At 44.8% G+C, this 72,089-nt stretch overlaps 1 protein-coding gene across 1 annotated transcript; it reads left to right on the plus strand.

The window, feature by feature from the left end:
• Nucleotides 1-24,380: 24,380 nt before the first annotated feature.
• Nucleotides 24,381-38,530, plus strand: LOC138367527 (protein SPT2 homolog). Its single transcript, XM_069329211.1, has 3 exons — nucleotides 24,381-24,389; nucleotides 28,502-29,095; nucleotides 38,390-38,530. Exons 1-3 carry the CDS (start codon nucleotides 24,381-24,383, stop codon nucleotides 38,528-38,530), a joined length of 744 nt encoding a protein of 247 aa, XP_069185312.1.
• Nucleotides 38,531-72,089: the final 33,559 nt, after the last annotated feature.

Here is a 72,089-nt window from a genome sequence, read left to right on the forward strand (position 1 = left end):
CGTATGAGGCTAAGTGAGGGGGTTTGCGGCTTTGTTTTCTGATCAGTTCCCTTCCCTAATAATCAGCCCTTAATCCCTTCCTCCCATTCTAAATTATATTTAACACGCAAACATGTCCCGATATACGTATTCCCGCCGCGTTCCCAACTTGCTAGGCTTCCTCATTAGAAAAATCGTGTTTAACATCATCGTCTCTACACTTGTTAAAATAAATAACAACAGCAAAACAAAAAGTAATAAAACCATTATTATTGCCGGACTACATCCATATACGGTACAAGGGTCCTGTGTGGGATAGGATATATAATTTGTGTGTGAGCTTGGATATCAAGCCGTTCTCCTAATCCTAAGATTTCCCAACGGCAAGAAACTATCGTACTAAAGTGCCTTATCCTAACCTACCAGAGGACCCAAAACGGAAAACGTGACAGTATGTCAATTTCACGAGCAGCTAACGTTTTCTTATACGACAATGTTTGTCGTTAGGTACAGTGTACGTCAAAATGCGATGTTCTATTAGAAAGACGGGTTGGTTATTTTAACAACTCTCCCTCATTCCCTCTCTTTCTCTCTACCAGAGTAATTTATTATTTTGTCTATCATTCGGAAATGGCAACTGGCGGCTTAAACACGCGTGCCTTCACCCCAAATCTTACACTGTGTGCCCAATACCTGAAATACCTTTGATTTCAAAACTGATATTTCGTTTTAAAAAGTACAGAACGCGGCCGTGAGCCATCAAAAAATTCACAAATATGTAGATTTTGAAAATTCCGTTTCGTTTGCCTGACTGATTTCGATGGGATATGTTTATCGCCATATTTGGTTTTCGGAGCTAATTATTGAGATTGGCATTTCATAATTCGACGGTTAATTTGCAAATGGTGGATAATTCAGACATGGATCGCTAGGCTCTGTCGATATTTTTAATCAGTCGGGCGCTGCTAAATTCTGTTATTTCAGACCTGCAGTGTTTCAGCCTTTGTTTGTGTTGGAGTATGTGATAGTGATGATGGTGGAAGAGTTAGTGGTGGTGATGGTGTTGGAGATGTTAGTGGTGGTGATGGTGTTGGAGGAGCTTGTGGTGGTGATGGTGTTGGAGGAGCTTGTGGTGGTGATGGTGTTGGAGGAGCTTGTGGTGGTGATGGTGTTGGAGATGTTAGTGGTGGTGATGGTGTTGGAGGAGCTTGTGGTGGTGATGGTGTTGGAGGAGTTTGTGGAAAAGATGATGTTGGTGTGTTTTTGGTGGTGAAGATGCTGGATGTGTTTGTGGCAGGGTTGATGTTTGTGGTGGTGGCTGTACGTTATACCGCAATAATGTTTTACATATTTGACATTAGTATTTGAGGTGTTAACATTTGTGGTGAAGGTGATCACAGCGTCACTGTACTGCTTTGGCAGAGTCGATGGTGATGTTGGTTAGCAGTGTTCGCTGGTGGTAGCTGGTGATGTTGGTTAGCAGTGTTCGCTGGTAGCAGTGCAGTGTTCGCTGGTGGTGCTGGTAATGGACGGAGGCTCCGAGCTGGAAATGCTGGAAAAACAAATCAAGGGCAAACCTCTGTCACAGCTCTTAAACCATGCGACACGTCATTAATAAAGATTGTCTTGGACTGTTCTGTGTCTGTCTCTCTCTCTCTGTCTTTCACATTTTCTCACTGTCTCTTTCACTCTGCCTCTCTCTCACACTGTCCCTTTCACTCTACCTCTCTCTCACTCTGACACTCTCACTGTCTTTCTCTCTCTCTCTCTCTCTCTCTGTCTCTCCTTACTCCCTCTCACCCTGCCTCTCTCTCTCTGTCTCTCTCTCTCTCAATCTCTCTCTCATTGCCTCTCTGTCTCTTTCTTACTGCATCTCTCACTTTCTCAATAAATTAGTCAATAGTCATAGTAAACAGTTTTGGTTAACAAAACATATGCTCTGTTGTTATTGACTTTATTTAAAATACAAATTATTAGCTCTGTTCATAAAACTATTGATTTATTAAAGTAATTAATAATGTTATAGTTGTTATCGTGTTGTTTTGAGTAATATGGTTACCATTTAAATTATCGGTGTTACAGTTTGCGTGTATCAGATATTTTAATTTGATAATAAATATAAACTAGAAAGAGCTCTGGCAAGAGGCCAGTAAGGGATGGTAGTAGCGGCCAGGTACAACACCGTGCCCGGGTATGTTAATGAACCATCATGATCCATTGTCATGGATAGTGTCAATGTGAGAGGCACATTTAGAACGTGTGGTTCTAAAACAGAATTGGAAATAAAAGCACAGCCCGTCCTCCTGTTTTGGTAGTACTTATAGTAACGATGAGGGACCATAGAATATATACCGACGTACAACGAAATTAAAAAGTAGAAATCTTAATTATTGAGTTGGACAAACCGGAAAACTATTTTTTACTTGTGTTGCTTTGACAAACTAAACTAACCTAACCTTCCTAGGTATAATACACGATATATGAGGCCTAATATAGTACATATGTGTGCTATACCAGGCCTCGGAATACTTAAGTTTGTTTTTTGCTTCATTTATTTTAAAAGAATTCCTTACTAGCCAGGAAACTATTATCTAAAAGCTAAGTACGCACGAATTCGTGACTATTGACGATCGCCACAATAGCTACTATCTAAACAGGAGGATGGGTAAAGTATCAGTAAGACTTGTGGTGTATACACCTTTTTTTTATCTTTATTTAAGAAAATACAATATAAATTACATATACATAAGTTTTACAAGGCAATTATACATTACAATTCTTAGTGAACAAGTGTTTCAGTAGTACAGAACAAGATCTTGAAAAATAAAAACCTGAATGTTATACTTATTTACCTTTAAACGATTTACAAAAATTGGAGAATAAATTTACATTAAAATACAGGGGAAATTATTACATTTATATATATTTTATATAATTCTCTGTATACAACTCGATAAAATGTAAGTACACTGTTATCATTTGTGCTTAATTATTCTAGTCAACATTCCTGATGAAGGAGTACTACAGTGATGACCAGCGAGCGCCATGGCTTCAGGAGAACGCTTGGGGGTATAATAATTACCATAGGCTTCGTCTAGTACTGAAGGAAGCATGGAGTAATACTAAACTAATTATGACACCTAGAGGTAATAGAGTCAAGTTAATAACTAATAAACTAGAAATAAGGAAGAAATTATAATTAATCAATACATTAAAAAATGAATAACCGCAAAGATAAGCTCCAGATACGTTTTTTTTTTAATTTCATTGTCTCATTTTAATTTAATTAACTGCTAACTATCTCCCATTTAAAGTAAGCTTACATTTTTGTTCATAACTCTTTGAGTATACTTAAGGTTAATAGTGTGTGGTCAAGAAGAGAACTAGGAAAAGTAGCCTCGGAAATTATGGAACTGTCAGCTCAAGCCGGGAATCAGCCAGACGCCATCAGTGGGCGTCGGTCCTCAGGCGGGTGAGTGACGCCGTTCCCCGGCCTCGTGTCCCTCAACCACTCACGAGTAACTAAAGTGATCATGTTCAACTACTTAATAGGTGAGCAAGGTTGGGGGAACCAGCGAGTGAGGAGGAGGACCCAGCATATTGGGAGACCGCCATATTGGCAAGGTGGCGACGAACGAACGAGGTTTATAATCAATTTAGTGTTTAACGCCTTAACTAGAACTTAATTAAGTGCTTTCTTTACTGGACTAATTGGTAGTGAAGACCGTGACCATCAAGGTCAACTGGCGCACCACAATAGGCTGCTGGATAGTTCGCTATCAGGAAATTACCGGTGAGTTCATCCCAGCGCGAACGATCACATTTCACGTTTAATCAGTGTTATCAAGATAACAAGCCGTGAATTGATAACGGGGAATAACGACTGGTGGATATTGTTCTACAGATGAACCTTCAAATTAGCGGCTTTACATCCGTAAGTGAGGATTTGGTCGATATATCATTTACGGCTCAAATCGCCTGACAATCTGCACTTTGGTAAGTAATACTCCACAATATGTATGTATAATTAAATAATACGTGAATAATTTAAAGCTTGTGAATTCTACGTGGGTAATCTTTTTAAAACATTTTTTTAATTTTAGCTAAACATAAACAGCAGTTAAGCACTTTTGAATCACAGTTCAATAGTTTCAATAATAGTTAAACACTTGTGAAGAATCATAAAACAAATAAATATTTACACATAATCCTAAAACTTAGCCTCGTTAGGCAGTGTATTCGTCGGGTCCACGGATAGGCCAATATTCAAACTCCCTACACATGATTCTTAGCAAGCCTACCAGGTGCAGGCGATGAGTTACAATAACGTGGCTGAAGTATGTTGACCAATCCACACACTAGAAAATGAAGGGACGACGACGTTTCGGTCCGTTCTGGACCATTCTCAAGTAGATTGTCCACAATCGACTTGAGAATGGTCCAGGACAGACCGAAACGTCGTCGTCCCTTCATTTTCTAGTGTGTGGTCTGGTCATCAAGCCTACCAGGTGTTGGGTTCGACAATCTCAGCCGAATTTACAGCCTTATACATTTTGCTCACTAGGCTGGAGGCAGTTTCCATTAATTTTAAGTTGTTAATTATTCCACTTCGTTTCTTGATGTCTTCAAAAAGTTATTTGTATAAACGTTCAATTTATAATACCTATAATGTTCAAAATGTGCAGCTTTCTGTTGAGGACGAGGGGATGGAGGAATTGGGAATGGTTGGGTGGACGAGGTGACGGGGGAGTGGGGAATGGTTGGGAGGACTGGAGGGGACAAGGGAAGGTTGCTCTGTGGCTCAGCAACGCACATACATTGCTGAGCCAGAGCAACGCGTGGCCGGGTACAGCTAGTATTCTTGCATCTTGGTTTAATTGGAAGATGATTTCTCCAAAAGCCATCTTTGTTCGAGGTGAAGAAAAATAAATAAATGTAAAATGTATTACACTTTTTATAAAATTACACTTTTCGAACCTCAATGGTTTATTCTCAAGTGATGGGACAGTACAAGGCATATTGGATTTAAACCATTATGGGGTCAGGTGTAGACAATGGATCGAACAATGGGGTTTATTGGTCTATACAAATAGATCAAGACTAAGGCGTAACGGAGAGAAGAGTAAGGCGTAAAGTGTGAAGAATAAGGCGAATAAGGCATACAAAGATTAATCAAGTGTATTGGGCATAGCATGTTGAGCAGTCTTCTATGTTGGCATCTTCACGTTCCGGTCTTGTTCTTACTCTCATGGTGGGTAGAGTGAATAGTTCCTTAATTTGAGTATTTATGGCAGGTTGTTCTATTTTTATGTAGATTGCTTCAATAATTTGTAATCTTCTTACATCTTGGGTGTTGTCTTATACAAGAGTTTTTATTCAACATTTCTCTTGTTAGGGTGATGTCATTTCTGTTGTTAGAGGGAAGTGAGTACCGAGAAGTACTCAGGGCCGTAATGTGCAAGTTATTTGAAAACTAAATGATTTAAATTATTTGTGTTGACTTCCCGTGATATATAGGTTCTCAACTTCTCATAATCCGCCCTTCAATTTTCCAGGCTAATGCTACATTTGCTGTGTTATTCTCACTAAACGTTAATGTCGTTCGACATCATTATTTCCAGATCCTGTACAAGGCTAGGCTATTAAGTACAATATATAAAATAATTTGAATGAGGATTTACATTTTTCCCCTCCCAATTTCTTTGGGCAAATATAAATTGCCTAAATCTACATTCAAAAGAGTTTCAGAGCAGGAGATTTGGGGAAGGAGGGGTGGGGAGGGGGGGAACCAGCCTATCTGCTGATATATTAGGATTCCCTTTCGTTCCATCTTGGTGCTGCTGTTGTTGTGCACGAGTCGGTGGGATCAGAATTGGTTGAAGATCTAGACGATGTTTTTATTGCTTGCAAATTCTATCTCGCTGTTATTGTTTTAATTGTGCGCGTCTCCCAACGTGTGTATTTTTATTTTCCACGATTGCAGAGTCCAAGGTCGTATTGTTTGGTTTGGGTTTCATCTTTTGCTGATATAAGTTGTTATCATGGCGTACGAATTCTGGGCCTTCGTTGATTTATAAATTAAAACGTGTATGTGTTACATTTGTGTAATGGTTGCCGCCTCTAAACATTACAGGTCTAAAGATTTTAACTTCCTCTGGTGTGATACTAGCGTGTCTGCCGAGGGCTCCCATGGTCTCTGGTTCACCTCTAAAGAATATGGCACTGCTGTATTTTTTCTGCACGTTATTGCATTAATTATTTTTATGGAAGCGCGCGCGTGCGTGAACTGTCAAGAGTCTGTTTTTCATCTAACGCACACGTGAAAAACCATGGAAATATTATTATGAAAGAAGAGTTACCAGAAAAAAACATCAAAATAATTTTTCCATCAAAAGAAAAAACATCAAAAAGAAATATATTATATTTCTCTTATAATATTTTCATAGGTTTCCATGTGTCCGCTAGATGCTCCACTCTGCCAGTACTTGCATGCGCGCGCGTGTGCGCAGAATTATTTTTTTATTAGAATAAGCCTATTACAAATTTATCTGATTAAAGCTGATAAAGCTCGGGAGGATGAGCTTTATTTGACCTATCAGAGAAGAGCTGATAAAGTTCGTCCCACTGTATCATCATCACATTGAGGATTGTAATTTTTACCGTGTTTTTTTAGCACCACGTGTGCTGGGAGACAAATTTGTTGCTTAAATGCAACGTGTCGGTGATTATATGGACAAGTAAAGTTAGACCGCATCAAGTATAGGTAAGGCGGCCAGGCACACACAGAGCTGAGCAAAATGTTTAGGTACACGGCAAATTTTACGGCCTAAAATAGATAGGTGATTATTGACAGTGTAATACAACAGAGAGGAGGATGTTTGGCTTCCGGCCAGGGAGGCAAGAGTTAGGTTGACCTGACTCATGTAGAATATAAGTTGGCTACGCTGATATAATCATTAAAGGGCGCGCAAGTCATTTTGGAAGAATTTTGTTATTTCCTACTTTATATAGTGCGCTTCAGAGAGGGAACGCCTGCTAAAGCCCTGGGGCCAGATTCACGAAGAAGTTACGCAAGTACTTATGAACGTGTAAATCTTTTCTCAATCTTTGACAGCTTTGGTTACATTTGTTAATCAGTTTACAAGCCTGAAAACTTGCCAATCAACTGTTGTTATTGTTATAAACAGCCTCCTGGTGCTTCGGAGCTCATTAAACTGTTTAATAATTGTAAACAAAACCGCCAAAGATTGAGAAAAGATGTACAGGTTCGTAAGTGCTTGCGTAACTGCTTCGTGAATCTGGACCCAGGTTCGTGAGTGTTTACGTAACTGCTTCGTGAATCTGGCACCTGGTTATCGGTCGGGATTCGAGTACATCGAATAAATTTATAATCAACTTCTCGTTGTAATTTTATGGTCATAGGCTGTTTGTTAGTTACTTTTATATCTAGTAAAATTAGGCTGGTATTAATTGAGGGAGAACCTGGTGGCAATAGGACAAGATAAAAGTGCTCTCATCTTTTGTAATGGATCAATAGTAGTTCAATAATGGTGTAGTAATAGCGCACTAATGGCGCAGTAATTGTGCAGTAATGGCACAGTAATGTTATGAACCTGCAACATAAATTACGACGTGCGAGAGGTAAAAACCACATTTTGTTTTGAAAGGCTAAAGTCCGTAAATTATAATGTGAAAATGGTGATGAAATTTGGCCTAAGAAAATTATTTATTTATTTATTTATTTATTTATTTAAAGACCGTAAATTATAATGTGAAAATGGTGATGAAATTTTGCCTTAGAGAATTATGTATTTATTTATTTATTTATTTATTTATATACAAGAAGGTACATTGGGTTTGAGAGAATACATAGCATAGTATTTACAATCTTGTAAAGCCACTAGTACGCGCAGCGTTTCGGGCAGAAATTGATTATAATTATTAAAGCTAAATTATAATTATTAAAAATTATATGAAATTATAATTATTAAAGCTAAATACTCCCAAAGAAAGGAGCTAAAAAAATTCGCACGCACACATATAGATCAAAAGAGTAGAGCTGACATAAAAATAATAAGAATAATTAATCTATTTAATTGAGGATAAATTGATGTATTTTAACTTCTCGCTCCGTAATGTGTTCTGTTCCAGTCTATTTATGGTATTAATGATCAAATATGGTTATTGATCACAGAGGGCTTTCATTAACGACATTTATTAGTTTACATAAACACAAACTATGAAACATTTGAATATAAAAATAAACTTAAGTGCAGAAGACTTACTGACCTATACGAGGTATCTGTTTATTTCTGCCCAAACTCGTTCATATTTATGTCTGTCCTACGCTGGAAACAATCCAGCGATCCCCTCGTCGTGTTATGTTACCCGGTAATTTGTTCCATAAATCGACAACATTGTTTACAAACCAACATTCATCCAGGTCTTTCCTAAATCTAAACTCCAATTTGTTTCTATTCTTTCGAATTTATTTTAGATGGAATAATTAAAACCTTATTTATATCTCCTTTGTTACATCTTTTTATCAATTTATATACTTCATGTCACCCCTTACCCTACGTCTTTCTAGAGAGCGTTAGTTAACAAGCATTTCAGTCTCTTGATAAGGCAGGCTTTTAATTCCTGGGATTAACTTTGTCATCCTTCTCCGTACGCGTTCAAGTGAATTCATGACCACTTTAAATAAATGGTGCGTGACAAGGTCAAGATAAAGCTGCAGAATAATATTAAATGTCTTGATGATAACGCATCTATAAATAAATACCAGTATCATAAGTTCCTTACTCCGTACAGATATGTTTTGGTTTTTGGGGCTTAAGGTCCCTACTAGTCATGACTCCAAGACCTTTATAGCATTCAGACTTCACATTTTCACCATTGTTCAGCTGATATCTGCGAACTCTTATTATTATTATTATTATTATTATTATTATTATTATTATTATTATTATTATTATTATCTGAGCTCAGAATCCTGCAGCATTAAACTACATCTGCCAACCTTTCCTCCATTTTGAAAGCCTATCTAGATTGTTGACCAGAACGCACACGAGAAAGTGAAGGAACGACGACGTTTCGGTCCGTCCTGGACCATTCTCAAGCCGATTGTGAATGGCTTATCTAGATTGTCTTGTAGCGATTTTATCCTCTTCATATCAATTTATTTCCCGCCCAGGACAGCCCCTGGCTCTCCAATTATAATACTTTCACTCTGACTTAACTCCATTTATGTTAACTCTTTGCTCTTTGAAATACCCAATCCCTAATCCTACTTAAGATTACCCCGAATAACACGAATCTCTTCATTTTCGAATTAGTGGCTCGTGAGGCATATTATCACAGGCTTTGTTAAAGACACGAAAGAATGTCGCAGTCCTTCCTATAAAATTATATATATACTGGAAAAAAATGGAATTTATTTTGTTAAACATGAGCAGCTCTTAGTGAAAACTATGTTCTGAAACCTTTGTTAATCTAAGCTTTTTAAAATGTAAACAAATGGCTTTTGCGATTAGCTATCCATGACATTTTCCTGCAATAGACATTAATCTAGTTGAACGATAATTCGATGCAAGTGATCTAGCTCTTTTTTTAAAGCAAATTATAATCCAGGAAAAAATACATTTACACTTTTCAATTCCTGAATGTTTGTCTTTAAGGGACTGTGTCAAAGGCTTCTTGGCAGTAAGATGAAATCCACTCAACCGTCTCTCTCCCTCTGTCTTATCTGTGTGTGTGTGTACTCACCTAATTGTGCCTGCGGGGGGTTGAACTTCGGCTCTTTGGTCCCGCCCCTCAACCATCAACTGTTATACAGATTCCTGAGCCTATTGGGCTCAATCATATCTACATTTGAAACTCTGTATAGAGTCAGCCTCCACCACATCACTACATAATGCATTCCATTTACTAATTACTCTGACACTAATAGGTTATTTCTAGTGAATGTGGCTCAATTGGGTACTCAGTTTCCACTTATGTCCCCTTGTGCGTGTACCACCTGTATCTATCTACTCAATCAATTCCTCCAATTCCTTTGAGAATCTTGTATATGGTGATCATGTCTTCCCCCAGTGTCTCCCCCCATGTCTTCCCTCCCCCTAATTTCATCTTCGAGGGCCATGAGGTTCAGTTCCATAGATATGGATTGGGGATGGGACGGAGGGATGGAATGATGCCCAAACACTTGGCCTGGACGGAAGAGCGACGGCTTCCCTTCATGCGGGTCAGCGTTCAATCCCCGATCATCCAAGTGGTTGGGCACCATTCCTCCCCACCCCTGTTCTACCCCCAATCCTTATCCTGATTCCTTTCAAGTGCTATATAGCCGTAATGACTTGGCGCTTTCCCTAGATAATTCCCTTCCTCCCTCCTCGTAGCTCATACTTCTCAGCTCGGGTACTAGTTTGGTAGCATGCCTTTGAACCTTCTCCAATTTAGTTTTGCGCTTGACTGGATACGAATTCTACACTGGAGCTGCATACTTCAGGAATGGTCTGACATATGTGGTATATGTATAAAAGGGTTTAAATGATTCCTTACGCAAGTTTATAAATGTAGTTCGAATGTTAGCCAACCTTGCATATGCCTCTGATGATATCCTCTTGATGTGGGCTTCTGGGAACAGGTCTGGCGTGATATAAGCACTCAGATCTTTCTCCCTGATTCTTGAAGAGTATCATCTTCCAGATGATACGTGATCCAAATGGTACAAATCTTCCAAATGAATCCAGGTGAATTAAATTAAATTACCATTACTTATTGTTATTATTATTCGAATGCACAAAGAAATCACATTAACTAGAGGTATCAATGAGAAAATCAGGAGCCACGAGGAGGGTTCGAACCTGTGCTCTGGGTACGCACGAGCAAAATTCTTAGACCACTACGCCACAACATGGCCAAAAAGCAATGCATTCTGGGATTCAATTGAGATCCCGAGGCTGAAACTCAAGCTAAATCAGGGTTTTCACGCACTGAAAATCTACTTCGGGGGTCCTCCCTAAACCCACCTTCCCCAGACTTCGGGGGTCCCTAAACCCACCTTCCCCAGACTTCGGGGGTCCCTAAACCCACCTTCCCCAGACTTCGGGGGTCCCTAAACCCACCTTCCCGAGACTTCGGGGGTCCTCCCTAAACCCACCTTCCCCAGACTTCGGGGATCCCTAAACCCACCTTCCCCAGACTTCGGGGGTCCCTAAACCCACCTTCCCCAGACTTCGGGGGTCCTCCCTAAACCCACCTTCCCCAGACTTCGGGGGTCCCTAAACCCACCTTCCCCAGACTTCGGGGGTCCTCCCTAAACCCACCTTCCCCAGACTTCGGGGGTCCCTAAACCCACCTTCCCCAGACTTCGGGGGTCCTCCCTAAGCCCACCTTCCCCAGACTTCGGGGGTCCTCCCTAAGCCCACCTTCCCCAGACTTCGGGGGTCCTCCCTAAGCCCACCTTCCCCAGACTTCGGGGGTCCCTAAGCCCACCTCTGAGCTAATCATCCTGGGTGCCTGTCTCTCCAGCTTCCAATGTTCGGGACGGAATTAGAGCTGAAACGTCACGCTCATAACAGGACGGCTGTGATGAGGGTGGTGACTGATAGGGTGAGGTGGGTGGTGACTGATAGGGTGAGGTGGGTGGTGACTGAGAGGGTGAGGTGGGTGGTGACTGAGAGGGTGAGGTGGGTGGTGATTGAGAGGGTGAGGTGGGTGATGACTGAGAGGGTGAGGTTGGTGATGACTGAGAGGGTGAGGTGGGTGATGACTGAGAGGGTGAAAAGGGTGATGACTGAGAGGGTGAAGAGGGTGGTGACTGAGAGGGAGTTCAGTAATATCCCCGTGGCGCAGTGGTAACACCCGAACTTCGCGAGCGATTTGGCCAAGATTCGTATCCTGGCCGGGGGGGGGGAGAGGATTGACTGGGCGCCAATCCTTAACTGTGCGGTTTTGTTCACCAGCAGTGATTGGGTACCTGGTTGTTGAACAATTAGCGGGTTGTATGAGAGGTAAACCTGTCGCTGAGGTTTACCATGAGGAAGGGAACACTCTCAGGCCTGCTAACAGGTGTCATCAGTCATCTGTTTCTGTAGCCTTAAAAAAAAAATTCCACTGCATTTACTCACAAAAACATCTGTTCTCAATACACCACTCACAAAAACACCTGTTCTCATTACACCACTCACAAAAACAACAAATCCTCCTCACAATCATTCCCTCATTTATGAACTAATCTGGTTATTATCACTCATCATCCCCAGGTCATTATAATATGCACTCAATATTAAGTGTCTCTTCAGCATGCCTATAATGAATCAATAATAACTCGTGTAATAGTGCAGTCGGCTCACAGCCGAGTGGTCACTGGTTCGGTTCTCGAGCTGGCCAAAAGGTTCGGTTCCTCTTGAACAAATCCACAAGGGCCGTGACGAGGGTTCGAACATACGTCCGGGAGGATCCCAGAGGTTGCCTTAATCTGGTTCCTCTTCTTTCATCTTATTCCTGTGTTTACTAGCAGGTATAAGGATGTTACCCAACTGTTGCGGGGAATCCTGGGAGACATGTGTCGTTGATATAGGAGACATGTGTCGTTGATATAGGAGACATGTGTCGTTGATATAGGAGACATCAGTATGGCTAACAGGCTTCCTGAGTTACTCCATCTATCATCATTCTATTATACAGGAAGAACCGCACGTCTATGGATCATCCAATATTGTTAGCAGACTTCTAGATGTTACCACTGCTAGGCTTAGGCTCGGCTACAAGTACCTCTGGCAGTTTGTAACATCTGCTGATGTAGATTTGATTAAGTGTAAACTCTTGTCAGCAGAACTACTCGCATACTTTGTGTCATTATATAATGGAATGTGAAAAAGTCGCGGAATTCAGAGATAACACTATCAGTGGAGTCTAAGAGATGTGCGACTAATTCTTAAATAATGATGTGCTGCCGGGAGTCTTAGCCTGCACATGACTGTAAAGCTGCCGCCCAGTTGGGTGTGTGTGGAGCACATGACTGTAAAGCTGCCGCCCAGTTGGGTGGGTGGGTGTTGAGCAAGACTAGTAACTGTGTGACTCACCATAAAGTGCCTTGTATAGTGACTGTTGTGAGCCTATTGTTGAATCACTTGTGATATAAAAAAATTATTGATATATATGTATTTGTGTACATGTATGTATTTATATATGAACTTGTGTATGTAACATTAATAACTGTGTAACTTAGCTTCAAAAGATTGCCATACTGCTTAGCTAAACGAGCTATGGGGTTCAGTTCTTGAACCGATTCCGCTGTAATCCTTTCCACCCTCATCAGCCCCATCAGTCAATGATTCAGACCCTTGGTTAACTGTATAGCTCGCGAGGGTTCGACCCCAGGCGAGGTTACACAAGTAATTAAGGAAGCCTGACCAGGGGAAATACAGTACCTTAAGTGTACACAAACTCAGTGAGTGGAAGTGAATTACATGAGGGAGAATAGAATTTTTTGTCATTAATTAACTTCCCAGTGATGACCTTAAGAAACCTTACCTTTCTTATTGTTGATGGTGTTGAAGGAGACAATGATTCACTCATGTAACTTATATTGTGTAGTAGTTTGTATGGGCTCGTAGTATTATCTGTAGATATGTCTACGTCAATTTCCCCACTTCTAAATCCTCCTTCCATCGAGGTGATGCGATGGGATTGAACCCTCGTCACACTGTGTGTGGCTGGAGGCGGACGTGTGTGTTATAAGTCTTGTGTTGCCAAACTCCCTCCGCCGCTCCCATCATCAAGGCCATGTTGTATTCACCTAGTTGTATTCACCTAGTTGTGCTTGCGGGGGTTCAGCTCTGCTAGTTCGGCCCGCCTCTCAACTGTTACTAACTACTAACTACTAACTAACGCCATGAATATATATTGGGTTAAAACTGAGTGAAACCACAAGGACATGGTGTATCTTTGACTAAATATTGAGGTGATGCGATGGGATTGAACCCTCATCCTCGGACTCCCTCCACAAGCTCACGCACTACCGACTGAACCAAGATGAGCTCTTGTTCCTGAGGCCGTTCAAGGACGTGAGTTCGATCCTATCGTATGGCCTCATTATTTTCTCATAGTGGCCTTAAGTCTATGAATAGTATATACTTTTAGATAACATTGAAGAGTTAACTAATTTTCAAAACGATCATTTACTGAATGAAAGGATGTTTCTCTCCCTTCGTTAACTGTTGGTAATTTGCAAAGATGGTGTGTGTGTGTGTGTGTGTGTAATTACCTAAGTAATTACCTAAGTGTAGTTACAGGATGAGAGCTACGCTCATGGTGTCCCATCTTCCCAGCACTACTTCCCAGCACACACACACACAGTGTGTGTGTGTGTGTGCGTGTGTGTGTGTGTGTGTGTGTGTGTGTGTGTGTGTGTGTGTGTGTGTGTGTGTGTGTGTGTGTGTGTGTGTGTGTGTGTGTGTGTCCTGGCCTCACTGTACTCATTTGCATGTGTTACAATACCTGCCGCCTGCTTATGGGACTCCTTATATTCACCTGTTGATCATCTTATGCAGTGATTCTCTATCCACTAGATCTCTATCCACTAGATCTCTATCCACTAGATCTCTATCCACTAGATCTCTATCCACTAGATCTCTATCCACTAGATCTCTATCCACTAGATCTCTATCCACTAAATCTCTATCCACTAGATCTCTATCCACTAGATCTCTATCCGCTAGATCTCTATCCACTAAATCTCTATCCACTAGATCTCTATCCACTAGGGGCCAGATTCACGAAAGCACTTACGCAAACACTTACGAACCTTTCCATCTTTTCTCAATCTTCGGCGGTTTTGTTTCCAATTATTAAACAGTTAATGAGCTCCGAAGCACCAGGAGGCTGTTTATAACAATAATAACAATTGAATGGGAAGTTTTCATGCTTGTAAACTGTTTAATAAATGTAACCAAAGCCGTCAAAGATTGAGGAAAGATGTATACGTTCGTAGGTGCTTGCGTAAGTACTTTCGTGAATCTGACCCTAGATCTCTACCCTGGAAACACAAACCGAAACTGTCTCTATTTTCCGCTTGTTACAACTTGTAATAAAGTTGTTACATCTTGGCTTAACGTGTTTATGGCGTATTAGAACGTTGTTAGAACTTGATATATTGGTTGTTATAACTGGTTAGGAGGTGTTAAAACTTGTTCGAACGTTGTAGCAACGTCGTAGTTTCGGTGTGTGTTTGGCGGGTATCCACTATATGTCTATCCACTAGATCTCTATCCACTAGATCTCTATCCACTACATCTCTATCCACTAGATCTCTATCCACTACATCTCTATCCACTAGATCTCTATCCACTAGAACTCTATCCACTAGATCTCTATCCACTAGATCTCTATCCACTACATCTCTATCCACTACATCTCTCTCCACTAGATCTCTATCCACTACATCTCTATCCACTAGATCTCTATCCACTAGATCTCTATCCACTAGATCTCTATCCACTACATCTCTATCCACTAGATCTCTATCCACTACATCTCTATCATAAGCTGCTTTTAAACCCTCTATATGGTTGTAGCCTCAACCTATTTACTCATCCCCTTCACTACTCTTCAGTTAAATATTTCACTACATTATTTTGGCTCATCTATATGTGTAGTTTCCACCAGTGACTTCTCGCTCAGCTCTTGCACTTGCTAATATGTTTGGTTTAAACTTTGTCGGTAACCTGTAGACCTTACACATCGCAATCATGTCTCCCACCTTAACCGTCTCTTATTTAATGCAATAAGATCCAGGTTCCTTAGTCTTTCCACGTATTCCAGTAAACTCAGTTCTTGAACCTGTCTTGTGATATATCTAAACATTCTTGAACTTTGTCATGTACCTTCATATAGGAGCTGTATACTCCATGCAACCCGTTCTCGCACTTGCTTATCAGTCAGTATTGGCTTATTTAATAAGTGCATATGTGACATACTAATTGATTGTAAATATTTTAGTTTACCTTGAAAAGGTTCATAGAAAACACCGACCTCACCTAATCTTCTTAGTATGTTAAGATAAGCATCTTATTGCTTCTTATTTACAATTATTACTTAACCTATGCCGTTGATAGGTGGATGGTCCAATGATGGTCTCACTTAATGGTACACACTCCTATAAATGATTATTCCTTCTTCGGAATATTTAAAGGAATTCGGATGTTTGCCAGCCTTGCATATTCCGCTGATGGGAAACTGTTGGTGTGCTCCTCTGCAGAGAGAGGTGGAGTGGTGTTCATTTCTAAATCCGTTTTCTTTTTAAGATTCTGGACTCTGGTTTTTGCTCAGTGTGTCTTCTCACTCCTTCTCCAACTTTCATTTTCTGACTTTTTTTTTAATTAGCCAAATGGGCAACTTTCGGACTATTCCTGCAATTTGTACATGTCGTCTTGCAATATTTTGGAGTCCTCATCTGTCCTAACTAGTTGTGGGTGTTTCTCCTCGTCTCCTAACATGGACAAGCTGGCGTGCACTTCCTGGGTCACATACTTGACATATACACGATGTGCAGCACGTATATATGTCCATATATATATGGACATATACATTTACCTAATATACATTTATTGGAGGTAAATGTATATATACATTTATCCTCCAAAAATGGGGAGGTAAATGTATCAGCCCCATAAGTACAGTTAGGTGGTATATATGACAGTCAGGAAATGTACTTATTACACTTAGTATTAAAACATACTGTCAATATGGAAGATGGGTTGCAGCGCCCAGTCCTGGTCCTTACCATACTCCTCTCCTCACTTTCTCCTTCCTGATTTCTCTTCTTTCACAGTGTCTGTCTCTTGTTCAATAGGTTCTCCGTTATCCATTTTTACACTTTCCGTTTTGCAACTCTTTCTCAAGAAAAATGCGGACCATCCCGACTCTTCTCTTCTCTGGGTGAGTACTATTGGCTTGTGGTAGTACTCTTAAGATGTTTGTCAAGCAGAACGACCAGTCCTTAAACCCATGATAGTCTTTTTTTGTTATATATTTAATCCTCTCTTAAGTTTTCCAATAATCTCCTTGCAAGGTCGTGCGTATTGGTGGTACTGGCCTGCAGTCACCCTTTCCTCTCAATCTCCTGTCATATAACCCAGAAATATTTACTGTTTTAGCAGCTCTCTGCCAACTCCTCACTCTGACTCACTACATTAATGGCTATTATAATTAGTTTAACTCACAGGTACCTATTTACTGCTAGGTGAAGAGGTGCATCAGGTGTGGAGGGTGTGGTGGGAAAGAACAACCTGCCATCACACACAGAGATCACACTAGCGTGATGCATCAAATGAACAAATCCACAAGATTTGTTTTATCGATTAAGTCGATTAAGGCAGTGTCTGGGATGCTCCCGGACGCAGGTTCGAATCCTCGTCACGGCCCTTGTGGATTTGAACAACCTGCCATTTTGTTTCTGCCTCGACTGGAATCGAACCCGGGCCCTCAGGACTGCAACCCGCAAGCGCTGTCCACAATGTGTGTGAAAGAGGAGCAGGAGTAGATAAGAGAAAGCAGTAATGATTGAAATCTTATGATTTTCAACGACTTTGTATCCACCCTTGCACAAGAAGGAAATTACAGCAGATATTAAAGTAGAAACAAGAGAATTGGGACAAGATGGAGGGAAGAGCAATGGTGAGAGGTAGAATGTGTCGTCTGGAATATAGGCCATAAGGAAGGAGGCTGTAAGGCAGCATATCCACACCAGAGTATAGCACTATACGCTCACGGGTCAAGACAAAGCATAGATTAAATGCAAGAGATTTAGGGAGGTAAGTGGTGATTGATGAAGAAGGGGGGGGGAGAGGGGTGGGGGGGAGGGTAGGGGGAGGGGTGGGGGGGAGAGGGAGTGGGGTGGGGGGGAGGAATGAAGGGGAAGAGAGGAACTAATAAAGACACGCAGGAACGGGACGGTGATAGGCGCGTGGAAGGGAATGGAAGCAATGACAAACCCCACAGGAGCTGTGATGACGATTCGAACCTATGTGCTGGGGTGTTCCCATGCACACACACACTCTACACCACTGGACCACGACCATGTGACTGAGCATCATCACGGCACCTGTGGATTCTCTCACTGATTCATCACGTTACTGTGATTTATTGTCGGGGGGACAGGAAGCCATAGTGTATTCATACACGTTTCAAGAAACCATATACACAGTTTCAAGTGTAGATATGATAAGAGCCCAATAGGCTCAGGAACCTGTACACCTGTTAGGTTGACGGTTGAGAGGCGGGACCAAAGAGCCAGAGCTCAACCCCCGCAAGCTCAATTAGATGAGTACACGTGTAGCTTTTATCGAGGCCCCCCTCCCCCCCCCCCAGGCCGAACTACGGACCCCACCCCAGGATATAACCCCACAACAAGCTGACTAACTTGAGTACCTACTCACTGCTAGGTGAACAGCGCCATTAGGTGAAAGGAAATAAGCCCAACCATTTCTGTCCCGCCCGGGATTCGAACCAGGAATTCTCGATTGCGCGTCGAGAACGAATCCCACTGTACTACCGGGACCCCTTACCTAGACATACACATTTCTCTGTGTATTGGAAGCATTCACACTCTTCTATGGTGTCTGCTGCCACCAGACTGCTCTCAAGAGCTGAGAGTTAAGAGCTCTCAGCGCTGAGGCTACACGAATTAATCCTCACATCGTTGGAAAAGAGAAGAGTTAGAAAGAGACATTTATTTCCACATACAGAATTCCCAGGGGATTTGACAGGGTAGATAAATACCCGGCAGTTTACCACGAGTGGTACCCGCACACGGGGGACACATGCGGACACTGGGTACCCGCACACGGGGGACACATGCGGACACTGGGTACCCGCACACGGGTGACACATGCGGACACTGGGTACCCGCACAATGGGACACATGCGGACACTGGGTACCTGCACACGGGGGACACATGCGGACACTGGGTACCCGCACACGGGGGACACATGCGGACACTGGGTACCCGCACACGGGGGACACATGCGGACACTGGGTACCCGCACACGGGTGACACATGTGGACACTGGGAACCCGCACACGGGTGACACATGCGGACACTGGGTACCCGCACACGGGTGACACATGCGGACACTGGGTACCTGCACAAGGGGACACATGCGGAAACTGGGTATCGTATGGTACCCGCACAAGGCGGACACATATGGACTCTGAGTACATTGTGATACCCGCACAAGGGGGACACATATAGACACTTGAGTACAGTGTGGTACCAGCACAAGGGGGGGGGAACACATGCGGACACTTAGTATCGTATGGGTACCCGCACAAGGGGGACATATGGGGACACTGAGTACAGTGTGGTACCCGCACAAGGGGGACACATGGGGACACTGAGTACAGTGTGGTACCCGCACAAGGGGGACACATGCGGACACTGAGTACAGTGTGGTACCCGCACAAGGGGGACACATGCGGACACTGAGTACAGTGTGGTATCCGCACAAGGCGGACACATACGGACACCGAGTACAGTATGGTACCCGCACAAGTCGGACACATACGGACACCGAGTACAGTATGGTACCCGCACAAGGCGGACACATACGGACACCGAGTACAGTATGGTACCCGCACAAGGCGGACACATACGGACACCGAGTACAGTATGGTACCCGCACAAGGCGGACACATGCGGACACCGAGTACAGTATGGTACCCGCACAAGGCGGACACATACGGACACCGAGTACAGTATGGTACCCGCACAAGGCGGACACATACGGACACCGAGTACAGTATGGTACCCGCACAAGGCGGACACATGCGGACACCGAGTACAGTATGGTACCCGCACAAGGCGGACACATGCGGACACCGAGTACAGTATGGTACCCGCACAAGGCGGACACATACGGACACCGAGTACAGTATGGTACCCGCACAAGGCGGACACATGCGGACATGCCAAATGCCTGTAGCCTGTCTGAGAGTCGGAAACAAAGGGAAATAGACTGAGAAGTGAGAAAGGCAGACTGCATAATTTCTCATGTAGATATAACAAGCCCAAATGTTAGGAATGCTTCACGCTAGTATGAGACCCAAGAGCTTAAGCTCAACTTCAGTAAGAACAACTAAAGGAGTGCACCACACGCTCTTCGTGATTTTTTTTTTCTTCTTGATTCAGGATTCTTCATGAAAAAAAAAGATGCCGACGCCAACATTTATTGCCAAAAAATTTGATGTGAAAATAAATCACCACAAACGCTTGATGAATTACCATGAGTGATGATGACAGTGATGATGGTGGCAATGATGATCAATCCTCTCATAACCTCCATCCCTCTCCTTTCCATCCTTCAACTCCTTTCTATCCCTCCCACTTGTCCCCAGAGAGAGCAGTTGGACGGACAAAGTAACGTTGCTCCTGATGACAAAAGTTGTAAGGGGTGACAAATGAGTGTTGCCGTCACCACACCTTCAGTGCTCACCATGATGGATTATCAACACTAACACTACTTTATTTACACAGTTTTTAGGTAAGTGAATGTTGCTGGAAGAGGCCCACTAGGGTTATCTTGAGATGATTTCGGGGCTTTTTAGTGTCCCCCGCGGCCCGGTCCTCGACCAGGCCTCCACCCCCCAGGAAGCAGCCCGTGACAGCTGACTAACACCCAGGTACCTATTTTTACTGCTAGGTAACAGGGGCATAGGGGGAAAGAAACTCTCGCCGGCGCCTGGGATCGACCCCATGACCACAGGATCACAAGTCCAGCGTGCTGTCCGCTCGGCCGACCGGCTCCCTACCGGACTGGAGGATGGGTCATACGGGGATGGGGTCGGGGCGAGGGGGGGGGAGAGGTGGTTGGTGGAGTGTGGTGCTAATTGTCGACGAAGACTGCTGATAACTGTGTTTACTACTAATTTGTATGTGGGGGGGGGGGCGGGGTTGTAGAAAGTGAGTAGTAGTAGTGTTAAGGGATAGTGTTGTTTTTGTTACAGTTTCGTTGTGATAGTGATAGTACAAGTGATAGTGATAGTGATAGTATTTGATATCGAGGCTGATTTTGGTAACAAACTTATTGGCTAAGATAACCCAAAGAACCAACCAATTTCGCTCACGGCGCGTCACGACAAGTTCTGGACGCTAAACAACTCCTTCAGAAACATACATAATGAGCGCAGTTAATGACCCTCAGAACGTCATTAGGCAAGTTTTATGTAGTTTCAGACCAAACTGGGCTGAGCCTTGTTATGGGAGACACCGTGTAGCATTAACTGAAGCGAGAGCTAGAGGATAATTTAACTCCTCGCGTCTGTACGTGTCCAGGTTCTTGATGGCGCTGGTGATTAGGGACAATTATCCTAATTATCCCCCCCCCCTCTTTGTCGTGCGGCCCACACATCTCCGCTAATGATACTTATTTGTGCCTGCTGGATCGAGTACTTCAGCAGGCAACTGCTTTGCATACTTGGGGAACCGTCTCTTCCCCCCCCCCCTCTCTCTCTCTCTCTCTCTCTCTCTCTCTCTCTCTCTCTCTCTCTCTCTCTCTCTCTCTCTCTCTCTCTCTCTCTCTCTCTCTCTCTCTCTCTCTCTCTCTCTCTCTCTCTATATATATATATATATATATATATATATATATATATATATATATATATATATATATATATATATATATATATATATATATATATTAGATGGTTGTCATTTTGACAGGTATTATTGAGAAAATCAATTAGAGTATTGAGGTGATTAAAGCAGCGATCAGGGTACTCCCAGCCGTGCACCTTACCCCTGTACCGCCACGTGGTTTGAGTTAGACAACCTGGGATGCCACCGAATCCACAGGAAGTCTTTCGGAGCTGAAGTCTGAAGTCTTGGAGGAAGTCTACTGAAGCCAGTCGCAGTTTTACTTATGACCCTCAAGCAGTGGTGTAGGTAAAGTACACCTCTGTGCTCTAATTGATTTTCTAAATAATATATATCACGTTAGTGTGACTTGTGTGAATTGTTTGTGTAATACAATGTTATCATCATTATCAACAGCATCATTGCCATAACATTATTATTAAATCATTACCATCATAACACAAAGAAATCACAATGACATGATATATGAAGGGTGTCCGGGAATCACTGGAACGCCAGTTCAAGTCACCTCATTGCCACGATTTGTTTCTAATTAACATTATAATCCTCACTAGAGTGCCTACTGTTGCTACCAACAAGAGTGTAACAACATCGCCCCGGCGTGTGTGTGTGTGTGTAGATGTTATGACACAGAGAATCAGAAACCAAAGCGCTGTGTTACGATCCGATTACACTCTGAAATAGAGAGCTTTAATCGGCTCAAGCTGCAAGGCGTTGAGATCCTTTGTGTCAAACACTTGGACGCTGGCGTCTCAGAGCTGTAGCTTATGTTGTACTCATGGTTGGCAGAAGACTTTGCTTCGTATTAAAAATATATATTTTCAAAGTGGCGAGGTGCAAATTATGCAGTTGACCAAATCCACACACTAGAAAGAGAAGGGGACGACGACGTTTCGGTCCGTCCTGGACCATTCTCAAGTCGATTGTGGTCGATTGTCATTCGGTAGGAATGACAATCGACTTGAGAATGGTCCAGGACGGACCGAAACGTCGTCGTCCCCTTCTCTTTCTAGTGTGTGGTTTGGTCAACATATTTCAGCCACGTTATTGTGACTCCTCGTCTACATTTTGCAGTTAAGTTTAGTTCATCTATTATGCACCCCCATATCCTGTGGGTGTTGGCGCTGAAGGTCACAGAGGCATATACTGGGCTCAGGAACTGAATCCCAAAATTAATTTGGCTAAGCAAGTTACAGTGTTGATAATTTAGTTACATAGCCAGAGGGGGATATTGGTTCTAGCTCCCAATATACTTTTGTGGTAGTTTCTGTTCGGAGTGTGTGCATGCAAGAATAATCAAAACGTTTCTTTCTAAACTTTTGAGTTGAGAGAGATTATTGAGGCGTCAGTAAAGGGGATTTGAATTGATCTCAATACCGCTGTGATTTGATGTTGTATTTGACACGGTTTTGAATGTGTTATTTCGATTTGTTTTATATCGAGAGGAAAATTTTCATCCTAGTTTTTTTATCAATTGAAGCACGTTGGTGAGCACAAAAGGCCCTTAATAAAATACTGGCTGCACCTCATGCCAAGGAAAAATGTGTGTGTATATATATATATATATATATATATATATATATATATATATATATATATATATATATATATATATATATATATATATATATATATATATATATATATTATGTTATGTCAGTCACACCACACACAATACCCACACCACCCACACCACCCACAATACCCACACCACCTACAATACCCACACCACCCACAATACCCACACTACCCACAATACCCACACCACCCACAATACCCATACCACCCACAATACCCACACCACCCACACCACCCACAATACCCACACCAACCACAATACCCACACCACCCACAATACCCACACCACCCACAATACCCACACCACCCACAATACCCACTCACAACCGTTGTGCCTTGAACCAATTCCTTGTTCGGAAACAATTATTAGATCTGGTGCTGACGGCTGTCCGGTTGAGCCCTCAATTCCCTCCGCAATTCTGTCCTTTCCTCCTCCTCCTCTGTCTCTTCTTTCTCTTCCTCCTCTTCACATTTTATCCTTTGACACCCTCTGATACCCATCTCATATTTATCTCATTCATCGTTCTCTGAAACCTTCTCGCTTTCGATATCTACAATCATTCGGCTGCCTTTCACCCCCATTCGCGCTCTTCCTTTTCCACTTCCTTTCCTCTCCCTCTTATTCCTGTCTCTCCATCTCACTCCTTATTCCTTCATTTTTGTCTCCTTGCTCCTGTTCCTCTTAGATCACTCCAGCTTTATCTCCATTCACTTCAAGCGTTGCTCTCTCTCTCTCTCTCTCTCTCTCTCTCTCTCTCTCTCTCTCTCTCTCTCTCTCTCTCTCTCTCTCTCTCTCTCTCTCTCTCTCTCTCTCTCTCTCATACTTCCCCTCCCACGATTAATCTCTCTTCCATCGTCTGTTATGTTGTTTCCTCCGTCCCATCTAGCATTTGGGGCTTACCTCGTCCCTTCCGGGTCCAGCTGGCTAAATCTAGGCCCATTTGACCGCCTGTATCTACATCTCGTTCAATATAGCCCTCCCTTGTGGGCTGGTTCAGCACAGAATTCTCCGTTAGTCCCATAGGTTCCTGTTAGCCTCATATGGTCCCTGTTAGCCCCATATGGTCCCTGTTAGCCACATGTGGTCCCTGTTAGCCTCATATGGTCCCTGATAGCCCCATATGGTCCCTGTTAGCCACATGTGGTCCCTGTTAGCCCCATATGGTCCCTGTTAGTCCCATATGGTCCCTGTTAGCCCCATATGGTCCCTGTTAGCCCCATATGGTCCCTGTTAGCCCCATATGGTCCCTGTTAGCCCCATATGGTCCCCTGTTAGCCCCATATGATTCCTGTTAGCTCCATATGGTCCCTGTTAGTCCCATATGGTCCCTGTTAGTCCCATATGGTCCCTGTTAGTCCCATATGGTCCCTGTTAGTCCCATATGGTCCCTGTTAGTCCCATATGGTCCCTGTTAGTCCCATATGGTCCCTGTTAGTCCCATATGGTCCCTGTTAGACCCATATGGTCCCTGTTAGTCTCTTATGGTCCCTGTTAGCCCCATTTGGTCCCCTGTTAGCCCCATTTGGTCCCCTGTTAGCCCCATTTGGTCCCCTGTTAGCCCCATTTGGTCCCCTGTTAGTCCCATATGGTCCCTGTTAGCCCCATTTGGTCCCCTGTTAGCCCCATTTGGTCCCCTGTTAGCCCCATTTGGTCCCCTGTTAGCCCCATTTGGTCCCCTGTTAGCCCCATATGGTCCCTGTTAGTCCCATATGGTCCCTGTTAGCCCCATATGGTCCCTGTTAGCCCCATTTGGTCCCCTGTTAGCCCCATATGGCCCGATTTAGCCCAACATGGTCCTAACTAGACACGCGTCACATCACGGACTGACAGTATATGGGCTGACTGTATAAGGACCAAGTCTGTATCAAACATTCATAAGAATATAATTAGCATCTGTCCACTCACTTGTTAACATAATTCATCTCGTCAGGTGTACAGGTGATAAGCCGAGGTGCGACTATGAGCAATACAAGTTATGCAGACGAGGAGTCACAATAACATGGCTGAAATGTGTTGACCAGACACACACTAGGACACACACTGGACAAAGACAAACTCTTCAGCACGGGTGGTACACGAACAAGGGGACACAGGTGGAAACTTAGTACCCAGATGAGCCACAGAGACGTTAGAAAGAATTTTTTCAGTGTCAGAGTAGATAATAAATGGAATGCATTAGGAAGTGATGTGGTGGAGGCTGACTCCATACACAGTTTCAAATGTATATATGAGAGAGCCCAGTAGGCTCAGGAATCTGTACACCAGTTGATTGACAGTTGAGAGGCGGGACCAAAGAGCCAAAGCTCAACCCCCGCAAGCACAATTAGGTGAGTACAATTAGGTGAGTACTAGAAAGTGAAGGGACGACGACGTTTCGGTCCGTCCTGGACCATTCTCAAGTCGACTTGAGTAATGGTCCAGGACAGGACCGAAACGTCGTCATCCCTTCACTTTCTAGTGTGTGGTTTGGTCAAAATACAAATTATTTCCAGTCAGTTTAACTAATTAAGTTTTATATATATATTAAGTAATAATTACGATCCAGCATCTGTTTTTCTCAAATAAATACCAACCAGAAATGTACAGATGACTGCAAGAAACACAAAATTAAACATTAACTTTGTCTGTTTGAATTAATTCGTATAATTATATTAACATAAAAGGTTGAACAGCCATTCTTCAGCATGGAGAGATAGATATTCACGATGGTAATTACAGACAGGAAGAAAATATTGAAAGTCCTCCAAAAATTGTAATGCATCTCAGCGATTAACTTAACAAATGAAGCCGGTATTAAACTAGATGGCTGTAATATGTATCCATAAGCCCCGTACTACCTGTACCCGGGACACGGACAGTTTACAAGAAAATTACGATCCAACGCTTAAAATTATAATTTACCAAATAACCATTGCCTGAGGACTAAGGTAAAATTATTGACGAGTTCTGTTATCCGAGTTCTGTTATCTGTTATCTGTTGGCCTGTTTACCGGCAACGGCTGCCTCTGATGTCCTCGTAAACTGTCATTAGGCCAACTCAGAACAAACTCTTGACTGTACTAAACAAATCCACAAGGGCCCTGACGAGGATTCGAACCTACGTCCGAGAACATCCCAGACGCTGCCTTAATCGACTGAACTACGACATGGTCAAAATAATTGCAAGCAGAAGTTCTACTGAACTTACTTGTCGGATGTAGATTCAAATCCTCGTCACGACCCTTGTGGATTTGTTCATTTGATGCATCATACTATTGTGATTTCTGTGTGTAATGCCTAAACTGTACTGTTATTGATGAACACGAACATTCGTAAGTTCCCTTACTTTCTTAAGATGAACACGAACATTCGTAAGTTCTCTTACTTTCTTAAGATGAACACGAACATTCGTAAGTTCCCTTACTTTTCTTACTTACTTACTTAAGTTCACAATACTAGAGCCGTTGGGGTGAGTATGGTGGTCTGTGATTAGATTGAACTCTGGTTGTGTTTTGTTAACTCTGATCTTCTTAAGCGGCACTCTAATGCTGGGAGGTTGTATAGTGTGTGTAGTTACCTAAGTGTAGTTACAGGATGAGAGCTACGCTCGTGGTGTCCCGTCTTCCCAGCACTCTTTGTCATATAACGCTTTGAAACTATTGAAGGTTTCAGCCTCCACCACCTTCTAACTTGTTCCAACCGTCCACCACTCTGCAAAATAAAAGTTTATCGTATATTTTCGGCACCTTTGTTTCCTTAGAAACAAAGGTGCCGAAAATATACGACACCTTTATAGGCTCTGGCTCTTTGGGCCCGCCTCTCAACTGTCAATCAACGGAATTGGGTTTTTTTCCACACACACACCCAGGAAGCAGCCCGTAGCAGCTGTCTAACTCCTAGGTACTTATTTACTGCTAGGTGAACATGGGCATCAGGGTGAAAGAAACTCTATTTGTTTCCGCTTCCCCTTGGGATCGATCTCTGGACCCTATGACTACGAATACCGAGCGCTGTCCACTCAGCCGTCAGGCCCCTATGTGTGTGTGTGTGTGTAATTATTATTTGTGTTTTCTATTTGTTCCTGCAAGCTCGGGATGTTAGCTGTTGGGCCCCGCCTTTCTGACCGTTAGTTGTCTAATGTACTGACTTCCGTCCTGTTTCCCTTTTATATGTCTGCTATATATATTTCTCTCTCTCTCTCTCTCTCTCTCTCTCTCTCTCTCTCTCTCTCTCTCTCTCTCTCTCTCTCTCTCTCTCTCTCTCTCTCTGTCTCTCTCTCTCTCTCTCTCTCTCTCTCTCTCTCTCTCTCTCTCTCTCTCTCTCTCTCTCTCTCTCTCTGTCTCTCTCTGTCTCTCTCTCTCTCTCTCTCTCTCTCTGTCTCTCTCTCTCTCTCTCTCTCTCTCTCTCTCTCTCTCTCTCTCTCTCTCTCTCTCTCTCTCTCTCTCTCTCTCTCTCTCTCTCTCTCTCTCTGTCTCTCTCTCTCTCTCTCTCTCTCTCTCTCTCTCTCTCTCTCTCTCTCTCTCTCTCTCTCTCTCTCTCTCTCTCTCTCTCTCTCTCTCTCTCTCTCTCTCTCTCTCTCTCTCTCTCTCTCTCTCTCTCTCTCTCTCTGTCTCTCTCTCTGTCTCTCTCTCTCTCTCTCTCTCTCTCTCTCTCTCTCTCTCTCTCTCTCTCTCTCTCTCTCTCTCTCTCTCTCTCTCTCTCTCTCTCTCTCTCTCTGTCTCTCTCTCTCTCTCTCTGTCTCTCTCTCTCTCTCTCTCTCTCTCTCTCTTTCTCTCTCTCTCTCTCTCTCTCTCTCTCTCTCTCTCTCTCTCTCTCTCTCTCTCTCTCTCTCTCTCTCTCTCTCTCTCTCTCTCTCTCTCTCTCTGTCTCTCTCTCTGTCTGCAGGCGATGAGTCACAATAACGTGACTAAAGTATGTTGACCAGACCACACACTAGAAGGTGAAGGGACGACGACGTTTCGGTCCGTCCTGGACCATTCTCAAGTCGATCAGTGTGTGATCTTCTAGTGTGTGGTCTGGTCAACATACTTTCTCTCTGTCTCTCTCTCTCCCTCTCTATTCTTCCCCCCATCCCTCCCTCTTCCTCACCCCCATCCTCACATAACCCATACCCATGTAAGCAGAAACACACACACACATGCCAACCATCTCTCCTTACTCCCTTCACCAACGACACACTCACACTCTCCATCACTCATAACACCCCCTTCGCCCCATTTCTCTTTCCTCTTAACGTGTCCTCTTCCTGTACCTCTTCTCCGGGCCATTGGTGGCCCTCGGACCACCCCGGCCCATTACACAGGTGGCCCTCGGACCACCCCGGCCCATTACACAGGTGGCCCTCGGACCACCCCGGCCCATTACACAGGTGGCCCTCGGACCACCCCGGCCCATTACACAGGTGGCCCTCGGACCACCCCGGCCCATTACACAGGTGGCCCTCGGACCACCCCGGCCCATTACACAGGTGGCCCTCGGACCACCCCGGCCCATTACACAGGTGGCCCTCGGACCACCCCGGCCCATTACACAGGTGGCCCTCGGACCACCCCGGCCCATTACACAGGTGGCCCTCGGACCACCCCGGCCCATTACACAGGTGGCCCTCGGACCACCCCGGCCCATTACACAGGTGGCCCTCGGACCACCCCGGCCCATTACACAGGTGGCCCTCGGACCACCCCGGCCCATTACACAGGTGGCCCTCGGACCACCCCGGCCCATTACACAGGTGGCCCTCGGACCACCCCGGCCCATTACACAGGTGGCCCTCGGACCACCCCGGCCCATTACACAGGTGGCCCTCGGACCACCCCGGCCCATTACACAGGTGGCCCTCGGACCACCCCGGCCCATTACACAGGTGGCCCTCGGACCACCCCGGCCCATTACACAGGTGGCCGGGGGACCATTAACAGTCTCTCACAAACACTGGACAATTTGCATGCTCTATATACATTATTTTTTCCGCCAAAAGCACTCTTATGTTATTTATCGTCAATTTCTCAAACTGTTCACTTTTCTGGAGGATGAAAGGTGAGGCCAGTTGGTCGTCCATCTTTGTCAGTGCTTTATTGGCTGTGCTGGCAACAGTAAATGTTTATGCTGTAGTAAAGCTAGACCAGAAATACAGCTAAATCATAACTCTAAATTTTATTAAGGAAAAGAAGTTGAAGAAGTTGAAATAAAGAATTGAAAGAAGGAGTTGAAAGGAGTTGAAAGAAGAAATAAAGAAATAAAAGAAGTTGAATAAAGTCAGTAATTTGATATGTAATAACAACTAAAACAGTGTTTAATGCAAGATCATTAGTACAAAGAATATTTAAATATATATATTGTTTATTAACACAAAGTAATAGTAATATAGATGAATAAATAACAATACTATAGTCTTAGGGTGTTTGTCCGAGCGTCCGTGAGCCTGGGATGCTCTTGGACGCAGGTTCGAATCCTCGTCATGGCCCTGGTGGATTTGTTCATAGTCTTAGGGTGTTTGTAAGCCGTCAGAGAGCGCCCGTGTGACTCTACACGATCTTGGAGGGTCGGCGAACCCTTACTTCAATATTGTTGTTGTTTTAGATTTAGTTACACAGAACGAAGTGTCCATGTAGCACGGGCTATGGTGAGCCCGTAATTGAGTTCGGTTATTCGCGATAACCTTGTTACTGTGATATTTGTGTCAATTGCTTCAATACTAGTGGTTTATTGTATATTATTATGATTTCCCACTAACCTAAAATTGTATAATACAACAATGTTGAGAGTGTGGTGATGATTATACACACACACACAACGGATGGCATGCATTAGGCAGTGATGTGGTGGAGGCTGACTTCATACACATTTTCAAATGTAGATATGACAGAGCCCAGTAGGCTCGGGAACCTGTACACCTGTTGATTGACGGTTGAGAGGCGGGACCAAAGAGCCAAAACTCAACCCCCGCAAGCACAAATAGGTGAGTACAAATAGCTGAGTATACACACACACACACACACACACACACACAGGTCGGTGGCTGAGTGGACAGGACGCTTGATACGTAGTCATGTGGACCGGGGTTTGATTCCCGGGGCCGAAAGAAACAAATGGGTAGAGTTTCTTTCACCCTGATGTCCCCTGTTACCTAGCAGTAAATAGGTACCTGGGAGTTAGACAGCTGTTACGGGCTGCTTCCTTGGGTGTGTGTGTGGGTATGAAAAATAAGTAGTTAGTAACAGATGATTGATTGACAGTTGAGAGGCGGGCCTAAAGAGCAGAGCTTAATCCCCGCAAGCACAACTAGGTGAATACAACTAGGTGAATACACACACACACACAGTAGGAATGAGCGACCACAGCGTACTGACAAACAAATCCACAAGGTGCCGTGACGAGGATTCGAACCTGCGTCCGGGAGCATCCCAGACACTGCCTTAATCGACTGAGCTACGACAGGGTAAAAGGGTTGAAACCGAAGTTCTACTGAACTTAGTGGATCCCGTAGCCTCTTTCTGTGTGTCACAGTGTACTGACGTTTGAGTATCTGGTTGAAGAAGAGTTAATGTACTCGAGGAGGGGAACTGAAAACAAAAGGTTGCCATTCCGAAAGGGGAAACTATGAGATAAGAAAATTCCTAACAGATATAGCATGGGAAACAGAGCTCAGAGGAAAGACGGCCCAAGACATGATGGACTACATCACGCAGAAGTGCAAGGAAGCAGCAGATAAGTTTGTCCCAGTCCAAAAGGAAAACAGAGAAATGAAGATGAGAAACCCATGGTTTAATCAGAGATGTAGACTAGCTAAGCAGCAAAGTAAAAGAGCATGGAGAAACTATAGGAATAACAGAACACTTGAAAGCAGAGAAAGATACCAGAATGCCAGGAATGTATATGTCAGGTTGAGAAGAGAGGCTGAAAGACAATACGAAAATGACATAGCAAGCAAGGCAAAGACTCAGCCTAAATTGCTGCACAGCCACATCAGAAAAACAACAGTAAAGGAACTGGTAATGAATTTGAGGGTAGGGGCAGACAGATTCACTACAAACGACAAGGAAGTGTGTGAGCAACTGAATAAGAAATTCCAGGAAGTCTTCACATTAGAGCAAGGAGACGTTCCAGAGATAAGAGAGGGAATAGTTAACCAGGAACCACTATAAGAGTTTGAGATTACAAGCGGGGATGTAAGGAAGCTTTTGCTAGAGTTCGATGTGACAAAGGCTATAGGCCCAGATGGAATCTCCCCTTGGATACTAAAGGAAGGAGCAGAAGCACTGTGCCTGTCACTCTGCATAGTGAATAACAAATCACTTGTAACAGGGGAACTGCCAAAATTTTGGAAGACGGCTAATGTAGTCCTGATATACAAGAAGGGGGATAGACAGGAGGCACTGAACTACAGGTCAGTGTCCCTAACTTGCATACTATGCAAGCTGATGGAGAAGATTGTGCGAAAAACGCTAGTGGAACATCTGAAGCGAAAGAACCTTGTAACACAGCATCAACATGGGTTCAGAGATGGCAGGTCCTGCCTCACAGGGTTACTTGAATACTACGACCAGGCAACAAAAATCAGGCAAGAAAGAGAAGGGTGGGCAGACTGCATATTTTTGGATTGTCAGAAAGCCTTTGACACAGTACCACAGATGCAGGCTAGTGTAAAAGCTGGAGATGCAGGCTGGAGTGAAAGGGAAGGTACTCCATTGGATAAGAGAGTACCTAAGTAACAGAACTCACCGAGTCACTGTGAGAGGGTGAGGTCTCAGATTGGCGAGACGTTACAAGTGGAGTCCCGCAGGGGTCAGTCCTTGGACCTATACTGTTTCTGATATATGTAAATGATCTCATAGAGGGTATAGACTCGTTTTTTCTCAATGTTTGCTGCTGATGGAAAAATTATGAGGAGGATTAAGACAGCAAGAAACTACAAGATGACCTAGACAAACTGCCTCTCATCACCCCCCCCCCTCCCTGCCTGCCTCTCTCATTTTCCGCTCCAACTCTGCTTTTCTACCTACTTCCTCTCTCCCTACTACCCTCCCTGCCTCTCCCCCTCCCCCCCCCCACCCCCACCCATGACTACTGCTGTTTACACTGAGCTGTGTGTTTGTGTGATCTCTTCCATGAATGAAATTTCGAGACTTATACATCTTTTTATAAAAATAATGTCCTTTTATCACATTCTTTGTTTAATTAAAAAAGGTTTCTCTTCCTCCCGTGGGCATCCCCCCCCCCCCCCCGCCCTCACAGACACTCCTGGAGGGACTCCCTTCAACTAGACAATGCTGGGCTAACTTCTTTTTTCCCCTGGCTTGGTCTTCCTTATTTTGTTCTCCTGCATCCTCGTGTATGTGTGTTATATATATATATATATATATATATATATATATATATATATATATATATATATATATATATATATATATATATATATATATGCGAACAAGCCTGAATGGTCCCCAGGACTATATGCGACTGAAAACTCACACCCCAGAAGTGACTCGAACCCATACTCCCAGGAGCAACGCAACTGGTAACTACAGGGCGCCCTGTAGTTACCTGTAGTTACGCCCAGTAGTGTAGATGGTCAAGCGGATTAAGGCGCCCTGTAGTTACCAGTTGCGTTGCTCCTGGGAGTATGGGTTCGAGTCACTTCTGGGGTGTGAGTTTTCAGTCATATATATATATATATATATATATATATATATATATATATATATATATATATATATATATATATATATATATATATATATATATATATAACTTTAGAACACTTTCCCACCAGGAGACTCGAACCCTAGCCAGCACAGAAGCCTTCCAGCAACTGGCATAACAGGTACGCCTTAACCCGCTCCACCACCAGCTCAGACCCTTAAAAGAGATGGTAATTTCGGAGTATTTAAATACACCAAAGATCACCACCTCCCAATACACCACTTTGGTGTATTTAAATACTCCGAAATTACCATCTCTTTTAAGGGTCTGAGCTGGTGGTGGAGCGGGTTAAGGCGTACCTGTTATGCCAGTTGCTGGAAGGCTTCTGTGCTGGCTAGGGTTCGAGTCTCCTGGTGGGAAAGTGTTCTAAAGTTCTATACTTCACTCTCGTGTTTAGGAGAGTTGTGCCTTATATATATATATATATATATATATATATATATATATATATATATATATATATATATATATATATATATGTTGTACTTAGTAGCCAGAACGTCGTACTCGGCCTACTATTGTTGTTGTTATAGATTCAGCCACTCAGAACAAGTTCCAAGCAGCACGGGCTATGGTGAGCCCGTAGCTTACCTGTCACAGGAGCGGTGCTGTGTGTCCTCAGCAGCGGATGGGTAAGTTTTTCCTCTACCTCCTCATAACCCCCCCCCCCTCACTAGGGCCCCACTCCCCCCCCCCCTCCACTCACCACCCCATACATCCACTCCCAGCCCCGCCAACGTCCATGGCTGGGGACGGGCCTGTCCCCTCGACGCCTGACGGGGGCTAATGGACCGTCTGATGGACGAGGAATGCTCTCCTCTTAACGCTTCGAACACTTCCGTCCGGGCCATCTTTAGCAGCAGTTGTAGTCACAGTTTTATAATATTGGTAAAGACAAATGTTGTGGGAATAGAAGCTGAAGTATTGGTACTATGGCATAGTGGTTGTGTTTGTGGTACTGTGGCATAGTGGCTGTGTTTGTGGTACTGTGGCATAGTGGCTGTGTTTGTGGTACTATGGCATAGTGGTTGTGTTTGTGGTACTATGGCATAGTGGCTGTGTTTGTGGTACTGTGGCATAGTGGTTGTGTTTGTGGTACTGTGGCATAGTGGTTGTGTTGTGGTACTGTGGCATAGTGGTTGTGTTTGTGGTACTATGGCATAGTGGTTGTGTTTGTGGTACTGTGGCATAGTGGTTGTGTTTGTGGTACTGTGGCATAGTGGTTGTGTTTGTGGTACTGTGGCATAGTGGTTGTGTTTGTGGTACTGTGGCATAGTGGTTGTGTTTGTGGTACTGTGGCATAGTGGTTGTGTTGTGGTACTGTGGCATAGTGGTTGTGTTTGTGGTACTGTGGCATAGTGGTTGTGTTTGTGGTACTGTGGCATAGTGGTTGTGTTTGTGGTACTATGGCATAGTGGTTGTGTTTGTGGTACTATGGCATAGTGGTTGTGTTTGTGGTACTGTGGCATAGTGGTTGTGTTTGTGGTACTGTGGCATAGTGGTTGTGTTTGTGGTACTGTGGCATAGTGGTTGTGTTGTGGTACTATGGCATAGTGGTTGTGTTTGTGGTACTGTGGCATAGAGGTTGTGTTTGTGGTACTGTGGCATAGTGGTTGTGTTTGTGGTACTATGGCATAGTGGTTGTGTTTGTGGTACTATGGCATAGTGGTTGTGTTTGTGGTACTGTGGCATAGTGGTTGTGTTTGTGGTACTGTGGCATAGTGGTTGTGTTTGTGGTACTATGGCATAGTGGTTGTGTTTGTGGTACTGTGGCATAGTGGTTGTGTTTGTGGTACTATGGCATAGTGGTTGTGTTTGTGGTACTGTGGCATAGTGGCTGTGTTTGTGGTACTGTGGCATAGTGGCTGTGTTTGTGGTACTGTGGCATAGTGGCTGTGTTTGTGGTACTGTGGCATAGTGGTTGTGTTTGTGGTACTGTGGCATAGTGGCTGTGTTTGTGGTACTATGGCATAGTGGCTGTGTTTGTGGTACTGTGGCATAGTGGTTGTGTTTGTGGTACTGTGGCATAGTGGTTGTGTTTGTGGTACTATGGCATAGTGGTTGTGTTTGTGGTACTGTGGCATAGTGGCTGTGTTTGTGGTACTGTGGCATAGTGGCTGTGTTTGTGGTACTATGGCATAGTGGTTGTGTTTGTGGTACTGTGGCATAGTGGCTGTGTTTGTGGTACTATGGCATAGTGGCTGAAATTGAACAATAAGATTTTGTAACAATAATAAAATTACTCTTAATAATAACAAATAATAACATTAGTAATATTAGTCGGAGTAATGATAACAAAGTAGCATTAATAGTGGAAATAGTAGTAAAGTTTAACATGTTAAAGGACGTCTGGTATTTGAGGGTATGTTGTCCAGGCACAACACTGCTGTCTGGGGCTATATAAAGCCACGGTGGACCCGCGCACTATGTTGGTGTGTTCTATTCAACTGCTGGGAACAACAGTTGCAAGTAGCACGGGCTATGGTGAGCCCGTAGTGGACTTACCTGGCACAGGAGCGGGGCTGATATACCTCATGCCTAGCAGTCGTTATATATCTCCTTCACCCGACCGAGACTCCGTCTCTTCCCAAAGCCATCCTCCTCCTGCTCTTGCTCCCCCGAACTCCAATATTTACCACAAACACTCGTAGAGCATTCGCCCAACTCCAGGTAAAGTGCAGGAAAAAATTCACCTAAATTAGGAATTCGAACCCCTCCCAGCAGAAGGGGTTCATGCTGGGAGGTTCTATGCTATCCAAGCATAGATCGCAAGTTCCTCCTCCCTTGCGAACGACAGATCGGTACCTTCCAATTGGTCAATTCTGGGAATTCAGACAAAAATTTCCCCCAGGAGTCGGTTCCATCTTGAGTTAAGGATTTTTCCCCTTTCTGTAGGTAATTCTTCAGTGAATTCGATACTGCTGAAGTTTTATTCCCTATCTGTAACTGCAATAATTCACCCTATTGCCGGAACAACCGTGGACATTTTCAAGAGAAAACTGGACTGTTTTCTAAGAGAAATTCCGGATCAACCGGGCTGTGGTGGGTATGTGGGCCTGCGGGCCGCTCCAAGCAACAGCCTGGTGGACCAAACTCTCACAAGTCAAGCCTGGCCTCGGGCCGGGCTTGTGGAGTAGAAGAACTCCCAGAACCCCATCAACCAGGTATCAAGCAGGTACCCTGAAATTCCGTTGAAGAAATTTACAAAACAATTTAAGTATTATTTGCATATCTTCCCTTTGTTTATTCGTGAAAATGACAGAACTCTGGATAAGTCTGACTTGAAGGGAACAAATAGTCCTTTGCTATATGTTATATTTGCAACACAGGAACTACAGCATTGTTCATCCTGCGCTCTCGAGTAATGCATTACATTTTGACGTCAAAATTCCCGATGGACAATATATGATGTTCTATAAATTATCCCGGCTCGCAAACATTCACGTTTTCAGCGCCTGGGTCACTCCGTTTGGTTTTGCTAGTTTAGGTTCGAGTGTTTTAATATAACATTTTCTGTCCATTGGTGCAGCTTGAGAGGACATCATGAATTGTTCTCCATAAAATTGGAAACCAAACTCGCTATTTTTCAAAAACTTTTCCAAGTGTGATTGGTCTCTAATCTTTACCCAGTGCTCTACTCCCTAGTGTGCAGGCGATGAGTCACAATAACGTGGTTAAAGTATGTTGACCAGACCACACACTAGAAGGTGAAGGGACGACGACGTTTCGGTCCTCAAGAGGACACGAAACGATTCTCAATCGACTTGAGAATGGTCCAGAACGGACCGAAACGTCGTCGTCCCTTCACCTTCTAGTGTGTGGTCTGGTCAACATCCCTAGTGTGATTGGTCTCTAATCTTTACCAAGTGCTCTGCTCCCTCCTTTGTGTGGTGGAGCTATATCTGCTGATTTAAGTGCTTTTAAGTGCTGATTTTAAGTGCCAGTATCAAAGCTTTTCCCAAAACTACACTGAACACTCGTGCTACTAGCACTTTACACTTATTTATAAGTATGGAATTTCATGAGTCTGGACTCGAGGATAAGTGCATCTTGTAACTCTTAAATCTTGAAATTTTATCTTTGAAAATCTGCAGTGTTCGTGTTGATATCAGTTATATTGTCAGGGGTTTGGATATGTTGTTAAACATATTCAACATATCATGTTGTTAAACATATCCAACATATCATTATGTTGTTAAACATAGCCTCATACAAAATCTTTCAGGATTTTACTAATTTCTTTGTTGTCTTCAATGTATGAACCTTTACTTGTAAGTCTTAGTCCAACAATGGCAAAAGTTTTTTACTTTGATTTTGCATATATGATTAAATATTTTGGATTGTCCTTTATTTAACTTGATGGCTTTCAATTTAAATTTTAATTTATTAATTTTAGTAGTATTTCTTCAGTCTCCCAGTTTAAATTACATTTTCTTTGTTGGGATAGTTGTGTCTGCTTAAGCATTTTCTATATATTATTTTGGGTATCTTCTCTAGTGTCGTCTGCGTCGTAAGCTGACCCTCTTTCTGACCTTCCACGAAGGAATGTGTTTCGAGCAGACATTGTGTTCTTCGACAGTCAGTCGTGTTATTCCTTTCATTGGAGTTTATTTTACTTAAGACTATTTCCCGCGGGATGTGTTGCAAGCTCTATTTATATATTTTTTTTCACATTCAGTCTTCTTACTATTAAAATGTAATTTATTGAATAACTCCTCTCGGTTGATATTTTTTGGGGGATATGTGTATTGATGTTAGTTTACACTTTAATGAACTTGTGATTTGAGTAGTATGTGTCTTAGATTATAATGTTCCTGATTATTTTTTCATTGTTTGGGAAGATCAGATCAAAGAGTATTTTCGTTCCAAGTTGGCTCTATTGTGAACTGGCTGAGTTAAAATTTATCACAGAATCTCAATAGTTCAGAAACCTGTGGTTGGCTATTTGCAGGTTGACTTCCTGGTATTATGTTATTGTTTGCTAATTTCCGTCTGAGACTGAGCAGGTTGAAGTCTACAAGGAAGACAATATCTAGTATTGGAGTACCAGATTATCGAGGCTGTTCCCTGTAATGTTTATCTGCTGTGTGAATTGTTCAACCGTTGCATCTGGCGGTGTATTAGACTAATAACTGATCACAGCCGCCTACACTTAGCACCACCACTTAGTCTAAATAATATGTTAACTTTGCTGTATGGCATTTAATACATAACTATAAACAGGTATACACAAATTTCATGTTTTACGGAAATTTTAATGCTCTGTACATACATGGAGTGTTGTGCTCTGCTGTACTGGCAGTATTGTATAGTACTCTGCTGTACAGGGCAGTGTATGTACAGTTTAAAACTATTTATCACGGATGGAGTTGAAGATGAAAGTATTCAAACAATTGTTGAGTATTCTGACATTGTAAATATAAGGTGTGAATTAAGGATAGATGGAATTATTTATGTAATAATCTCCGTTGAGATTATTACATAACAGGTCAGAGGTCTGTTGGTTCCCATCATTGAACCTGAGGCCTTAGTTCCCATCATTGAACCTGAGGCCTTAGTTCTCATCATTGAACCTCAGTACCACCTACACCGATCACCACCACTTACACTGAAGATCACAACCATGTGAACACTGACGAACACCTACACTGAACATCTGGGAGCACCCAGAACACTGCGTTCGAGCCACCGCATTGCTGCAATTGATTTTCTTATTGATGCATATCACGTTAGGGTAATATCCATGTCGTAGCTCAGTCGATTAAGGTAGCGTCTGGGATGCTCTCGGCCGCAGGTTCGAATCCTCGTCACGGCCCTTGTGGATTTGTTCGTTAAGGGGATTTGTGTGTGTGTGTGTGAGAGAGAGAGAGAGAGAGAGAGAGAGAGAGAGAGAGAGAGAGAGAGAGAGAGACTTCTTCATGGTCACTTCAGTAAGACAAAGCCTCAGATAATCACATTAATCACACAGCGACGGTCCAGCTCAGCGCGGGCCAAACAGCGATTAATTGACTCCCGTTTTGTACATCCACTTGGATTGGTCGTTAGAGCGACGGCCTATCTTGCATAGTAGCGTGCAAGGTATTCTTGCATGGTCGGCGTTCGATCCCCGATGGTCCAAGTAGTTGGGCACTTGGACCAATCTTTACTGTAGTCTTCCTATTCTAGCTCCTTGTCCTCATATCCCAGTTCCTTCGCCTCATATCCCAGTTCCTTGGCCTCATATCCCAGCTCCTTGCCCTGATATACCAGCTCCTTGTCTTCATATCCCAGCTCCTTGTCCTCATATCCCAGCTCCTTGTCCTCATATCCCAGTTCCTTGGCCTCATATCCCAGTTCCTTGGCCTCATATCCCAGCTCCTTGTCTTCATATCCCAGCTCCTTGTCCTCATATCCCAGTTCCTTGTCCTCATATCCCAGCTCCTTGTCCTCATATCCCAGCTCCTTGTCTTCATATCCCAGCTCCTTGTCTTCATATCCCTGTTCCTTGCCCCTCATATCCCAGCTCCTTGGCCTCATATCCCAGCTCCTTGGCCTCATATCCCAGCTCCTTGTCTTCATATTCCAGTTCCTTGTCTTCATATCCCAGCTCCTTGTCCTCATATCCCAGCTCCTTCTCCTCATATCCTAGTTCCTTGTCTTCACATCCCAGTTCCTTGTCTTCATATCCCAGCTCCTTGTTTTCATATCCCAGCTCCTTGTTTTCATATCCCAGCTCCTTGGCCTCATATCCCAGCTCTTTCTCCTCATATCCCAGCTCCTTATCTTCCTTCTAAGTGCTATACAGTGATACTTGCTATACGCTCTCTTATCTTAATTATCTTACTCTGGTTTGACCAAGCGGAACGGGAGCAACAGAAGGGATGGAGAGACGGAAGGAGAGAGAGATGCGGAAATGATAATAACGAAGGTGGAAGTTGCGATAAAACGGAACAGCGATGGAACAGAACAACGGAAGCATAAAGAATCCACACAGCAAGTGGACGGAACGACCAGCTTTTTGGAGTATGTGGAAAGGCAGGATAAGAAAGGGGGGAAAAGAAGGGGAGAGGAGTTGGATGGGAGGTGCAAAGAAGGGGAAGAGAGTGACAGGAGATAGGCACGAGAGAAGAAGACGAGAAATAGACGGAAGTCAAATCCTAAACAAAAGACAGAAGAGATAGGAAGTGTATGGAATATCATAACTAATTCGGACCTGCCAACATTATCCTGCCATCAGGACCTGCCAACATTCTCCTGCCATCAGGACCTGCCAACATTATCCTGCCATCAGGACCTGCCAACATTCTCCTGCCATCAGGACCTGCCAACATTATCCTGCCATCAGGACCTGCCAACATTATCCTGCCATCAGGACCTGCCAACATTCTCCTGCCATCAGGACCTGCCAACATTATCCTGCCATCAGGACCTGCCAACATTCTCCTGCCATCAGGACCTGCCAACATTCTCCTGCCATCAGGACCTGCCAACATTATCCTGCCAACATTCTCCTGCCATCAGGACCTGCCAGCTCCTCCCAATACGCTCAGTGTGCAGACGCCATCTTTGTTTACAAAAGGGATGCCGCGCGGAGAGTTGGTTTTGGCGCGTAAAATTGGGCCTAGACATTTTTGCCGCGTAAACTTGGATGTCTCTTGTTTCCGCCCCACTCCAAATATCGCCCGTATACCTGAGCTGTATATAATATTGTTGTTCTTGAGTGAGTCCTTTTTTATTGTTTTAAGTGTCATTGTAATGTTTGCCTCCTTCCCTTATGCCGATGATGTTACTCTGTTTATGTGGGCCTCTGATGGCTGTTTAGGAATGATATCCACTACTCAATAATTGTCCCTTTCGTGTAGTTGCCATACCCCTTATGGTGTACACAACACCTGATCTGTTCTTCCATCCTCACTACCCTACACTTGTTGGGATTGAACTCTTTGCAGCCATATATCTGCATGCTCTACTCTGGAGTTTGTCAGTCTTACTCTAACTTCTTCATTCCTCGATTTTTACATTCTTAATTAGCTTTGCTTCACATGCAAACACTGACATGTATTGTAGAGGGACATTGGGATGTGTATGTTTATGTCGGCCACCCAACAGTTGTTGGGTTCTTGGGTGTAAACCGCTTGACTTTTGGGAGTCAGTAGTTTCTCTCGTGTCATATTTTAATGTTTGGAACAATATAGTCTTAAGAATACAGATTGGGAGACGTAGCTCCAGTTCACCGTCATCCTTGTTACGAGCTCATTTGGCTGCTGTGTCATCGTGCTGGGATACAATTGTGTGATGGTATCCATACGAAGGAGATTCTATATCATTTATTCTGTGCAGAGAGCAGGTTAGTTATATTTGCTGTTATGAGGTTCTTGCTGTCGGTCTTGCTGGAGGAGTTTTCAGAGGGAGCCGGTCGACCGAGCGGACAGCACACTGGACTTGTGATCCTGTGGTCCTGGGTTCGATCCCAGGCGCCGGCGGGAAACAATAGGCAGAGTTTCTGTCACCCTATCCCCCTGTTACCTAGCAGTAAAATTGGTACCTGGGTATTAGTCAGCTGTCACGGGCTGCTTCCTGGGGGTGGAGGCCTGGTCGAGGACCGGGCCGCCGGGACACTAAAGCCCCGAAATCATCTCAAGATAACCTCAAGATAATTGTTTGAAGTGCAGACGTTGAATCACAGATAAATTCCTCTTGTGTTTTGTTAATGTACCGGTAACTAGCTCCAGTGCAGCTAGTTCTGTTTGTGTGGAGCTCAGCCACTTGTTAACCTGACACTGCTAGTCTGTGTGAAAGTATTACTTCAATAAAAGCTACTGGCTGCTGCAGTTCGTCCGGTTAACGATTGGACTGAGCCATTGGTGTTGACACAATGCTCGTGGTATCTTAAGTTTTGAGAGGCGTCAAGTGTTTGAAGTGTGAGAGCTTTAAGAAGAGCAAGATTCCTGTTACCCTTCTTGGTGACTGGTGTGTATAATAATGGAATTTTGTTTCTAGCCTCATTGGTATTAAAACTTTCTGACAGATTTCCTTTTACAAAATTATATCCTGTCTCTGGACGGCCGTGTGAGTAATTTTCTAGTATGCCTTATCTTGAGATCTTGAGGTTATCTTGAGATCATTTCGGGGCTTTAGTGTCCCCGCGGCCCGGTCCTCGACCAGGCCTCCACCCCCAGGAAGCAGCCCGTGACAGCTGACTAACACCCAGGTACCTATTTTACTGCTAGGTAACAGGGGCATAGGATGTAAGAAACTCTGCCCATTGTTTCTCGCCGGCGCCTGGGATCGAACCCAGGACCACAGGATCATAAGTCCAGTGTGCTGTCCGCTCGGCCGACCGGCTCCCAGCCAATGATTGGACAACCAAGGAAACTTTGACAGGAAAATCAACTCATGTAGTTGCATTTGTCCTCATCTCCAAGAATGTTTGGTCTGTTCTTGAGGCATTTGCTGTAAGCGACCTAATTCTTGCTCCACCTCGTTTCCTATTCTTAGGTTAGTCTTCTTCATCCTCTTACGAGATACGTTACGTAAGTTACGTATCCACGATACGTTACGTAAGTTACGTATCCACGATACGTTACGTAAGTTACGTATCCACGATACGTTACGTAAGTTACGTATCCTCTTAAGTCTCCAGGCCACAGGGTGCAGCGGCCCGTGTGTGGAGACTTGAGAGGAGGAGGATAATTGTTGTGTGTGAGGGTGGTGTTAGTACTCTCCTAATTGTACTCGCCTAAGTATGGTTATAGGAGTGAACGTTGATACCTGCTTGATGGGGTTCTGGGAGTTCTTCTACTCCCCAAGCCCGGCCCGAGGCCAGGCTTGACTTGTGAGAGTTTGGTCCACCAGGCTGTTGCTTGGAGCGGCCCGCAGGCCCACATACCCATCACAGCCCGGCTGGTCCGGCACTCCTTGGCCCCTGGGCCCCGCCTTATTAGCTGCACCAGTTGTCTGATGCAGTGACTCCCGACACTCCTCTTACTTGTATATCTGGTTTTGAATGTCAGTACTGTGTTAGCCTCGACTTCCTCTCCTTCTAGTTCAGTTAGTCTACTTGAACTGCTCAGTGGGTATGGCCTCGCTTCCTGGAGGTCGGCGTTCGATTCCCGATGGTTGAAGTGATTGGGCACCGTTCCTTCACCCCGGCCTCATGTCACTTGTGCTAATAAAGTCATAATGGCTTAACGCCTTCTCTCGATAATTGCACAATTACAGTCTATTATATTTGCTTACAACTCTCAAGCTAAAAAATTTCTTCCTAACATTCCCCTGACATACCTGATCAACCAGGCTGTGACTCATACGTCAGGCTGCGAGCAGCCGCGTCCAACAGCCTGGTTGATCAGTCCAGCAACCAGGAGGCTTGGTCGACGACCGGGCCGCGGGGACGCTAAGCCCCGGAAGCACCTCAAGGTAACCTCAAGGTAAGGTGACTCACCTGCACCTCAAGTTTCCACCCTTCTTCCCTTGTTCTATCATTTCCTGCACCGAGTATGTCCTATTTATACAGCCTTTCAATTCCTCTGAGAATTTTATATGTCCTTAGCATGTCTCCTCTATTTGAGTGAGGTAAAGTTAAGCTCTATTAGATGAGTCCTCACAGTTCTTACACTTGCAATGTTGCATATTTCTGCCTTTTTGTCATGTTTGGGGACATGTTGAGAGGAGGGAGCCGGTCGGCCGAGCGGACAGCACGCTGAACTTGTGATCCTGTGGTCCCGGGTTCGATCCCGGGGGCCGGCGAGAAACAATGAGAAGAGTTCCTTTCACCCTATGCCCCTGTTACCTAGCAGTAAAATAGGTACCTGGGTGTTAGTCAGCTGTCACGGGCTGCTTCCTGCGGGTGGAGGCCTGGTCGAGGACCGGGCCGCGGGGACACTAAAGCCCCGAAATCATCTCAAGATAACCTCTCAAGAAGATGTTGCAAGTGGGGATTCGATCAAGTTTCTCTATCATATCTTTCTATTAATTATACCTACACACGCAGACACACACACACACACACACATTTGATATTTACCCTAAATGAATGGGATATAAGGGAAGTTAAGATGGAAGCGCCCTTGGGAATGAGTGACCACAGTGTATTGAACTTTGAGTACCTGGTAGAGCTAGGACTTATCTCCCCCCAAAAAGAACTAGGAATCAAAAGGCTGGCATACCGAAAGGGGAATTATGAACAGATGAGAAGTTTCCTAAGTGAAATACCTTGGGACACAGACCTCAGAGACAAGTCTGTACAGGGTATGATGGACTATGTTACCCAAAAGTGTCAGGAGGCAGTAAACAGGTTCATCCCGGCCCAAAGGGAAAAATCCGAGAAGCAACAAAAGAATCCATGGTATAATAGGGCATGTATGGAAGCGAAGAAACTGAACAAGAAGGCGTGGAGGAACTTCCGGAATAACAGAACACCAGAAAGCAGGGAGAGATACCAGAGAACCAGGAATGAGTACGTCAGGGTGAGAAGAGAAGCAGAGAAAATTTTTGAAAATGATATAGCAAACAAAGCCAAGACCGAACCAAAGCTACTCCACAGTCACATCAGAAGGAAAACAACAGTGAAAGAACAGGTTTTGAAACTTAGAACAGGCGAGGACAGGTATACAGAGAATGACAGAGAGGTGTGTGAGGAACTCAACAAGAGGTTCCAGGAGGTCTTCACAATAGAACAGGGTGAGGTCACTGTGCTAGGAGAAAGGGAGGTAAACCAGGCGGCCTTGGAGGAGTTCGAAATTACGAGAGAGGAGGTCAAGAGACACCTGCTGGATCTGGATGTTAGAAAGGCGGTTGGTCCAGATGGGATCTCACCATGGGTACTGAAAGAGTGTGCAGAGGCACTTTGCTTGCCACTCTCCATAGTGTATAGTAAATCACTAGAGACGGGAGACCTACCAGAAATATGGAAGACGGCGAATGTGGTCCCAATATACAAAAAGGGCGACAGACAAGAGACACTGAACTACAGGCCAGTGTCCTTGACTTGTATACCATGCAAGGTGATGGAGAAGATCGTGAGAAAAAACCTGGTAACACATCTGGAGAGAAGGGACTTCGTGACAAATCGCCAACATGGATTCAGGGAGGGTAAATCTTGCCTTACAGGCTTGATAGAATTCTACGATCAGGTGACACAGATTAAGCAAGAAAGAGAGGGCTGGGCGGACTGCATTTTCTTGGATTGTCGGAAAGCCTTTGACACAGTACCGCATAAGAGGCTGGTACATAAGCTGGAGAGACAGGCAGGTGTAGCTGGTAAGGTGCTCCAGTGGATAAGGGAGTATCTAAGCAATAGGAAGCAGAGAGTTACGGTGAGGGGTGAGACCTCCGATTGGCGTGAAGTCACCAGTGGAGTCCCACAGGGCTCTGTACTCGGTCCTATCTTGTTTCTGATATATGTAAATGATCTCCCGGAGGGTATCGATTCATTTCTCTCAATGTTTGCGGACGATGCTAAAATTATGAGAAGGATTAAAACAGAAGAGGACTGTTTGAGGCTTCAAGAAGACCTAGACAAGCTGAAGGAATGGTCGAACAAATGGTTGTTAGAGTTTAACCCAACCAAATGTAATGTAATGAAGATAGGTGTAGGGAGCAGGAGGCCAGATACAAGGTATCATCTGGGAGAGGAAATTCTTCAGGAGTCAGAGAAGGAAAAAGACTTGGGGGTTGATATCACGCCAGACCTGTCTCCTGCAGCACATATCAAGCGGATAACATCAGCGGCATATGCCAGGCTGGCCAACATACGAACGGCATTCAGAAACTTGTGTAAAGAATCATTCAGAACTTTGTATACCACATATGTCAGGCCAATCCTGGAGTATGCAGCCCCAGCATGGAGTCCATATCTAGTCAAGGATAAGACTAAACTGGAAAAGGTTCAAAGGTTTGCCACCAGACTAGTACCCGAGCTGAGAGGTATGAGCTACGAGGAGAGACTACGGGAATTAAACCTCACTTCGCTGGAAGACAGAAGAGTTAGGGGGGACATGATCACCACATTCAAGATTCTGAAGGGGATTGATAGGGTAGATAAAGACAGTCTATTTAACACAAGGGGAACACGCACAAGGGGACACAGGTGGAAACTGAGTGCCCAAATGAGCCACAGAGATATTAGAAAGAACTTTTTTAGTGTCAGAGTGGTTGACAAATGGAATGCATTAGGGGGTGATGTGGTGGAGGCTGACTCCATACACAGTTTCAAGTGTAGATATGACAGAGCCCGATAGGCTCAGGAATCTGTACACCTGTTGATTGACGGTTGAGAGGCGGGACCAAAGAGCCAGAGCTCAACCCCCGCAAACACAACTAGGTGAGTACAACTAGGTGAGTACACACACACACACACACACACACACACACACACACACACACACACACACACACACACACACACACACACACACGCCCAAATGAGCCACAGAGATATTAGAAAGAACTTTTTTAGTGTCAGAGTGGTTGACAATTGGAATGCATTAGGCAGTGATGTGGTGGAGGCTGACTCCATACACAGTTTCAAGTGTAGATATGATAGAGCCCAATAGGCTCAGGAATCTGTACACCAGTTGATTGACGGTTGAGAGGCTGGACCAAAGAGCCAGAACTCAACCCCCGCAAGCACAACTAGGTGAGTACACACATTCCTTGGGATGCAGGCCACGAAACTATCTAATTCATAGGTACCTATTTACGTTGAGGCGAACAGATGCATCAGATGAAAGGAAATGCTGCCTAAGCATTTCTGTCTTGTCGATCTATCCTCGGCCGTGAGCCGACGACGTAACCAACTGGACCATAGTGTGTGTACTCGACTATTTTTTGTGCCTGCGGGATCGAGCTTTACCCCGTGGACCCAGCCTTTATATACGTTAGTTGTTTAGCTAAGGCAATGACTCTTATCGTATTCCTTTATCATATCTGCTTTTGAAAATGTGAATAGAGTTCTCTTCTACAAGTTACGCATTTAGTTGAATCCATTTTCCCACTATTACGCTATAAGAACATTTTCAAGCATCTCTACGACTTAAGTGATTATGTACGTCGTTATCATGTCTGCCCTATTCCGTCTTTCCTCCACTGAGTACTGTGTACTAAGGTCCTGTTCCCTCAGTCTTTCTTCATAGCTCAGTCCCCTTATCTCAGGAACGAGCCTCATTGACTTATTTTCGGACTTTTTCTGGTTTCGTTTTGTGTTTCTTTAAGTAGAGGGTGACCTTGAGGTGACCTTGTGGTGATTTCCGGGCTTAGCGACCCCGCGGCCCGGTCGTCGACCAGGCCTCCTCCTTGCTGGACTGGTCAACCAGGCTGTTGGACGCTCTATCCATGCTGGGTCAGCATACTCAGTTAAGGGTGTCACAGAAGCAGTAGACAGTGCTCGGAAGGGATCTTTCTCCAGGTTATCCTGAGCGATAACCGGACATTTACCAGTATAGCGTATGCTGCCCTGGGGCCAGATTCATGAAAGCACTTACGGAAGTACTTACGAACGTGTACATCTTTCCTCAATCTTTGACGGCTTTGGTTACATTTATTAAACTGTTTACAAGCATGAAAACTTCCCAGTCAACTGTTGTTATTGTTATAAACAGCCTCCTGGTGCTTCGGAGCTCATTAACTGTTTAATAATTGGAAACAAAGCCGCCATAGATTGAGAAAAGATGTACAGGCTCGTAAGTGCTTGCGTAAGTGCTTTCGTGAATCTGGCCCCCTGATTATTGTGCTGGTGTGTGCCTCTGGTGACAGACCTCCAGGTATCTCCACTCTCAAGTCTTTCTCGTTTTCAGAAGTTGGAAGTTGCCTTCCCTTCAACTTGTATTTAATTTGAGGTCATCTTACTCCAACTCCTATCCTCACAACCTTGCATTTGTCAGGGTTAAGATCACGTAGCCATTTATCGGACTATGTAGATTGTCTAGTTCATCTTGTAATGTATTGTAGTCCGATTCAGTTGTGATTTGCCTCGTTAGCTTAGCATCGTCAGCAAACATTGATAAGATGAGATTTCGGACCTCCCCAAAATGCTATGATTGTTAGTGGCATATCTTGAGGTTATCTTGAGATGATTTCGGGACTTTTAGTGTCCCCGCGGCCCGGTCCTCGACCAGGCCTCCACCCCCAGGAAGCCGCCCGTGACAGCTGACTAACTCCCAGGTACCTATTTACTGCTAGGTAACATTGCAAGAATGTAAGAACATCAATGTTATGTACTCTGCTTTATGGAACACTAGCCGTCCACTCCCCTCTTCTCTTCCTCTTGCTTCAGCCTTCACAATAACTACATAATTAAAGACCAATTCACAGTGGTCACTTGGCCCCCCATTGGCATTTTAGGCGCCATGTTCTCAATACCCATTTCGTTTTATGTGAAAACTAAGTCCAATCTTGCTAGTTGGTCTTTCCCTCTTCTCTGTGTTTCCTCTCTAACATCTTGTATTAGTAAGTTTATTTCTGCAAGTTCCGCCAGTTTCCCCAGGTTTCTTCTCCTCTCGAATTCATTGATTTCCAGTCGACTTGCCCATGATTGAACTCTCCCATTGTTAGTAGCTTTGCTCTCAATCTAAGGAATAATTCAGACACAGTCTGTGTCTGAATTATTCCTTAGATTGAATTATATTTATAAGAACATAAGAACAAAGGCAACTGCAGAAGGCCCATTGGCCCATACGAGGCAGCTCTTATCTATAACCACCCAATCCCACTCATATACTTGTCCAACCCGCGCTTGAAACAATCGAGTACTAATCGATATTATACAATATCTGTCTGCATTTTTGTATCCTTGTCTGGGTCTTCGATGATTCCCTAAGGGGTTGAAAATCACCACCACAATCACTTATTTTCCTGCCACTGAAACAATTCTTGCAACAGCATTAGTGGTATTCTCATGATTTATTTATGCTAACGTGGTCTCTCTTGTGACTAGCTGCGCCACTCGCCCCTCCTCCCCTCTGCTTTCTTTCTTTTCGTGCTGAGTGGTGTTATCTGGGGGAATATTGCGTTAGTCTCCCAGGTTTTGTGGCTCTTCATTCATGCTATGTTCTCTCAATCTGGGGCAGCTGCCAGCCGCGGGGAGCGGGTAGTGGGTTGTTGACCAGACCACACACTAGAAGGTGAAGGGACGACGACGACGTTTCGGGCCGTGCTCGACCATTCTCAAGTCGATAGTGGGTTGGTTCAGATGTACAGGTATGGGAAGGTGTGTGTGTGTGTGTACTGTGTGTGTGTGTGTGTGTGTGTGTGTGTGTGTGTGTGTGTGTGTGTGTGTGCTGTGTGTGTGTGTGTGTGTGTGTGTGTGTGTGTGTGTGTGTGTGTGTGTGTGTGTACTCACCTAATTGTACTCACCTAATTGTGCTTGCGGGGGTTGAGCTCTGGCTCTTTGGTCCCGCCTCTCAACCGTCAATCAACTGGTGTACAGATTCCTGAGCCTATTGGGCTCTATCATATCTACATTTGAAACTGTGTATGGAGTCAGCCTCCACCACATCACTTCCTAATGCATTCCATTTACTAACTACTCTGACACTGAAAAAGTTCTTTCTAACGTCTCTGTGGCTCATTTGGGTACTCAGCTTCCACCTGTGTCCCCTTGTTCGCGTCCCACCAGTGTTGAATAGTTCATCCTTGTTTACCCGGTCGATTCCCCTGAGGATTTTGTAGGTTGTGATCATGTCCCCCCTTACTCTTCTGTCTTCCAGTGTCGTAAGGTGCATTTCCCGCAGCCTTTTCTCATAACTCATGCCTCTTAGTTCTGGGACTAGTCTAGTAGCATACCTTTGGACTTTTTCCAGCTTCGTCTTGTGCTTGACAAGGTACGGGCTCCATGCTGGGGCCGCATACTCCAGGATTGGTCTTACATATGTGGTGTACAAGATTCTGAATGATTCCTTACACACTTTCCTGAACGCCGTTCTGATATTAGCCAGCCTCGCATATGCCGCAGACGTTATTCTCTTTATGTGGGCTTCAGGAGACAGGTTTGGTGTGATATCAACTCCTAGATCTTTCTCTCTGTCTGTTTCATTAAGTACTTCATCTCCTATTCTGTATCCTGTGCCTGGCCTCCTGTTTCCACTGCCTAGTTTCATTACTTTGCATTTACTCGGGTTGAACTTCAACAGCCATTTGTTGGACCATTCACTCAGTCTATCCAGGTCATCTTGTAGCCTCCTACTATCATCCTCTGTTTCAATCCTCCTCATAATTTTTGCATCGTCGGCAAACATTGAGAGGAACGAATCTATACCCTCTGGGAGATCATTTACATATACCAGAAACAGTATAGGTCCAAGGACTGACCCCTGCGGGACTCCACTTGTGACGTCTCGCCAATCTGAGACCTCACCCCTCACACAGACTCGTTGTCTCCTGTTGCTTAGGTACTCCTCTATCCACCGGAGTACCTTCCCTCTCACTCCAGCCTGCATCTCCAACTTTCGCACTAGCCTCTTGTGTGGCACTGTATCAAAGGCTTTCTGACAATCCAAAAATATGCAGTCTGCCCACCCTTCTCTTTTTTGCCTTATTTTTGTTGCCTGGTCGTAGAATTCAAGTAACCCTGTGAGGCAGGACCTGCCATCCCTGAACCCATGTTGATGCTGTGTTACAAAGTTCCTTCGCTCCAGATGCTCCACTAGTTTTTTTCGCACAATCTTCTCCATCAGCTTGCATGGTATGCAGGTTAGGGACACTGGCCTGTAGTTCAGTGCCTCCTGTCTATCCCCTTTCTTGTATATCGGGACTACGTTAGCTGCTTTCCAAATATCTGGCAGTTCCCCTGTTGCCAGTGATTTGTTATACACTATGGAGAGTGGTAGGCACAGTTCTCTTGCTCCTTCCTTTAGAACCCAAGGGGAGATTCCATCTAGGCCTATAGCCTTCGTCACGTCCAACTCTAGTAAACACTTCCTTACTTCCCCACTGGTAATCTCAAACTCTTCCAGTGGGTCCTGGTTAGCTATTCCCTCACTTACCTCTGGAATTTCTCCTTGCTCTAAGGTGAAGACCTCCTGGAATTTCTTATTCAATTCCTCACACACTTCCTTGTCATTTGTAGTGAATCCTTCCGCCCCTATCCTTAATCTCATAACCTGTTCCTTTACTGTTGTTTTTCTCCTAATGTGGCTATGCAACAATTTAGGCTGAGTCTTTGCCTTGCTTGCGATGTCATTTTCGTATTGTCTTTCTGCCTCTCTTCTCATCCTGACATATTCATTCCTGGCATTCTGGTATCTTTCTCTGCTCTCCAGTGTCCTGTTATTCCTATAGTTTCTCCATGCCCTTTTACTTTGCTGCTTAGCTAGCCTACATCTCTGATTAAACCATGGGTTTCTCATCTTCATTTCTCTGTTTTCCTTTTGGACTGGGACAAACTTGTTTGCTGCGTCCTTGCACTTTTGCGTGATGTAATCCATCATATCTTGGGCCGTCTTTCCCCTGAGCTCTGTTTCCCATGCTATATCTGTTAGGAATTTTCTTATCCCCTCATAGTTTCCCTTTCGGTATGCTAACCTTTTGGTTTCGGTATCCCTCCTCGAGTTCAATAACCCTTCTTCAATCAAGTACTCAAACACCAGTACACTGTGGTCGCTCATTCCTACTGGGTCCTCAAAACCGATTTCTCTTATGTCGGAGTCGTTCAGAGTGAAGACTAGGTCGAGTCTCGCTGGTTCGTCATTGCCTCTCATCCTTGTGGGTTCTCCGACATGCTGGGTTAAAAAGTTGCTTGTCACCACCTCCAATAGTTTGGCTCTCCACGTATCCTCGCCTCCATGCGGTTCCTTGTTCTCCCAGTCAATCTTTCCGTGATTGAAGTCGCCCATGATGAGCAGGTGGGATCTATTTCTACAGGCAGCAGAGGCTGCCCTCTCAATTATAGTGTTAACTGCCTTGTTGTTGTTTTCATACTCTTGACTGGGTCTCCTGTCATTTGGTGGAAGGGTTGTATATTACTGCTACTACTATTCTTGGTCCTCCCATTGTTATGGTGCCTGCTGTGTAGTCTCTGAACTCCTCACAGCCCGGGATGGCCATCTCCTTAAAACTCCATTCCCTTCTCATGAGTAGGGCCACTCCGCCTCCTCCCCTACCTTCCCTCTCTTTCCTTATTACTGTATACTCCTGGGGAAACACGGCATTCGTTATGATTCCAGAGAGTTTTGTTTCAGTGAGTCCGATTACATCTGGGTTAACTTCTTGTGTGTGTGTGTGTGTGTGTGTGTATGTGTGTGTGTGTGTGTGTGTGTGTGTGTACTGTGTGTGTGCGTGCGTGTACTGTGTGTGTGCGTGTGTGTACTGTGTATGTGTGTATTACACGTTGCGTCATCATGGTGCACACAGCGACTGGGAGCACGTCTGGACAACAATGTGCAGTGAGGTGCAAATGAGACCGTTATGGGCCTAGCTGTAGTCTCCCCCCCTCCCCCCCCTCTCCCCCTTTCCCCCCCTCTCCCCCCTTCCCCCCCCCCTCTCCCCCCCCTCCCCCTCCCCCCCCCATTATACACAACATGGGGCACCTCCCGTGAACAACAATCTTGACTTGTTTTGACAGGCGTCTTGAAAACAATGTCCGCGACTCCACTCTATTCTTCCCTTTCTTTCCTGTCCACTCTAACGATCCATCCCTGAATCCCACGATCCCTCCCACCTCACCCTCTATCCCACCATCCCACCCCTCCCCACTCCTCCACCAAAGCATTATGTCTACGAGTATATATATATATATATATATATATATATATATATATATATATATATATATATATATATATATATATATATATATATATATATCACTGGTTCAGCTACCAGTGGTAGCTGAACCCCGTATGTATGTATGTATGTATGTATGTATGTATGTATGTATGTATGTATGTATGTATGTATGTATGTATGTATGTATGTATGTATATATGTATACGTAATGTTAAAGTCGCTGCCAGGGTGGGTGGGTTAAACATGATTCAATCTAATATACCTTTAAAGCTTTAGCTGCTGACTGGTGAATAGCTGTTTGAAGTTTTAATCACCTTGTGTTTACACTTAAAGCTGCAGCTAGAGGCCAAAGGGCGCCCCCCCCCCCATTTAAATGTAGTCCCATGTATATATATGCGTAAAGCTGGAACTACAGGTCAAGGGGTGACCATTTAAATTTAGTTTCGTGCATGTATACACTTAAAGCTGGAAGTATAGGCGAAGGAGGTGGCCAGGAATGAGTAAAAGTGCCACTGTTGGGATCATTAAGGACCTCGCGGTGGATGTTGGTCATCTTTAGCTTTAGTAGTGAACATTCGGTGTTCAGTACACTGTTTTGTGATGTACCGTTCAAGACCAGTGTGAGGTCGTGTAGAGCACGAACTACTCTTAAGAATGAAGTAGACTTGATTGCAGATGAAACTCCTCTTAGGGCTTTATAAGCCACTAGTTCTGGGAGGTGTATGTAAGATTTGATAAAGTCCTTTTAGATGAAACGTCGTTTCTTATAGACGAAACGTCGTCTCTTATAGACGAGACGTCGTCTCTTATAGACGAAACGTCGTCTCTTATAGAGGAAACGTCGTCTCTTTTAGACGAAACGTCGTCTCTTTTAGACGAAACGTCGTCTCTTATAGAGGAAACGTCGTCTCTTTTAGACGAAACGTCGTCTGTAATCATGTCTGCCACTTTCTCCGTCTCTAATCACTGTGAGCATTTAACATGTTTAGGTAAAGCATAACCAATACCTCTTGAAATATCAAATAATCATAATAATGCCAAAATCAGCTGGAGGTCTTAGGTGACTCGAACCCGTGACCAGCATACTGCTAGCAGCATCCTCTACCACTGCACCACCTGGTGGTGGATTCGAGTCACTTAAAAGTTCCATATCATTTTCTCATTGATATACACCACGTTAGTGTGATTTTACTGTGTAAATAATAATAATAATATTTCTTTACACATCATGGGTGCCTGTCGGCCGAGCGGACAGCACGCTGGACTTGTGATCCTGTGGTCCCGGGTTCGATCCCAGGCGCTGGCAAGAAACAATGGGCAGAGTTTCTTCCACCCTATGCCCCTGTTACCTAGCAGTAAAATAGGTACCTGGGTGTTAGTCAGCTGTCACGGGCTGCTTCCTGGGGGTGGAGGCCTGGTCGAGGACCGGGCCGCGGGGACACTAAAGCCCCGAAAACACCTCAAGGTAGCCCCCAAAGTCTGCCACCATCCACCACGTACCCGGGTCTTGAAATACATTAAGTGCGGTCATGACCCCTTCTGCTCTACTGGCCGCCACGGCCACCCGTGAAATGTTTAACTATTGACACAACAGCTCTGGCGCTCTGTGGTGGGGAGCGGTGAGATGGTGTGGGCAGAGTGGCACTGTGGGTGGCTGAGTAGGGCAGGAGGGGGTGACACTGTCTGGGGTAGGAGGGGGGTGGGTCCTGGGCAGTGGCACTGGTAGGGGGGGGGGGAGCTAAGTCTAATGGGCATGGCACTATGGTAAGGCCGGGTTTCAGGGATGGGTATGTCGGTTTTTTTTTGGTTTGGGGTCAATTTCTCAAAGGTGGCGCGCTAAAATATGGCACTGTGGACGGGGTTCGAGTCTCAAGAGGGGTGGCACTGTTGACAGCCAAGCCTTGTGGGTGACTGTCTTGGGGGGGGGGAGGTGGAGAGAAGCAGCCCCATATACATTCCTGAGATTATTATGAAGATCAATATGGTGATACCAGCTCGGTGTCTGTGGTCAGTTCAAGACATGTTGCATGCAAGAATTGTTTTAATCGAAAGGAGGACCATTATGGAGAGCATTTTAGGATCTATACTTTATTATTATTGTTATTTTTCTACCACAGACGTGGCCACACATTTACAATGCTAACCAGCATATATACATTTCTTTCTGTCCTCCATGGACAGGGTGAGAGATCTGTTGAACATATAGTTCAGTGATTTATTGAACAATCAACCACAGAAGGTGATTGTAGTGCTTCTAAAATGCTAATCTAACTTACATATGTAAATACACAGATTTACGTCTGCCCTACATAAACAGTGTTCGAAGTGTCTTTTTAAAGTGTCATTAATGTGCGTTTACAAAGGTGAAAGGCACTTTTGACCAGCTTCCACATTGTGTACAAACCTCACACACACACACACACACACACACCTTGGGAATGAGTGACCACAGTGTATTGAACTTTGAGTACCTGGTAGAGCTAGGACTTATCTCCCCCAAAAAGAACTAGGAATCAAAAGGCTGGCATACCGAAAGGGGAATTATGAACAGATGAGAAGTTTCCTAAGTGAAATACCTTGGGACACAGACCTCAGAGACAAGTCTGTACAGGGTATGATGGACTATGTTACCCAAAAGTGTCAGGAGGCAGTAAACAGGTTCATCCCGGCCCAAAGGGAAAAATCCGAGAAGCAACAGAAGAATCCATGGTATAATAGGGCATGTATGGAAGCGAAGAAACTGAACAAAAAGGCGTGGAGGAACTTCCGGAATAACAGAACACCAGAAAGCAGAGAGAGATACCAGAGAACCAGGAATGAGTACGTCTGGGTGAGAAGAGAAGCAGAGAAAAATTTTGAAAATGATATAGCAAACAAAGCCAAGACCGAACCAAAGCTACTCCACAGTCACATCAGAAGGAAAACAACAGTGAAAGAACAGGTTTTGAAACTTAGAACAGGCGAGGACAGGTATACAGAGAATGACAGAGAGGTGTGTGAGGAACTCAACAAGAGGTTCCAGGAGGTCTTCACAATAGAACAGGGTGAGGTCACTGTGCTAGGAGAAAGGGAGGTAAACCAGGCGGCCTTGGAGGAGTTCGAAATTACGAGAGAGGAGGTCAAGAGACACCTGCTGGATCTGGATGTTAGAAAGGCGGTTGGTCCAGATGGGATCTCACCATGGGTACTGAAAGAGTGTGCAGAGGCACTTTGCTTGCCACTCTCCATAGTGTATAGTAAATCACTAGAGACGGGAGACCTACCAGAAATATGGAAGACGGCGAATGTGGTCCCAATATACAAAAAGGGCGACAGACAAGAGGCACTGAACTACAGGCCAGTGTCCTTGACTTGTATACCATGCAAGGTGATGGAGAAGATCGTGAGAAAAAACCTGGTAACACATCTGGAGAGAAGGGACTTCGTGACAAATCGCCAACATGGATTCAGGGAGGGTAAATCTTGCCTTACAGGCTTGATAGAATTCTACGATCAGGTGACACAGATTAAGCAAGAAAGAGAGGGCTGGGCGGACTGCATTTTCTTGGATTGTCGGAAAGCCTTTGACACAGTACCGCATAAGAGGCTGGTACATAAGCTGGAGAGACAGGCAGGTGTAGCTGGTAAGGTGCTCCAGTGGATAAGGGAGTATCTAAGCAATAGGAAGCAGAGAGTTACGGTGAGGGGTGAGACCTCCGATTGGCGTAAAGTCACCAGTGGAGTCCCACAGGGCTCTGTACTCGGTCCTATCTTGTTTCTTATATATGTAAATGATCTCCCGGAGGGTATCGATTCATTTCTCTCAATGTTTGCGGACGATGCCAAAATTATGAGAAGGATTAAAACAGAAGAGGACTGTTTGAGGCTTCAAGAAGACCTAGACAAGCTGAAGGAATGGTCGAACAAATGGTTGTTAGAGTTTAACCCAACCAAATGTAATGTAATGAAGATAGGTGTATGGAGCAGGAGGCCAGATACAAGGTATCATCTGGGAGAGGAAATTCTTCAGGAGTCAGAGAAGGAAAAAGACTTGGGGGTTGATATCACGCCAGACCTGTCTCCTGCAGCACATATCAAGCGGATAACATCAGCGGCATATGCCAGGCTGGCCAACATACGAACGGCATTCAGAAACTTGTGTAAAGAATCATTCAGAACTTTGTATACCATATATGTCAGGCCAATCCTGGAGTATGCAGCCCCAGCATGGAGTCCATATCTAGTCAAGGATAAGACTAAACTGGAAAAGGTTCAAAGGTTTGCCACCAGACTAGTACCCGAGCTGAGAGGTATGAGCTACGAGGAGAGACTACGGGAATTAAACCTCACTTCGCTGGAAGACAGAAGAGTTAGGGGGGACATGCTCACCACATTCAAGATTCTGAAGGGGATTGATAGGGTAGATAAAGACAGTCTATTTAACACAAGGGGAACACGCACAAAGGGACACAGGTGCAAACTGAGTGCCCAAATGAGCCACAGAGATATTAGAAAGAACTTTTTTAGTGTCAGAGTGGTTGACAAATGGAATGCATTAGGAAGTGATGTGGTGGAGGCTGACTCCATACACAGTTTCAAGTGTAGATATGACAGAGCCCGATAGGCTCATGAATCTGTACACCTGTTGATTGACGGTTGAGAGGCGGGACCAAAGAGCCAGAACTCAACCCCCGCAAACACAACTAGGTGAGTACAACTAGGTGAGTACACACACACACACACACACACACACACACACACACACACACACACACACACACACACACACACATATATATATATATATATATATATATATATATATATATATATATATATATATATATATATATATATATATATATATATATATATATATATACATGTACGAACATACACACATACTGTATAGACATACAGGTATGTATATACATTACTAGGCAGGGTGCCCGGCGGTGGCCGTAAAGAGGGCGTCTCACCCGTGCCAACCCTCCCTCCCTCCACCTCTCTTCCTTCCCTTCTCTCACCTGCTTGTTAAACTTGGCGGGTCCTACTCCGGAGCACACAGGAGTAAGGACTTGCCCGGAGCGCTGTGTGCTGGCGGCTCTACAAGAATGTAACAACTCTTGTATATATAAATAAATAAAAATATATAGAAAGTTCGGCCCCTTACTCTCTCTCTCTCTCTCTCTCTCTCTCTCTCTCTCTCTCTCTCTCTCTCTCTCTCTCTCTCTCTCTCTCTCTCTCTCTCTCTCTCTCTCTCTCTCTCTCCTCTCGACCCTCGAGCACCCACCCGGCTGCTCCCGGGTCTCTTCCCTGCCCCCTCTTTTCCACCTCTTCTCCACCCCCATCACCTCGTAGAGCCCTCGTTCCAATCCCATTTTGTCTCTCCCCTTCATCCTTCCCTTTCCCCTGCTTCCCCCCCCCCCTGTCTCCTCCCTTCTACCAGAAAACATATATCTTAAGAAGTACTGAAAGAACAGTTTTGGGTCTCTCAGAAAATATATTACTATGACTTCTAAAACTATTGGAATCCCACCAAATGTTTCACTCGTATCTGGGATGTCCATTTACGGAACCTGTGTATCTTTCCTCCAAGAGGCAGCTTAGATTGTGTGTACTAAACAGTTTATGAGTTCGGAAGTACTAGGTGGTGGACTACAACAATAACAACCTCGGGTTGTGGTGTGATAGTGCACAAACTGTTCTTACAAGTACAGACCAAGTCACCATGATTGAGGGAAGATGTACAAATATGCCTTATATATTATATCATTTATACCCCGCATGATATTATATCAAAGTGAATATATGTACACTAGTACATCTGTACTAGTGTAGTACAGATGTACTACAGTACAGGTGTACTAGAGACTAGTACACCTGTACTAGTCTCTCGAGGTGTACCGTAGGGCTGGTGGTACACTAGTCACGTATTAGTAAAGGTTACAGAAGCTCTAATTCCATTTACTATTTACAATATTTCATAAAATAGACTACCAGTTTCATAGTATCTCATCCTTTCCCAATTTACTGCTAAAGAGTTTCTTAACCCTTATTCCCGGTTCACCTCAGACCATACCGGGTCACACCCTGGACTCCTAACAGCTGCATATATTGGACCCTTAACTAGTCTACACGTTGATGCGGACCTTGTACTCTAACCCGGTCAACAAAATTAACCCTTAACCCGTCCAAATAACACTTCACATCCTGAACCCCTTAAGTGCATACTCACACGCCCATAAGAGACGGACTCGATACAATCGAGCAGACGCACCCATACCAGCGTTGGGAACTTAATTCCCGCCAAACACACACTGAAACTACGACGTTGGTACAACGTTCGAACAAGTTTTAACACTTCTTAACCAGTTATAACAACCAATATAGCAAGTTGTAACAACGTTCTAATACGTCATAAACACGTTAAGCCAAGATGTAACAACTTTATTACAAGTTGTAACACGCGGAAAATAGAGACAGTTTCGGTTTGTGTTTCCAGGGATTTGTCTCTCCGGGTCCTAAAACTGGGCACTCGTTGAACTTCCTCTGCACTACAGTCTCTCCCACTCAACTACCCAACTCGAATGGCCTAGTTGGCCGGTCAACTAGGCCGTCGTGACACTTTAAAGCAGGGCAACTCGCTATTGGCGTGATCAACCCATGCTTTAGGGTTGATCAAACCCATGATTCACGTGATCAACCCATGCTTTAGGGTTGATCAAACCCATGATTCACGTGATCAACCCATGCTTTAGGGTTGATCAAACCCATGATTCACGTGATCAACCCATGCTTTAGGGTTGCTCAAACCCATGATTCACGTGATCAACCCATGCTTTAGGGTTGCTCAAACCCATGATTCACGTGATCAACCCATGCTTTAGGGTTGCTCAAACCCATGATTCACGTGATCAACCCATGCTTTAGGGTTGATCAAACCCATGATTCACGTGATCAACCCATGCTTTAGGTCTTGACTCAGGTCAAGGCCTCAGAGTTGATCTAAGAAAAAAGAGCCAAGTCAATTGTCTTGATCACCCAGAAAAGTCAACAAGAGCCGGGTCAATAGGTCACCAACAGAGGTCAAAAAATGAATCTTCATTTCCATGAATATCATCGAGGTCAAATATTCGTATTCTATCATCAAAAAATCTGGTGAAAGTTTGATGCTAAACAAAATGATTCCTGTTCAATCTATCTGATGACATGAATAGATAACTACTTCTATTCTTCTAATATCACCACATTCAAGTATTTTCATTATTGATAGTTAATGGAAATTGTTCAGATACAAGTAACAATTCCCATACAAACATTGGTAAATGTATTTTCTCGTCGGATCGTATAATACTAATCTAGTTGTATAAAATGTAGACTTTTTTGTTATCTTCTTGACCACAAATACTGTCACTACTTGCCAATAAACAAACACACGAACAATAATGATAACGAGGCAGGGAGAGAGAGAGAGAGAGAGAGAGAGAGAGAGAGAGAGAGAGGGAGAGGGAGAGAGAGAGAGAGAGAGAGAGAGAGAGAGAGAGAGAGAGAGAGAGAGAGACAGACAGACAGACAGACAGACTCTTGACGTCACCGATCCCCCCAAACTTAATCTTCACACACACCGTTAACCAGTAAAGAAGAAAGTTTGAGGGCCCAGACGACTCCAATGAAGACGGTGCGAATTGCGGAAGTTGACGAGGACCCGTTGATTACCTGGGAGATGAGCAGCAGCAGCAGCAGCAGCAGTCACTCACTCGATGGCCAATATAGGACTCGAGGCGCTGAGAGGGACGAAGTGGCTGTTTAAACACGATATATGTTACAGGCGATTATATGCCTCTCCCTTATTGTATATCTGCTACATCTCATATCTCTCTCTCTCTCCCTCTCTGTTTTCTCTCTCTTTCTCCCTCTCCCTCTGTTTTATTAAACTAAGACTAGGGTTCATAAGGGCTGTCATAGTGAAAACTGCAAGCAAGTGCCTAATGAAACTGCAAGCTAGAGCTGTTATCCTACCTCACCTCATCTGAAACCTGCTCCTAGAAACTTATTTATTTCATGAGAATGCACTTTGAAACTATCAAATAGGGAACTATCATATAAGGAACCTGGTGAAAACCTCTTTCTCTCTCTCTAACTGGATATGTCGTTAAGGTTTCAAGTGAAACTGCAAGCAAGAGTTGTTATCATTCATCACCTCATCTGAAGCCAGCACCGACTCATTTATGTCCATGAGATTATTCATTATATCAGGAATAAAGTAAGTTTAATGGTAAATATTTATAACAAAAGAAACCGGATAAGCGAGGAGCCAACTATGTACCAGAATCTTAATGTGATCGCTTGACTTGATGACCGTTGACCGAACAAGTCCCGGATGTGTCAGCCTAGGCATGAGTGAGCGCTGATGGAATGATGGTCTTGAGAAAGGCACTTCCAGCATGAGTCTGTTTATGGCTGAGAGCCTTGTGTTATAGGTGCCAACTTCTGGTTTTCCACAAAATTAGGCTATAACTTTGAAAATGTTGGCCTTGTACAAGACAGTAAGTTCACCAACATCTCGACTTTGTTGAAAACTCTGATGTTCAGACAAGTTTAACCAGACTTCTTCAAGACTAAGAGATGAAGCCTTCTCGCATTGAGCCACTTTCACCAACATTCTGATCAATGATGAAGTACAGGCAATAAAGGAGAGGGGGTGTAGGTTATCTTGAGGTTATCTTGAGATAATTTCGGGACTTTTTAGTGTCCCCGCGGCCCGGTCCTCGACCAGGCCTCCACCCCCAGGAAGCAGCCCGTGACAGCTAACACCCAGGTACCTATTTTACTGCTAGGTAACAGGGGCATAGGATGAAAGAAACTCTGCCCATTGTTTCTCGCCGGCGCCTGGGATCGAACCCAGGACCACAGGATCATAAGTCCAGCGTGCTGTCCGCTCGGCCGACCGGCTCCCTATACTCCTGTATGGCTCCTGTATACTCCAGACGGGAACAAACTTGTGCTTTATAAAATATTTTGCAACCCCTGCTGTCAAGAGAGTTTGAGATGCACTGTAGGGATATAAGTTCCCTGGCTGCCTTGTGAGCTACATTAAGCACACGACTTGTCATGATTATTGCAGAGTTAAACATCATTCCCAATATGTCAATTTCATCTCTGAACACTAAATGTTTACCACTCATTTATAAGCCTGTTCGATTTGCAATATGATCTCTAGTTATCAACCCAAATGTGACCTGTCATCTCCTTCCATTGGTCGAAATTGGTGAAAGTTTGTTATTCACGAGTGTAGCAGTTAGCAGTTTGTCAGTAAAGGCTTGAGTTTGAGGAATGAGGTGTAGTAGATCGTTGAAATAGATATTCCACAGCAGAGGGCCAAGCCCACTGCCCTGTGTGGGCAGGAACTGAGTGGCTATCGGATTCTGATCCATTGAGGACTACTTTTAGAGTCCGTTAAAATGGAGCCTGAGATGCCTAGTGCTTGAAGCTTCACTACTAATCCAGAGTGTCAGACCCGATCAAAGGCTGCTGCTGTGTCTAGAGCAACAACACAGCTGATCTTGGTCTCATCCAGTGACTGATGCCTCTCTCTCTCTCTCTCTCTCTCTCTCTCTCTCTCTCTCTCTCTCTCTCTCTCTCTCTCTCTCTCTCTCTCTCTCTCTCTCTCTCTCTCTCTCTCTCTCTCCTTTTTGCTCGTATTTAAAATACAAAATATGTAGTTTAATATATATATATATTTTACGTTAAGAACTTACCTGAGGTATTGTTAAAACTTCATGCAATTTTAATCTTCATTCAGCGGAGCACAATGATTTTTGCTCTGCTGTAAGGCATGAGAGAGAGAGAGAGAGAGAGAGAGAGAGAGAGAGAGAGAGAGAGAGAGAGAGAGAGAGAGAGAGAGAGAGAGAGAGACTTAGAAAAGGAAGTTGGTGTAATGAACAGTCATCTCGCTTTACCTCGCTTTCTTCCATTCCCTGCTCCTTCCTACCTAGTTCTCTCTCTTCTTCACCAAGACTTGGGGTTATTAGGGCTGTCAAGTGAAGTACCTAGTGAAACTGCAAGCAAGAGTTGCTTGCGAGTTGCTTGCAATAGCTATCCTATCTCAGCTCATCCGAAGCATGCCCCTAGATGTTTTTTATTGGGAATGACCTTTATTAAAATTTAAGTAACATTGATATAAGGAAGAGGATGAGGCTGTAGCCAACCGTGTGCCAGAGCCTTCATGTGTTCAGGTGACCTGATCTCCCGTGTATCATCCTGTTGGGCCAACAAGTTCCAGATGTGAGTCAGCCTCGGAGTGAATGGTCGCTGATGGAGTGATGGTCTTGAGAAAGGCACTTCTCTCTCTCTCTCTCTCTCTCTCTCTCTCTCTCTCTCTCTCTCTCTCTCTCTCTCTCTCTCTCTCTCTCTCTCTCTCTCTCTCTCTCTTCCTGCCATTTATTTCACCTTCCCTCATTCGTTCCCCTATCTTCTCTCACTCTTTCTCCTTTCCTTTCTCACTTCATTCCTCTTTCTCCCCCCCCCCTCCTCACTCCATATGCTCCTTTCCTTTCTCACTTCATTCCTCTTTCTTCCCCCCCTCCTCACTCCATATGCTCCTTTCTGCCCATTCACTCTCCCATCTCCCTTCCCTCTCCCTTCCACCAGCAGCTGGGGCACGAGTATGTGATGGTGTCCTTCATCAGTCATCAAGGAATGAAAGCGGAACGGAGAGGGGGAATAAGGAGACAGAAAAAGAGTAACAGGAAGAGAAGAAGGAGAACAAGAGAAGCGAAATTGGACAAGCAAAAAGTGTTCAGTGAAGAGGAAGAGAAATAGGAAGGAAAAATAATTAGCAAGAAGAAAAGTTACTGAGAAAAGAGGCTTACGAAGATGAAGAATGAAAAGAGAAGAGGAAGAATAAACATATGGAATAATAAGTGAGGAAGATAAGTAAGAAGAAGGGGAGGAGGGAAGAGAATTATCAGGGGAAAACGCCACGCCATTACGACTTTATAGCACTTGGAGAGGATCAGGATAAGGATTTGGCATGGAACGGGGGGGGGGGGGGGGGGGCGGGGGTACCCAACAACTTCGACGGTCGGGGATTGAACTCCAACCTGCATGAAGGGAGACCGTCGCTCTACCGTCCAGCCCAAAGAAGATGAAGAAGAAAAGGGAAATGTAAACTGGAATGGAACCAGAAAGAGGAAGAAAGCACAAGAAACATAAGGAAAATAAGATAAGTAAAGGAAAGAGGTAGGAGATATACCCTTCACTCCAGCTCCTACCTCATCCCTCACCATATATATGGTATATATATGGTATATATATACCATATATATACCATATACATCCCTCACCTCTTATATACCCCCCACCCAACCCCAGTTCTCTGTTCTCTCTACCCTACTCCACCCCAGTTCTCCCTACCCCCCACCCAACCCCACTCGGCCACGACAGAGAAGAGGGTTAAGTACAATCATCCTTGCATTACCATCAAAGTATGAACCTGCCTTTTACCGACAATTGCGACAGTCTTGGCCCCTCGGTGGGTCTTTGCTCCATAAACAGATCTAGGTCCAAATGAGATGGATCTTGGTCCTTCTGAAATAGGTCTTGACCTTCCTAATAAAGGTCTGAGCCAATCTGTGGTGAATATAGACATGTTTAGAACTGGTCTTGGTCCGTAAAATATAGATATGCACCTGTCTAAGACTGGTCTTGACCCGTCCAGCCGTCTAAGCGAGGATCTCAACGCCATCCTGTCTCATTCCGACTTTCCTGTCCAGCTTCCCTCTCGTTCCTTTTCGAATTTATTAAAAAATTATACATAACCAGCCGATGTTGGATATGCAGAAAGGTAAAGTATGAGGTAGATACCTTCTTATATTAAACATGTACCAAGTCTAAGCTTGCAGTTGATAGATGGATGAGTGTGTGTTTGACATGTCTATGTCAAACTTCGTCTATGTCAAAACTTCTATTGTTGCTGTTGGTCAGGATATCATTGATTCTTGTGAAAAAAAATTATATCCAATCCAAATTGGCCCCACCACAAGCTAGAGCTCTCGACGCTTGCAAATATAAACCAAGAATTTAATATTCTAAGCACAAACGTGGCACTTTTTGGCACCGTGTCTTCCTTGCCATATTGCTCTGCTCTGGGCCCCCAGCAATGTTATTTTTTCCCCCAACAGAGGCATTTAAATTAGTTTTCGTGGGGGTTCCTCTGACGGAACCGTGACAGGTTGGGAAAGTAGGTTCCTGGTGTAAGAGTGTGTGTGGAACCCCTCTTGTAGGAGCCGTGTGTAGGATTCTGTTTAACCCTTGTAGGATCCTCCTGTTGAATCGTATTGAACCCTCTTGTATGATCCTGTTTAATCGTGTAGGAGCCTCCTGTAGAATTGTTTTGAAACCTCTTTTATAATCCTGTTGATTACTCCGTGTGTAGGATTCTGTTTAACCCTTGTAGGATCCTCCTGTTGAATCGTATTGAACCCTCTTGTATGATCCTGTTTAACCGTGTAGGATCTTCCTGTAGAATTGTTTTGAAACCTCTTGTATAATCCTGTTGATTACTCTTTGTGGAATCTCCTGTTGGATCCGCTTGTAAGATCCTGGAAGATCCTCTTGCAGGATCCTCCTGATCCTCTTGTTGGGTCCTCCTGGAGGATCCTCTTGTAGAATCCAATATGAAGATGCTCTTGTTGAATCCTCTTGCGGATCCTCTATAATCTCGAAGAGGATCTCGAAGAATCCTCTATAAGGATTCTCTTCTCGTAGGCTCCTCTTATTGGAGTTTCTCGTAGGCTCCTCTTTTATATCCCTCCTGATGTATTGTGTGGTCCTCTTGAGGGATACTTTTGTAAGTTGCAGTAGATGCAGTTTAATCCTGATATATGTAGAAGGGTTCTGAGGTTTGGTAATAATAAAGTTACTAGATAACAGCTGAATGGTGTTGCATTGTGGGACTGCACCGTCGACAAGAACAGTGACTGCACCGTCGACAAGAACAGTGACTGCACCGTCGACAAGAACAGTGACTGCACCGTCGACAAGAACAGTGACTGCACCGTCGACAAGAACAGTGACTGCACCGTCGACAAGAACAGTGACTACACCGTCGACAAGAACAGTGACTACACCGTCGACAAGAACAGTGACTGCACCGTCGACAAGAACAGTGACTGCACCGTCGACAAGAACAGTGACTGCACCGTCGACCAGAACAGTGACTGCACCGTCGACCAGAACAGTGACTGCACCGTCGACCAGAACAGTGACTGCACCGTCGACAAGAACAGTGACTGCACCGTCGACAAGAACAGTGACTACACCGTCGACCAGAACAGCGACTGCACCGTCGACAAGAACAGTGACTACACCGTCGACAAGAACAGTGACTGCACCGTCGACAATTACACAACAGCCTGGATATCTCCGCCATTTAGCGTATCAGTTACGCGACAGTTACTGACACAAGACTCGCTATCCCATTAGGATAGCGTTGAGATCCGAGTAGGAGAGTTGAGATCTCCCCTAATGGTCGTCGGGGCGTGGTCATGGAGCCGACATCGGGAACCTGTCACCTGTCTGTCGGACAGGTGACAGGTCTGCCTCCGCTCAGGTGAGCAGTTTTATCCTTGTCGTTGAAGCCGGAGTTTCAGAAGAAAAATATTAATAGGGACGCTATTGTGTGTGTGTGTGTGTGTGTGTGTGTGTGTGTGTGTGTGTGTGTGTGTGTGTGTGTGTGTGTGTGTGTGTGTGTGTGTGTGAGGGGTGGGGGGTGTTTGTTGGTGTGTGTGGGGTGTTTGTTGGTGTGTGGAGGGTGTTTGTTGGTGTGTGGGGGGGTGTTTGTTGGTGTGTGGGGGGTGTTTGTTGGTGTGTGGGGGGGGTGTTTGTTGGTGTGTGTGGGGGGTGTTTGTTGGTGTGTGTGGGGGTGTTTGTTGGTGTGTGTGGGGGTGTTTGTTGGTGTGTGGGGGGGTGTTTGTTGGTGTGTGTGGGGGTGTTTGTTGGTGTGTGTGGGGGGTGTTTGTTGGTGTGTGTGGGGGTGTTTGTTGGTGTGTGTGGGGGTGTTTGTTGGTGTGTGGGGGGTGTTTGTTGGTGTGTGTGGGGGGTGTTTGTTGGTGTGTGTGGGGGTGTTTGTTGGTGTGTGTGGGGGGTGTTTGTTGGTGTGTGGGGGGGTGTTTGTTGGTGTGTGGGGGGGTGTTTGTTGGTGTGTGTGGGGGTGTTTGTTGGTGTGTGTGGGGGGTGTTTGTTGGTGTGTGTGGGAGGTGTTTGTTTGTGTGTGTGGTGTTTGTTGGTGTGTGTGTGGGGGGGGGGTGTTTGTTGGTGTGTGTGTGGGGGGGGTGTTTGTTGGTGTGTGTGGGGGTGCTTGTTGGTGTGTGTGCGTGTGGTGTTTGTTGGTGTGTGTGTGGGGGTATTTGTTAGTGCGTGTGGTGTTTGTTGGTGTGTGTGTGGGGGTATTTGTTGGTGTGTGGGGTGTTTGTTGGTGTGTGTGGGGTGTTTGTTGGTGTGTGTGGGGTGTTTGTTGGTGTGTGTGGGGTGTTTGTTGGTGTGTGTGGGGTGTTTGTTGGTGTGTGTGGGGGGTGTTTGTTGGTGTGTGTGGGGTGTTTGTTGGTGTGTGTGGGGTGTTTGTTGGTGTGTGTGGGGTGTTTGTTGGTGTGTGTGGGGTGTTTGTTGGTGTGTGTGGGGTGTTTGTTGGTGTGTGTGGAGTGTTTGTTGGTGTGTGTGGGGTGTTTGTTGGTGTGTGTGTGGGGGTATTTGTTGGTGTGTGTGGGGTGTTTGTTGGTGTGTGTGGGGTGTTTGTTGGTGTGTGTGGAGTGTTTGTTGGTGTGTGTGGAGTGTTTGTTGGTGTGTGGGGTGTTTGTTGGTGTGTGTGGAGTGTTTGTTGGTGTGTGTGGAGTGTTTGTTGGTGTGTGTGGAGTGTTTGTTGGTGTGTGTGGAGTGTTTGTTGGTGTGTGTGGAGTGTTTGTTGGTGTGTGTGGGGGTATTTGTTGGTGTGTGGGGTGTTTGTTGGTGTGTGTGGGGTGTTTGTTGGTGTGTGTGGGGTGTTTGTTGGTGTGTGTGGAGTGTTTGTTGGTGTGTGTGGGGTGTTTGTTGGTGTGTGTGGGGTGTTTGTTGGTGTGTGTGGGGTGTTTGTTGGTGTGTGTGGAGTGTTTGTTGGTGTGTGTGGAGTGTTTGTTGGTGTGTGTGGAGTGTTTGTTGGTGTGTGTGGAGTGTTTGTTGGTGTGTGTGGGGGTATTTGTTGGTGTGTGGGGTGTTTGTTGGTGTGTGTGGGGTGTTTGTTGGTGTGTGTGGGGTGTTTGTTGGTGTGTGTGGAGTGTTTGTTGGTGTGTGTGGGGTGTTTGTTGGTGTGTGTGGAGTGTTTGTTGGTGTGTGTGGAGTGTTTGTTGGTGTGTGTGGGGTGTTTGTTGGTGTGTGGGGGGTGTTTGTTGGTGTGTGGGGGGTGTTTGTTGGTGTGTGGGGTGTTTGTTGATGTGTGTGGAGTGTTTGTTGGTGTGTGTGGAGTGTTTGTTGGTGTGTGTGGGGTGTTTGTTGGTGTGTGGGGGGTGTTTGTTGGTGTGTGTGGAGTGTTTGTTGGTGTGTGTGGAGTGTTTGTTGGTGTGTGTGGAGTGTTTGTTGGTGTGTGTGGAGTGTTTGTTGGTGTGTGTGGGGTGTTTGTTGGTGTGTGTGGAGTGTTTGTTGGTGTGTGTGGAGTGTTTGTTGGTGTGTGTGGGGTGTTTGTTGGTGTGTGGGGGGTGTTTGTTGGTGTGTGTGGAGTGTTTGTTGGTGTGTGTGGGGTGTTTGTTGGTGTGTGGGGGTGTTTGTTGGTGTGTGTGGGGGTGTTTGTTGGTGTGTGGGGGTGTTTGTTGGTGTGTGTGGAGTGTTTGTTGGTGTGTGTGGGGTGTTTGTTGGTGTGTGGGGGGTGTTTGTTGGTGTGTGGGGGTGTTTGTTGGTGTGTGGGGTGTTTGTTGATGTGTGTGGAGTGTTTGTTGGTGTGTGTGGGGGTGTTTGTTGGTGTGTGTGGGGGGTGTTTGTTGGTGTGTGGGGACTATTAATATGTTTCATATTATGATACATGTTTCATATTATGATACATGTTTCATATTATGATACATGTTTCATGTTATGATACATACTGCCTGATACACTCACACTCACCAACCTACACAACACTACCAAACACCAACAAGGTCTCTTTAACCCTAATACCTTTACATTTCAGGAATTAAATTCACTAGAAATAAATAAATATATAAAGCACACTAAACAGCACAGTGTTACTGGACTTCTGAATATCAACTAAATATCCACATTAACTATTTTGAACGATGCTCTTCGTCCCGAAAAGCATTTCCGATATCTGTTTGTCTAGAAAAAGAACATTCGGTTCATACGTGTGCCTGCAGACCGTAGAGGCGTGGATGCCCTCAGTGTGTGGAGATATTCCTTTATCAGTATTATCATTCTATGCAACTTGGGAGTGAATGCCAGGAACTGCAACAAGTGTTGCTCGTGCAACTGTCGCGTCCACGTTCCTCTTCTACACAAGATGAAAGAATCCTTTTAAAATTGCATCAAAGCTGCCCCCATCCCCCCAGCCCCGCCCCTCCGCCTCTCTCTCTCTCTCTCTCTCTCTCTCTCTCTCTCTCTCTCTCTCTCTCTCTCTCTCTCTCTCTCTCTCTCTCTCTCTCTCTCTCTCTCTCTCGTGGAAAAAGCTTTTGACGTAAGGCTTCATACGTTGATTTCGGTATCTGTTTAAGGTGTAGTTGGCTTGGCGGGTATCAGTCATCGCTGTGGCCACATATGTGCCACATATCTACATATGAGAGCACTAGACATTACACTGAAATGAATATGAGAAGGTGAGAAACATAGCGCTGAGATATACTGTCTGTGAACACGTGTCAGGAACAATGTGAACATGTCTGAGTTTAGCTTATATTTTGACCTCGTTGAGATCACCTCATAATATGTGGTGGTCTCCTCATGGTGGTCTCAGTATGTGGTGGTCTCCTCATGGTGGTCTCCTCATGGTGGTCTCAGTATGTGGTGGTCTCCTCATGGTGGTCTCCTCATGGTGGTCTCATCAACATGGAGGAGGAACTATAGGGAACACACGTGTACCACACTTCAGTACTCCATAATATCACTCACGATCCAAATATTTACTAATAACTAGATGAATAAATGTAGAATTGACGACTTTTTTTCTTTAATGACAACAGCAACTCTGTTGACTGTTCGCCCAACATTACTGGTGTTTCTTACTCTCTCTTCTTCGTCAGACGCGTGTTCGCCAGCCTCCTGAGGCATCACTGAGGTGAAGGAGATCTTATGGTCCCTTGTCAGCTATTGTGGGATGCTAGAGGAGGTCTTTTGGGTAATTATATGGGTTAGTGTATAAGTTATATTCTATAACCCGTGTTTATTGGTCTCTTTATTGTCGTCTCGAGTATTATAGTTTGTTATCACGTCACTCATGATATCACACAATATATCACGGCAATTAATATGTATATATGTTTATGTCCACATTAGTGAAGTTAGTGTCAATTTCAATCTGATCCACGCACTGCATGATGGAATTATGTGTTATGTGTCTATTGTGTCCCTCTCCTGTGTCTATTGTGTGTCCCTCGCCTGTGTCATATGTGTCGCTTTTTGTCTATTATGTGTCTTGCTCCTGTTTCTGGTATGTGTCCCCTCCTGTGTTTATGATGTATCTCTTGCCTGTGTCTGTTGTGTGTGTCCCTGTCCTGTGTCTTGCTAATATCAACACAAAACAATACCATCTATTCTTAACTATGCTTGGAACTATTTGTTTAAACCTGCTCACTGAGTGGAGCTTGTTATCATATACATAACTGTTCTGTCCATATCTGCCACTCCTGAGTGACGCTGTTACTAGTATTGGTGGTGGTGGTGGTAGTGGTGGTAGTGGTGGTGCTGCTGGTGGTAGTGGTGGTGGTAGTGGTGGTGGTGGTGATGGTGGTAGTGGTGGTAGTGGTGGTGCTGGTGCTGCTGGTGGTAGTGGTGGTGGTAGTGGTGGTGGTGGTGATGGTGGTGCTGTTGCTGTTGGTGCGTCTGCTGCTGCTGTTGCTGCTGCTGCTGTTGCTGCTGCTGTTGCTGCTACTGGTGCTTCTGCTGCTGCTACTGCTGGTGGTGGTGCTGGTGCTGCTGGTGCTGCTGCTACTGCTGGTGCTGGTGCTGGTGCTGATGCTGCTGCTGGTGGTGGTGGTGCTGCTGGCGCTGCTGCTGCTGCTGGTGGTGGTGGTCTTGGTGCTGCTGGTGATGCTGGTGGTAGTGGTGGTGGTGGTGATGGTGGTGCTGCTGCTGTTGCTGTTGGTGGGTCTGCTGCTGCTGTTGCTGCTGCTGCTGCTGGTGCTGGTGCTGGTGCTGGTGCTGCTGCTGCTGCTGCTACTGGTGCTGCTGCTGCTGCTGTTGCTGCTGCTGTTGCTGCTGCTGCTGCTACTGCTGGTGGTGGTGCTGGTGCTGCTGCTACTGCTGGTGGTGGTGCTGGTGCTGCTGGTGCTGCTGGTGCTGCTGGTGCTGATGCTGCTGCTGCTGGTGGTGGTGGTGCTGCTGGCGCTGCTGCTGCTGCTGGTGCGTCTCACATTGCTGGTGCTGCTCACACTGCTGCTGTGTCTGCTGCTGCTGGTGCTGCTGGTGCTTGTGCGTCTCACATTGCTGCTGCTGCTGCGGCTGTATATCCTTGGCGCCTGACAGGCGTTAAGGATATGACGCCTCTGCCGTTAAAAATACCACCAGCTAATGAGCTCTCTAGTGCAGTGCCGCTGTGAGTAACCTGGCTGCCGAGGTGAAGAACCCGTCCGGGTCAGTGGCCTCCAGTCCTGACCGCTCCTCGGGGTCACTATGGCACTCTAGCAACTCTCACTCATCTCCCTCTTCAGTGGCACTCGTGGCAAGTTTGACTCGCAGCCGAGACGAGCGTCAGGGCTGCTTCGAAATTCTTTATCTGTTTTGTCGGAAGAGCTACGACCTCGCTTCTTGGAGGGGTCGGCGTTCGATACCTCCCAACCCGAGTCTGCCCTCTTGTCCCTTCTACGTGGTTACTGAACGTTACCTCTTACTATATTTAGTTATTTACGTTGTGTTTACGTTGTTAAAACGTTGTGTTTACGTTGTTAAAACGTTGTGTTTGCGTTGTTAAAACGTTGTGTCTACGTTAAAACGTTGTGTTTACGTTGTTAAAACGTAGTGTTTACGTTGTTAAAACGGTGAGGTTACGTTGTTAAAACGTTATGTTTACGCTGCTAAAACGTTGTTTACGTTGTTAAACCGTTGTGTTTCTAACATTGTGTTTGCATTGTTAAAACGTTGTGTCTACGTTGTTAAAACGTTGTGTCTACGTTGTTAAAACGTTGTTAAAACGTTGTGTTTGTGTTGTGTTTGCGTTGTTAAAACGTTCTGTTTACGTTGTCAAAACGTTGTGTTTGCGTTGTTAAAACGTTGTGTTTGCGTTGTTAAGACGTTGTGTTTGCGTTGTTAAAACGTTGTGTTTACGTTGTTAAAAC

The sequence above is a fragment of the Procambarus clarkii genome, chromosome 22 (genome assembly GCF_040958095.1).
Source record: "Procambarus clarkii isolate CNS0578487 chromosome 22, FALCON_Pclarkii_2.0, whole genome shotgun sequence".
Classification (NCBI taxonomy): Eukaryota; Metazoa; Arthropoda; class Malacostraca; order Decapoda; family Cambaridae; genus Procambarus; species Procambarus clarkii.

Bases quoted from the DNA above. Each gene is read 5' to 3' on its own strand.
- LOC138367527 (XM_069329211.1), top strand. The intron at 29,096-38,389 runs GTGGCCGGGGGA...ATTACATAACAG, and splicing joins CACCCCGGCCCATTACACAG to GTCAGAGGTCTGTTGGTTCC.